The sequence below is a fragment of the Rutidosis leptorrhynchoides genome, unplaced genomic scaffold (assembly GCF_046630445.1).
Source record: "Rutidosis leptorrhynchoides isolate AG116_Rl617_1_P2 unplaced genomic scaffold, CSIRO_AGI_Rlap_v1 contig104, whole genome shotgun sequence".
NCBI classification, from domain to species: Eukaryota; Viridiplantae; Streptophyta; class Magnoliopsida; order Asterales; family Asteraceae; genus Rutidosis; species Rutidosis leptorrhynchoides.
This window is the reverse complement of record NW_027266360.1, coordinates 1,718-72,913: the sequence shown is the minus strand read 5'-3', so window position 1 is coordinate 72,913 and position 71,196 is coordinate 1,718. Positions and strand designations below refer to the sequence as shown.

General features: G+C 36.2%; 8 protein-coding genes across 9 annotated transcripts; 5 read left to right on the top strand and 3 right to left on the bottom strand.

The window, feature by feature from the left end:
* The first annotated feature begins 6,125 nt into the window (after positions 1-6,125).
* LOC139881008 (OVARIAN TUMOR DOMAIN-containing deubiquitinating enzyme 12-like) lies at positions 6,126-8,499 on the top strand. Its single transcript, XM_071865551.1, has 9 exons — positions 6,126-6,290; positions 6,503-6,576; positions 6,733-6,787; positions 6,885-6,959; positions 7,581-7,654; positions 7,785-7,833; positions 8,076-8,160; positions 8,298-8,354; positions 8,453-8,499. Exons 1-9 carry the CDS (start codon positions 6,126-6,128, stop codon positions 8,497-8,499), a joined length of 681 nt encoding a protein of 226 aa, XP_071721652.1.
* LOC139881007 (xyloglucan endotransglucosylase protein 2-like) lies at positions 8,046-11,517 on the top strand. Of its 2 annotated transcripts, XM_071865550.1 has the most exons (4): positions 8,046-8,074; positions 10,319-10,574; positions 10,694-10,887; positions 11,118-11,517. In XM_071865550.1, the coding sequence occupies exons 2-4, from the start codon at positions 10,338-10,340 to the stop codon at positions 11,515-11,517; spliced, it is 831 nt and encodes a 276-aa protein (XP_071721651.1). In that variant the 5' UTR covers positions 8,046-8,074; positions 10,319-10,337. The 2 variants fall into 2 exon arrangements, with proteins under 2 accessions (XP_071721651.1, XP_071721650.1); XM_071865549.1 differs by lacking the exon at positions 8,046-8,074 and having other exon boundaries at positions 10,287-10,574.
* Positions 11,518-45,157: 33,640 nt separating this feature from the next.
* On the top strand, positions 45,158-47,801 carry LOC139881013 (DNA cross-link repair protein SNM1). Its single transcript, XM_071865556.1, is given in 10 exon segments — positions 45,158-45,653; positions 45,750-45,930; positions 46,019-46,258; positions 46,363-46,507; positions 46,856-46,990; positions 47,089-47,155; positions 47,245-47,292; positions 47,295-47,321; positions 47,496-47,548; positions 47,703-47,801. Coding segments are annotated over 10 exon segments (1,491 nt in total).
* Positions 47,802-49,201: 1,400 nt separating this feature from the next.
* On the bottom strand, positions 49,202-50,167 carry LOC139881012 (uncharacterized). Its single transcript, XM_071865555.1, has one exon. It carries the CDS (start codon positions 50,165-50,167, stop codon positions 49,202-49,204), a length of 966 nt encoding a protein of 321 aa, XP_071721656.1.
* A 1,247-nt stretch (positions 50,168-51,414) lies between these two features.
* On the bottom strand, positions 51,415-53,038 carry LOC139881018 (syntaxin-22-like). Its single transcript, XM_071865561.1, has 7 exons — positions 52,854-53,038; positions 52,659-52,752; positions 52,440-52,570; positions 52,286-52,357; positions 52,022-52,179; positions 51,832-51,932; positions 51,415-51,480 (listed from the first exon to the last, which is right to left on the bottom strand). Exons 1-7 carry the CDS (start codon positions 53,036-53,038, stop codon positions 51,415-51,417), a joined length of 807 nt encoding a protein of 268 aa, XP_071721662.1.
* Positions 53,039-53,880: 842 nt separating this feature from the next.
* On the top strand, positions 53,881-58,444 carry LOC139881011 (ATP-dependent DNA helicase At3g02060, chloroplastic). The gene is given in 13 exon segments (XM_071865554.1): positions 53,881-54,512; positions 54,597-54,822; positions 54,918-55,163; positions 55,494-55,628; positions 55,945-56,069; positions 56,436-56,575; positions 56,728-56,798; positions 56,973-57,134; positions 57,213-57,299; positions 57,390-57,563; positions 57,661-57,705; positions 57,889-58,245; positions 58,343-58,444. Coding segments are annotated over 13 exon segments (2,502 nt in total).
* Positions 58,445-59,906: 1,462 nt separating this feature from the next.
* Positions 59,907-61,816, bottom strand: LOC139881010 (uncharacterized). Its single transcript, XM_071865553.1, has 2 exons — positions 61,265-61,816; positions 59,907-60,086 (listed from the first exon to the last, which is right to left on the bottom strand). The coding sequence occupies exons 1-2, from the start codon at positions 61,814-61,816 to the stop codon at positions 59,907-59,909; spliced, it is 732 nt and encodes a 243-aa protein (XP_071721654.1).
* Positions 61,817-63,220: 1,404 nt separating this feature from the next.
* On the top strand, positions 63,221-65,048 carry LOC139881009 (uncharacterized). The gene is made up of 5 exons (XM_071865552.1): positions 63,221-63,382; positions 63,458-63,535; positions 63,886-63,967; positions 64,614-64,744; positions 64,845-65,048. The coding sequence occupies exons 1-5, from the start codon at positions 63,221-63,223 to the stop codon at positions 65,046-65,048; spliced, it is 657 nt and encodes a 218-aa protein (XP_071721653.1).
* Positions 65,049-71,196: the final 6,148 nt, after the last annotated feature.

Here is a 71,196-nt window from a genome sequence, read left to right as displayed (position 1 = left end):
TGCACTTAAGAAAGCAACCTACATTCTTAATAGGGTGCCGACGAAAGCAGCTAACAATAGGACTCCATATGAATTGTGGACGGGTAGGCAACCCAGTTTGAACCACTTTCATGTTTGGGGATGTCCAGGTGAAGCTCGTCCTTACCGGCCAAATGAAAAAATGCTGGACTCTAGGACTATTAGTTGCTATTTCATTGGCTATTCGAAAAGATCAAGGGGTTTTAAGTTTTATGATCCTGCGAATAGGTCTATATTTAAGTCAAGAACTGTAAAGTTCTTTGAAGATGTTGAGGTTATGGGGGGAGATAAGGCTAGAGAAATTACTTTTGAAGAGGAAAATGCATTCAAGATTGATTTGCAACCTCTCCCTAATCAAAAAAATCTACCGGACAAGGAAATCATTCAAGATAATTTACCGTATAAGGATTTACCGATAAATACTCAAAATGATTTACCGGAAGGCAATTTACCGATTGATCAACCTTCAGCATCTCAAGAACTTGTTTCATTAAGAAAATTCACCAGGGAAAGAAAAAATGTGATATCAGATGATTATTATGTATTTCTTCAAGAGCAAGAACATGAAGTTGACGTGGAAATGTTGGAGGATGATCCAATTAATTTCCGTCGAGCTATGAAAAGTTCTAATGCTCAACAGTGGATAGATGCCATAAATGAAGAGATGAAATCCATGAAGGATAATGACGTTTGGGATCTTGTCCCATTGCCTGAAGGTGCGAAACCAATTGGTTGTAAATGGATTTTTAAAACCAAAAGGGATTCGAAGGGTAATGTGGAAGGACATAAGGCACATCTTGTCGCGAAAGAATTTACTCAAAAGAAAGGAATTGACTATAAAGAAACTTTCTCTCCGGTATCCTCGAAAGATTCTTTTAGAGTCATAATGGCATTGGTCGCGCAATTTGATCTTGAATTACACCAGATGGATGTAAAGACCGCTTTTCTTAATGGAGACATTGAGGAAACGATTTATATGGTGCAGCCAGAAAACTTTGTATCAGGTGATCCAAAGAAAATGGTTTGCAAACTCAAGAAATCCATCTATGGACTCAAACAGGCATCAAGACAGTGGTATTTTAAATTTCATCAAATTGTTGTTTCATTAGGCTTTGAATCCAACATAGTTGATGAATGCATACATCACAAGTTCCGTGGAAGCATATTCATTTTCTTAGTTTTATATGTGGATGACATACTGCTAGCCAGCAATGACATGGAATTGTTGCATGAGACTAAGAGATTTTTGACACAAAAGTTTGAAATGAAAGATCTTGGTAATACTTCTTTTGTATTAGGAATTCAAATACATCAGAACCGTGCTTCCGGTATACTTGGATTATCGCAAAAGAGTTATATCGTGAAAGTGTTGAAAAGATATGGCATGCCGAATTGTAAACCAAGAAATACCCCAATATTTAAGGGAGATAAATTTAGTCTCAATCAATACCTTAAAAATGAACTTGAAAGAAAGGAAATGGAAAACATTCCATATTCTTCGGCAGTAGGAAGCATCATGTATGCTCAAGTTTGTACGTGTGCGGATATTGCTTACAATTCAGGTATGCTTGGCAGATAATTAAGTAAACCTGGTTTGGAGCATTGGAAAGCAGTCAAAAGGGTTTTAAGGTACCTAAAGAGAACAAAAGAATACATGCTCACTTATAGAAGATCAGACATCTTAGAGGTCATTGGTTATGCAGATGCAGATCATGTTGGATGTACAGATAGTATGAGAATCTACTTCTGGTTATGTCTATCTTCTAGCAGGTGGCGCTGTTACATGGAGAAGTGTAAAATAGTCTCTTATTGCGACTTCTACCATGGCAGTTGAGTTTATATACTGCTTTGAGACAACAGAACATGGCATAAGGTTACAAAATTTTATCACTGGACTGCGTGTAGTGAATATCATTGGGAGACCAATGAAACTATACTGTGATAATCACTCGGCGGTCATGTTTGCCAACAATAACAAGAGCTCGACGAAGTCGAAACATATTGACATCAAGTTCCTGGCAGTAAAAGAAAGAGTACAGAATGGACAGTTCTTATTGAGCATATTGGTACAAACTCCATGATTGCGGATCCACTCACTAAAGGTTTGACACCTAAGGTATTCTTCGAACACACCATAAGTATGGTTGTTATATCTTCGGAGGATTTTCGGTTGTACTGGGAGTTTGTATAATGTTCAATTGAATAATGTATATGTGAATACTTTAAGTATATAAGTTATATTTTTGTAGAAATAAAGTTCTTTTGGAATTCATTCTGTCTTTCAGTTTTTGACCTCACTTCGGATTAAGGTGAACCAGCTGGAATAAGCACGTTGCATCACATTGCGTGTAATATTCCACACTACAATTTTGCATCTAGATCCATGTCATTTGGTTGTGTTGATAAATGTGATCATTGCGGGTTAAGTTACGACTAAATGTAACGAATACCACTTTGATCCTTTCATTAACATAATTGATGGACGGGATTGTTCGGGGTACAATAAGTTTAACGACAATACAATTTTGGAGCTCCTTTTGGTTTTATAATATATGTTCATAAGATTTTATCATATTGCCCAAGTGGGAGATTGTTGGATTATAATCAAACATTGGGCTTAATATGTAAAACGATCATATATTATAAATTATCGTAAAGTTACGTCTACGAATGTGAAAATGATTAAAATGGATAGTATAAACTTTTATGTACCAATCAAGATGTTAATAGGAAATGTAGGACCTAAAGAGTAATTCTAATTCATTGATGGATTGAATTAGATTTACGGAAACCTGGTGTGGTTCCCGGAACAGATTAAATGTAACAGTAATTTGTTTTTCATTCTATCAAAGAAACAAAATTTCTAAAAATCCGTTTTAATCAAGTTCTAGAAAATTTCATCTGATATTCGAAAATCAATCAAGGAATAATCGACAACGATCATGGCATCATCATCTGGTACGCTTCCGCTACGTATACTGTCGATTCTTGTTATTTTACGCAGAATTAAGATTCCTACAATTTCATCTCAGTTTTTTATTACATGTGATTTAAACTCCTTGTAAGAATAATAATCTTGATTTACATTTCACTTACATTATGTACATAGTACGTTTTCGTGTAGTTTTGATATATACTTTCGCTACTAAAAAATTGCTACAGCGTCTTCTTGCTAATCTATGTTTAATTATCATTGCTAATTATTATTCAATATGATTAATTGTAATTTTAATGAATAATTTTAAGGTTGATAATTGGTTCCCCTTTTTGATGAAAGCTGTAACACCAACAACATTCTAGAGTTTGGTGGTTTAAAGGTCAGACTCTTCCTCCACAAGAATTTCTCTTCGTTGTGTTATGGCTATAATATTTTAAAAAGAAATTTAAATTTGAGAATATATATATTTAACATATTTGATGACGGCCTAGGATAGGAATGCTGGGACAGGTTAAGGGCCGGGTGACGGCCTAGGATAGGAATGCTTTGAGTAGCTTAGGAAGCAAATGTGCCTTTTTTTTATTTTTTTAATATTGTTTTTATTAGTGTGTGTATATATATATCATGCATGTACATTTGTTACAAGTTTTCACTCAATTTCAGTCGAATTAACTGTAAATTAATGTACATATATATATGTGTATATATATATTTTACGGTTCTTTATCGGCAGAGATTGAATTTCAAAATGATTTTCATAATAATATTTTTTTGGTGTTTTTTTTTTCATATTAATTAATTTCAGTCTTCGTCTTAGTAACTGATGTATGATTGTTAATTAAGACGTGATCTGATTAGTTATTTTTTTTATCGAAAAATTTGAATTCTATTTTATGGGAGAACGGATTTTGGGGAGTAGTTTATAATAAGAGGTAATAAAAAAAGGGTGATGTATAATTATGAGTTCCCATTACTTGCAATTATTGTCATCCAAACTCTTTGTTTCTGCCTTTCTGGAATCCTGTGCCATGGAATGAAGCTGACAATATAATGGGCTCTTTACATTGTAAATAGGCCCAATGATAAAACTAGGTAGCTAATGGGCCAATTCATTTTCGTGAAGTTTGACTACTACGTTAAAACGTGCTAACTTTGTTTTCTTGGATAGGTGGACTCTTTCTTGTGGAGGTTTGTTTAATTAGGGATAATTAAGATTTGCTGATGAAAATGACTACTTATTTGTATTCCTAGGTCACGTCATCAACTCCGAAGTCAAAGAGCAGTTTAGCTATAAGTTTCAACTTTCAGGTCGCTATTACTACTAATAATATATAGAGGGATTGTTGGAACAGCAAATCACTTCCTTTTTTGTTGGTTGCATTGTCGATTTACGGAATTATATAAAGTAACGGATTAAAAAGGAAAAGAAAAAAACCTATGAAACTCACTCCTACTATTTCATTTCAAATTTATTTTCGAAAATATTCATTCTATCTCAAATTAAATATTAATATAAACATAATTTTTTGTTTTAAATTAGATATAAATTTTGATAATTTTAAGGAATATTAATCATGTTTACCAGTTATACCCTCACCAATTTCACTCTCACCAATTTCACTATCTTCATCCTCATGTCTTCCATAAACTCTCCTCATACATTTAATTATTAGTTGTAATTTTAAGAGTTTTTTAGTCTTCACGATCATAATTATGTTTGGAAAATAAACTTAAAAACATGTTTTTTTAATTTGTGTAAAATCTCTTAAATTAAAATCTAATTTGAGACGGAAAGAGTGATAAGTTAAGCCAAATTTAAATTCTATTTGATTTCTACGATAAAAACAAAATTAAGGAGGTATATTTTTCAACTTCTATCTACTTGACTACGAAATTCCACTTTATTTTAAAATTCCACTTTATTTTTATCTATTTCTTCCCCTTTTATATATCACGTTAATAACAAAAACAATTCATATATTAATTTTCTGAATTGTGAAATAGTTTTACTATTGTTATTATTTTGAGAATGATGTGAAATAATTTTAATATAAATGATAATTTTGATCTTATAATTTTTTTTTATTAATTTTGTGGATAAAAATATTATTTTTTTAATTAATATTTTATAAAATTTGATATCTATTATTTTGAATTTTTTGAAGCAAAAACTTACATGTGTAAATCTATATCACTAATTTTAAATAATATTTAGATTTTTTAATCAAAATTTAACATAAGTAATTTTGTTAGAAATATCAATTTCATCTTATATTATAAATTTTAGGGGTAAAGATTTATTGAACTAAAATTAAAATTTGAGAGATCATTTGAGATTTGATTTATGTAGACAATTTATGATACGTGAGATGGACACGTGTTAGATTTTAAATGATTTGGTTTGTCACCTAAGCTCTACGTAGGACAAAATTAACGATGTTAATGATAGAAAATCTATTTTATCTCATATAATAAATGTTGATAAATATTGAAATTTTTAAATTTCATTTCAAAATTCAGAGATTTTTGAGACGAGAAAAAGAAACCACAAGAATTTTAGTCTATTATAAATGATGGAAGTGAATAAAATAAAGCGCGTTATAGCATAACGCGGGAGGAAGGGAACAACGGCGGCTGTCTTTTTCCAACGAACCCGCCAACGGACACTCAATCTCACCCTTCCTTCCTTTCTTCCATAGATTTTAATTTCTTTTACTACTAAAGTTTGGACTTTTATTTTTCTTTATTGGTTTCCATTCATTTTCTCAACTCCTACCAACCCAATCACGCGTGCATCTTCGTTTTTCCATCAAATCCTCTTTTCTTTTCCCATTTCAATACAGGTACAAGATTTTCTCCTTAGTTGGACTGATTCTTCGTGTAGCTATCTATCTATGTCAAAAATTAACTACCTAAATTCATTTCTTGCTTTTGTTTGTTTGTTTGGTACTCTTCTTCGTAATCTGGATCATATTATACACAATGGGATGAGTTTTTACTATTCTTGAATCTGTTGTGTTCGAGGATGCACTTGAATCGAATTCCACACACACTTGAATTGAAATTCAATACTTCTTATCTTTGTTTTGTGTTTTGTCGAATGATTGTTTTTTCCCCTTTTAAAAACTTAGCAGCTACCTTTTCCAGTTGACCAGAAGTTGGTTACGTTATGAACAATGGAACTACTTATATGGGTGAAAGTTCAAGCTCAGCTTCCTGGAATAGTCAACAGGATACTGAGGATGACCAAATGATTGCTGCTGTTTTATCAGAAGAATATGCAAAGCTAGATGGATCCTTAGCTAAACATCTCCCCAACCTTGCTCCTGTTCGTGTAAGCCATCCCATTCCATCCAAATTTTTAGTACTAAGTATATCTTAATGTTGAAAGCATTCTGTGCTGATGAATACACTTTACTGTGAGTTGATGACTCTCGTTCTTGCAAGACGGATTCTAGTTTGATACATTTTTTTCCCCTGTAGAATTGCATAGTTGAAGCTGCTTTCGGAATTTTACAATCTAATATATTTTTCTTTGTATTGCAGCATGTTCCAAGGATAAATACCTTCATTCCCAATTTAAGTGATGCTAGTTTGGATCACCAACGGCTTCTAGAAAGGTACATCCGTTATTTTACTCGAAAGCAACTTCAACAGTTAGGAAATGAAGTGCATTATCATTTCTTTACGAAAATGAAGCGTGGACATCCTATCTTTTCTCTCTTAGCTTTCATGTTTAGCACATGTATTAAATTGTGTCGCTTGTTACCTGGCAGGCTTAGAGTTTACGGTTTATGTGAAATGAAGGTTTCTGGAGATGGTAATTGTCAGGTATTTGTAATGGTCAACTGGACGTATTCTATCATTTTTCTCTCTCAGATACCGGCCTATTCATTTTCTGTTGACTCTCCATTACTTTATGTTGCAGTTTCGTGCAATATCAGACCAGATGTACAGGTCACCTGAGTATCACAAACAAATCCGAAAAGATGTTGTAAAACAGGTAGATTATCCTTGCTACTTCCTGCCAGTTTTTATTCATAGGTCCCTTCAAGAAAGCCTTTTTTATTTCACTGCACCAAACTCAGTAGTGTGTTAGATGAAGAATGAGGATTTCCAGCATTAGAAGAAGAGATTTATTCCTTCGCAAATCACAAATGTCGACAAATTTTCAAGATACGGGAAATTTTATGCCAAATCTTGAGTACCTCCCTTTCATTACATTATAGTCATGGCTGCAACTTGTGGATCAGAATTTTGTAAAATTTATCCAATGTGTACAACTGTACCTCCTGTACCTCGAATTGGAATGTTCTTTGTGGTTCTGAGTCATTGAATTCCCTACTAAATTAACTTAATTATAGTTTTATTGTGCAGCTGTCTATTATCTACTGCCGTTGTTATTTGCTAAGCTCGTTTTGTTACCTGACTTTTGTTACTTTATCTAACAATGAAATCATGTTAGAGAATAATTGACTATAAGACGATAGAGATTGGCTAAATCTGGAACTTGTAAAAATTTGATTAAAATGACATCATGAAAAGTATAAAATTTGGACAGCTCAGTAAATAGAGGTTAGTGCCAAGTGACTTCTACTCATTTTCCTTAATCCTTCTATTCCAGCTTAAAGATCACCGTACGTTGTATGAAGGGTATGTTCCAATGAAGTACAAACGCCACTACAAGAAAATGGCAAAGTAGGTATCTATAAAGAATCTCAGATCTTGTGAAATTAGGCTCTTATCTATTGCTGCATTGCACTGCACTGCCCTTTAGCAATTCCTTCCTAAGAAAATGGTGAAAGTAATATCTTCATTGGTGGTGCAGATCTGGGGAATGGGGGGACCATCTTACTTTACAAGCGGCAGCTGATAAGGTAACGTATGTTTAGTTTATGTCTACATATTAGCTGGTAATCATATGTCACTCTTTCTGGAAATTGTTGATAGATGTATATCATAAACCTATTCGATTCTGATCTCATATTATGAAGAATTGTTGTAATAACTTATCATTTGTGTTAAAAGTTATTTTTCTTCCAAGCATGGGAGACCATTGTGTTTCTGGTCTCTCAAATAAAGGCTCTTGTGTATTTTTGGGGTGTTTGTTTATGTACAGTTTGCAGCAAAGATATGCCTATTGACGTCATTCAGAGACACTTGTTTCATTGAAATTATGCCACAAGACCAGGCTCCAAAAAGAGGTAATACTAAGAGAAACAGCACCATTCCTCTTTCAAGTTATCAGTTTGTTCTCAAGTATCAGATATATATATATATATATATATTTAAAGTTATCTAACATTTACAATGACGCACAACCATTTTAATCTAAATACAGAACTATGGTTAAGTTTCTGGTCGGAGGTCCATTACAATTCTCTATACCAAATTCAAGGTTTGACTTCTTCTCATCACTAATATCTTCTACTTGTGAATATCAAACATGTGTGGTGTCGTTGTTGTGGGTTCTAACTGTGTTTGTCCCTCTTGTAGCTGCTCCAGCTTACCAAAAACCGAAGAAGAAGCATTGGCTTTTTTAGAGATAGCAAGGAATTGTGTTCGTGTCAGCATGACGAAGATGCTTTTTTTCACGATTAATGTGCATATTCCTCATAGATGGTATTCTTATAAAATCAAATTTTGATTGTCATAAATATTGATTCATAACAATTCTTTCGTGGTCGTAGCTACAGCCTACAGAGCCGCCAGATAAATATAGATAATCTTTTTGTTGTGCTTTTACTTTTATAGAAGTACAGTACAGTATTACAAAGATGTGTATCAAGCTTACCCCTTATATTCTGTATATTTTTTTTTTTGTGTGATGATTTCAGTGTAACTACTATTTAAGATTGAATAGAACCGATACATAATGTCACTCGGCTCACTTCGCCGGATAATATAGAGAAACTAAAAGTTGATAAAAATGGCGGAGCTCTGTCATTGCCGTTACTAATGTTGTTTAGAAACTTTTACTGAGCAATTACTTAACTGGCTTGACAATTAAGTAATATTGTTAAAATACAAAATTACAGTAGAATCATATACTGGTTAACACAGTGTATTTATTCAACAACTGTACAATGCATGCTTACATGAGATGTAGAGATTGTATTATATATTATTATCTGAATAATTATGAATCTGATTATTGCATAGAATCAGCTGCAATATGCATTTTGTATATCTGTTTAGTCACATGATCCAATTTTATGTTTGCTTACACCTTGATCAAGAAAATAAACGAGGCACGCACAGATGGAAGGATCATATACTAATAATAATATATTATATCCCAGTGATATCTGATTTTTAGTCAGTGATATATCAGCATGGACTCAGTAGGTGAGGAACCTGATGTAAGTAAGTAAAGAACTGCATGGAATTTGTGTTATTTTGTACATCATGGGTGGTTAGTTGCATTGGCTGAGCTTCCTTTGAAACTTCATTGATTGACTGAAGCTACTTTGGCTGTTATTATTGAGTTTTGTTTTCCACTATTAAAAAAAGGAAGGAAATTAAGCAGATAATATGGCATGAAAAGTGGTGTCTACATAAATGCAACATTGGAACTATCTACCATCTGATGCTGCCCATCCCATGTGCTTCTATGCTCATCTCAAACCACCTCACATGCCATCCTATTTCTGTTTCCAATTCTATGTTAAACACTCGATAGATATTTAAGTCAGGGTGAGCTCGTTTTCTGTCCGTCCATACACTCTCAAAAAACGTATTTTTTATATTAAAAATGATAAAAAAACCATACATTTTCATGTTGTCAAGAGTGTCAAAAACAAGACAGAGAATGCTCTAAATGCATCAAGAATTTTGCTGTCTGCGTATTGCCAACTAGTATAACTTTTCGGTGCAACTGAGAAGTGAGATTACCAATCATGTGTGATGTTGAACCAAAAACAAATTAAAACCAGCCAATGAAATTATCTTTCACTTCCAACTGTATCTGTATGAATCAATGATCTCATTCATCCTAGAAATCAGTGAAAATTATATTGACGAATAAAATTAAAAAATAATGGAAAAAACGGTGCTTTTGTTTTTGTCTATTAACATAACCTACAGCTCCTTATGAATTGTGGCCTTATGTCTTTAAGCCAAATATAGTAAATGTTTTTGTAAACTTTATAATCCAATCATTATTAGCTGTTGTTATGATAATTCACAATATTTTAATCATGTTATGCCAACTTTCTCTTCAACATTTTCCTCTATGTGTTCCCTATATATAGAGATGAACATTAGATCAGTATAATATATAATCTCGATCAACAAAGCAAGCAAAATAAAAAATAAAAATAAAATTAAAATGGCTTGTTTGCTTTGGACAGTCAGTGTTAGCTTCCTGGTTCTGGCTTCTATGGTAATGAGCACTGCCCCAAAGCAGGCAGTAGATGTCCCCTTCAGTAGGAACTATCAGCCAACATGGGCTTATGATCATATCAAATACTATAACGATGGCAAAGAGATTCAGCTCCTTCTAGATAAATACACAGGGACTGGATTTCAGTCCAAAGGAAATTACTTGTTTGGTCACTTCAGTATGGACATTAAAATGGTGCCTAACGATTCAGCCGGAACGGTCACTGCTTTCTATGTAAGTCTTTTTTCCCTCCCTTCGTCCCAAAATACAAATTTCATTTTTATATATTAGCATTGTCTATATATTTAGATCATGTATGGATAGTTGTTTAACTACATAATTATCGTTTGCAGTTATCTTCTCAAAACAATGAACACGATGAGATAGACTTCGAGTTCTTGGGAAATAGATCAGGGCAGCCTTACATTTTGCAGACTAATGTGTTCACTGGAGGAAAAGGAGACAGAGAGCAAAGGATCTTCTTGTGGTTTGATCCTACTAAAGCTTATCATAAATACTCTGTCCTTTGGAACATGTATCAGATTGTGTAAGTACCTAACTATCTGTTTCCATGGAGTACTGATTTACATTATAACAAAACAATATTACCCATGTCTTGGAATGTATGTCGTTTTTGCTTTTTAGGTTCATTGAAAAATTGATGTATTTAGACATAATAATGACTTGATACGTCAACTTTATTATGAACCTAAAATGTAAACACGAGATCTATTTGGAGACGGAGTGAGTAATAGTTTGAATGTTTTCATAATGCAGCTTCTTTGTGGACAATGTACCAATAAGGGTATTTAAGAATTGCAAAGACTTGAAGGTGAAGTTTCCATTTGAGCAGCCAATGAAGATATACTCGAGCCTATGGAACGCAGACGACTGGGCAACAAGAGGCGGCCTGGAAAAGACAGACTGGTCGAAAGCACCCTTCGTAGCAGCCTACAAGAGCTTCCATATCAACGGCTGCGAGGCCTCGGTAAACGACAAATATTGCGAAACACAAGGAAAGCGTTGGTGGGATCAGAAAGAGTACCAGGATCTCGACGCCGATCAATATAAGAGACTTAAATGGGTTCGAAAAAAATGGACTATCTACAACTATTGCAATGACCGTTCTCGTTACCCTACCATGCCTGCTGAGTGTAAGCGCGATCGCGACATTTGAAGCTTCTCTTCGATCTAATTCACAATAACGTGTTACACACTACACACATTACATTTTTTTTTTTTTTTTTCACATTCTGTTTCGTTTCGGTTTAAGTTCGTAGTTGAATGATATATTCAACTTGCAATACACCATATACCGTTCATTTTTTTAGTAGATTATTAAAGGATTTTTCGTTTCATACTATGCACATTAACAAATCTGAAGCAGCCTTTCGGGCTAATTTGGAAATTTATTTAACAACATAATTTTGTTTTAAGTGACCAACGTCTTCCTTCAATCATCTTTTAGGGAGATTTCTTCAAGCAGGAGTCTACACACCTGTTCACTTTTTCAGCATCTAACAAAAATCACCAGAAATTAAACCAATTGAAGTTAGAATTCGTAACAGTTGAATTAATTTGACGATTTAGCTGAGATCGATTTACCTGAATATTGACTGACATTGATGTTACAACAATTTTGCTGAGTACAAATTATAGCAGACGTGGTTGGGATTGGATCGTGGCACAAACGATACTGACAATTGAAAAGACATTGAACGTTTGTAAGTTGATCTATAAGACATTGAGTGACACAGTTGGTGTGACAACCAGAAGAAGCAGCTGCTGATTATCGTATCGTTGACCCAATTATCTAAAAACTATGATTAAAACTGATTTTACACTTTCTCCTCTCATTTTTTGTTAACACCAATAAATAATATATTGGCTTTATTTTCTTAGTGAGTTGAAAGGAAAACAGTAGTAGGGAATCATAAGACATGATATGAATGATGATATTAAGATTCTGTTTTTTTGTCAACTATAGTAATCTTTGATTCATTCATCAAAACAATGTAACCTTTGATTTTATTCTTTGATTTTACTTGTCTTGTCGATGACCGTCCGTTGGATTGTGTCATATTTAATTATATTTTATATTTAACTTTTATATGTGTTAAAAGTTTTTAAATAATATCTTTGGTTAATAAAATTAATATAGAAATAATTTAAAAATTAAAAAAGGTGAAATAAAAGTACCTATCTGAGCTCGTCACATTTTTAAATTTTTGAATATTTCGTCGAAAAATACCACGTTAACGGCGTTGTTCGAACAAAAAAACTCATATTAAACAAACGACACATCATATTACCAAAAATTTAAAAGCTTTCAATTACTGAATTTAACTATAAAATACCATGCGATGAACTTATAAATATAATTATTTTAATTATAATTATTTTAATTAGGACGAATGAGAATAAAAAAAATAACATAATGATATTTTGATAGAAAAAAATGATTTAAATAGGAAGTTGAAAAAAAAATATTGTAACATCCGTATTCCGATTTAGACACATATTTTACTTAAATATCACCATTGGCCGTAGTTATTTTTTTTTTCGCATAACGAAACTAATTTAATAACTAATAATTAGATAATAAAATTTAAAAAAATATACAAATAAATCATAAATGATTAAATATTAATTTATACAATTATGAGGTTTAACATTAGTTCTATAATAAGTTAGGACCATTATTAATTGATCAATAAAACCATATAAAATTTTTATTAATTAATCCATCCATCATCAAATAATCATTTATCTATCCATTTATCAACCTAATTAACTAACCTCTGTACACGTATTGAACACACCTTACAAATTCAACTTTAAGATACACTAATACAATAGAAATTCAACTCCAGCTAGTGAAACATGTAAATCAAAGTGTCGGTTTGTTTTTATTTTACCAACCCATTTAATTTCTTTACCCATTCTCTACCTAGCTTGTCACATAACTTCAACGACAAACTCTTCTGTTCAAAACCACACAAATCAACTACTATAGTGAAACATACAATCATCACAATTTGTCAAAAAGGCTACTTAGAGGGGGCGTTGAAACTTCTCATAGACTTGGTAAATGTAACTCAATAATTATCTATATGAAACTCACTATAAATATGTAACTATTATACCCATTTCAAGAACACAAAATCCAGTGTATAATATAATACGTAAACACAAGTAAAGATCTATGGAGAACTAAACTAAGTGAATTAAAGGTATCTGTTAGCCACCGTAAAGCCTCTACATGAACCACCACACCATTAACTCGTCTCTATTCTCGAAGCCACCATAGCCTTCCCGGAGAAACACCACCTTCGACAATATTGTCGGAGACAATCCCAAAACCTCTGCGATCACCACACACCATCAGACAAAAGTCAGTCACCACCAAAGCACATTTAATCCTTAAAGAAAACTCGAGGATGGAGAGAAATGCCAGCTGACCTATTGTATTCTATCTCCACTCCGACGTGCACCAATTGAAAGGGTTCGAAACAGGACTGCAGGCATCGAAATTTTGACAACAAATGAAATAATGACAGGTCATTCTAGGTAAAAAATTAAACCCTATGGAAAAACACGAAAATCGTAGCCCTAACTATTAGGGTTCCAACGCTGCAAGAACCAAGTCAATCGTAGGTCCGGAGCTCAAGATATCACCGCCATATGAAAAATCGTCTAAGATGGTATAAGGACCAAAATGGAAGAAAATATAATATTGAGGACTAAAATGGAAGAGGGCAAAAGATATCCATGCTGACGTGAAAGCTGAAGAAAATAAAATTAAATAAAATATTCATGTTCTAGAAGAATGACTACATAATGTTGTCATGATGTCGTCATAGTATTGGCATAATACGAATAAGGAAGAAAATATTGAGATATAATTACATTATGGAAATAAGTGGGCTGTAATCAAATATACATGGAAACAAACATTAAAACAAAAGTGATACTATCTCCGGAGGTAGGAAAACGAGTTGATACTAGCTCCAGAGCTAGTAAACATGTTGCACATACAAAAACTTGCCAAATCAAAGGAAGATGTCGATATTGTGTGAGCATCAAGTCTAAAGGGAAAAAGGAAAGTATATATTCACTCATTCATGACCCCAACCTCCTCAACACTATAAATAGGGGGTCTCCTCCTCATAATTCAGACACACAGAAAATTAGGAGAAGAAGCTCTGGGCAAGAAGCTAAAGCAAGAAGACATCGTCACGCTGTTGGAGTTCCGTCGTCTCGCATTAAGCACAAAGGCGCAAGCGAAGAAAGTTCCACAACGAAGAAGATGACGGAGAAGACAAAGATTAGCTAGCGAAGATCAAATGATTAAAATAATAGTTTGTATCCCATCCTTTTGTTTAATTAATTATCGAAGTCCAAATAAAATGTGCTTCATTTATCGTGTATTCCGGATATTTCGCTTTGTGTTTTTATTCGTGTCTACAGATTGACGACCACAGTGGGAGAACACTACCTTTCATTCTTTGCCAGCTAACTCGAAACACAATGGCCAAAGGAAAGCCTAGAGTAGTCCGAATGAAGAGAGTCACGCTCAAGGCTGCTCTCAGCTCCAAGGTCGTCCCTAGCTCCAGCAAAATCCCTATCTTCAACGCGTCCCTAACTCTAGCGGAATCTCTAGCTCCAGCCTTGCACCTAGCTCCAGTGCTGTCACTACCTCCAGCCTAAGACTTGGCTCCCATAAGACCTCGGAACTCGGCTCTTCTAGTATTGCTCCTGGCTCCGGTCATGCTCCGACCTCCGGCTTTGCTCCAACTTTCGGCACCATCCCAATCTCTAGCTTTATGTCAAGTCTCGTCCTCACATGGCCATCCGGCAGAGTTCAAGGTGTCGGCCTCTCAAAGGCATCCTGTGGAGCTCAAGGTCCCGGCCTCAGATGGCCATCCGGTGGAGTTCTAGGTCTCGATATCACATGGCCATCCAGCGGAGTTCAAGGTGTCGGCCAGGTCTCGTCCTCACATGACCATCCGACGGAGTGTAAGGTGTCGGTCTCTCAAAGGCATCCGACGGAGTTCAAGGTGTCGACCTCTCAAGCATTCGGTGGAGCTCAAGGTATCGGCCTCACATGGCCCTCCGGCGGAGTTCAAGGTGTCGGCCTCTCAAAGGCATCCGATGGAGTTCAATGTGTCGGCCTCACATGGCCATCTGGACGAGCTCAAGGTCTAGGCCTCAAATGGTCATCCGACAGAGTTCAAGGTGTCGGCCTCTCAAAGGCATCCGGTGGAGCTCAAGATCTCGGCCTCACATGGCCATCCGGCAGAGTTCAAGTTCTTGGCCTCTTAAAGGCATCTGGCGGATTTCAATGTGTCTGCCTCACATGGCCATCCGGCGAAGCTCAAGGTCTCGGCCTTACATGGCCATCCGACAGAGTTCAAAGTGTCGGCCTCTCAAAGGCATCCGGTAGAGCTCAAGGTCTCGGCCTCACATGGACATCCAACGGAATTCAAGGAGTCGGCCTCTCAAAAGCATCCGGTGAAGCTCAAGGTGTCGGTCTCTCAACGGCATTCGGTGGAGCACAAGGTCTCGGCCTCTCAATGGCATCCGATATTGCTCATGGTCTTGGCGTCTCTCCACCATTTGATATTTTTCAAGGTCTCAGCGTCTCTCCGCCATCCGGTAAAGCATAAAGTCTTGGCAAAGCTCAAAGTCTCAGTCTTGCTCCGACCTCCAACATTGTCCATCGGGGACTTGCCGCCAATCCAAGAAGACTTGCGAAAATCGCAAAGATAGTAATAAGATTGAAGACTCAAAAGAATTCAATCAGTCATTCGTACTTTGAAGTAAAGGTGAGCCACTCTCAAAGATGAAGGAATTAGACCTCATGGATCTCACATGCAAGAGATGATAAACTCGAAGATACGTGAAGCCATACACCGCAAGCTCTAAATCATCAATAAGATACATGAAGTCGTACACCGCAAGAATTGATGCTCTCGCATTCCCGGCCAAATACAAGCCTCCAAACTTTTAACAAATTTGATGGTGAAGGAAATCCAAAACAACATGTGGTTCACTTCGTCGAAACTTGCAATAATGCCGGCACATATGGAGACACTTAAGTTAAGCAATTTGCCGGCACATAATGCCAACACATATGCCGGCACATTGGAAGGAAGTGCGTTTGAATAGTACGCCAACCTTCAACTGGGATCAATCAATTCTCCGGAAGAGCTCGAAAAAGAATTCCTCACTTGCTTCTACAATGTTGAAAGAAATTTCACCACACTTGAGTTGTCCGCCATTGAGCAACGACAAGAAGAGCCAGTCATGGACTACAATCTAAGATGGAGGACACTTAGCATCAAATGCAAAGATAGAATTCCCGAAGTTTAAGCGATAAAGATGTGCATCCAAGGAATGGTTAATATTCTCTGACGAAGCCTAATAATTCTCAAGATCAAATCCTTCATAAATTTAGCGACCCTTGCTCATGAAATCGAAAAATCGGAGATAAGTGACAACTCTACACAAATTCATGACGGCTCTCAAGAAGAAAGCGAGTCAGACTCCCTATCAAATGAAGAATGAAACTCCAACCTCCCGAGCAAGAGGCTAAACTGTTCAAAATCTTCCAAGTATGAGATACAACTACTTAATCCCCTTAGCTAAATACTAGGGGCATCAATGAACTACGTCATGACTTGATTCCTCAAAAGGATACATAGGCATCTTGGCGCTAAATGCTTAGTTCAGTTACATCACCGCAAAAAAAAAAAAAAAAAACATCATCATCACCCAACCATCACATGAGTCTATGCATGTGGAGAAAATCGTCAACGACGGTACTTGCATGAGAGCTAACTTGCAATGAAAACCAGCAATGGCGTTGCAAGGAAAATCTGGCACTAAAGAAAAAACGTGAAACAAGAAATTGAAGTGAAACCGGGAAATCACTAGCTCCGAGCTAGAAATGACTCCACTAGGCTAGGAAAGAGCTCCAACCTAGGAAAGACTGGCTCTAGGAAAGGCTGACTCCACAAAGGATTATTAGCTCTAGACTAGGAAGGAGTGGCTTTAGAAAAGATTGGCTCCAGACAGAGGACCAGCGGGCCGTGAGGTTGGTTTCAAGCTAGGAAAAATACTAGTTCTACATCAAGAGTTGTTAATCGATAGCCACAAAGGGCACGCTTGCAAACAGAGGGCACGAAAAAATATATGCGAAAGATAACTAGATATGGAAGCTAACTGGAATGTATACAGAATCAGAAAGGAGAAGAAAGACCTAAATGCTTAAAGCACCACAAGCATAAGTTTCAAACTAAAATAACGCTACTTGCAATTAATTTTACGGTCGAGAAAACTCAAGCATGCTAGGAAAATTATAAACTTATAGATAGGAAACTTAAACTCAAAATGTTGGTAGTATCCGCTTGGAGTAAGGGAAAGAAATAGCTTCAAGTTACGAAATACAAGCCCGCAAGCCAAGAAAAATCTATCAAGCAAGCAGTCATACTTTTCACCTTGGAATTAAAGAAAATGATACAAGCTTCAAGCTACAAAGACTCAAACAAGCTTCGAGTAAAAATTGGAAAGTCAAGTTTTTGTTCAAAAGAATGGAAATCAAGTAAAGAAATCATGAACTTCAAGCTGGAGAAAATACTAGCTCTAAGGAAAGAAAGAAAGCTATTAGCTCTGCAACAAGGAGGGGAAGCCAGATGATCCAAGCTAGAAAACACAAGTTCCAAGAGGAAATAAACTCAAAGAAGTCTCCGAACACATCAAGGCATAACTAAAGAAGAAGATGCGCATGTTGATGAAGACATGGAGTTGATGCTGTTGTTAAAGAGAGGGATGAAACCCTTCCATTTGCTAATGTATCGTAAAGAAAGAATTGAAAGAAGAAATTTCTGGTTTTAGAGAACCTAGCTTGGTGATGGCAACAAAGAAGGAAAGGGAACCTAACTTCACAATAGAGATGAACAACGAAAGTAAAGTCCCATCTTGTCTATAGCTATGTGTTAATCTCCAGACTCCTATATTAATAAAACTACAGGATGGTCCTCCGAATATTTTACATAAAATACCCGAAGTTCGTGACAAAGGCAAAGACCACTAAATTATTCGAATTAAATACTCCGCAATGAGTATAAACTAACATGTCCAAATCAAATTATCCGCAACGAGTATAAACTAAATTCTAAAAACCAACGCTCCGCAATGAGCCTATAAACTAAAATCAAAATCAAATTCAATGCTCCGCAATGAGTCTATAAACTAAAATCAAATTCAATGCTCCGCAATGTCCCAAATAACTCCGCAATTAGTATAAAATAAATTGACCCAAATCAGATTCTCCGAAATGAGGTTAAACTAAATTTGTCCAAAATCAAATTCTTCGAAATGAGATTAAACTAAAATTGTCCCAATCAAATTCTCCAAATGAGATTAAACTAAATTTGTCCCAAATCAAAATCTCCGAAATGAGATTAAACTAAATTTGTCCCAAATCAAAGCCTCTGAAACCAGATTAAACTAAAATTGTCCCAATCAAATTCTCCGAAATGAGATTAAACTAAATTTATCCCAAATAAATTCTCTCCTAAATACGAGAATAAAGTACTCCAAATTCTTCGGCTAAACGCCAAGAGCATCTTTGAACTACGTTATGACTTGTGTCGATACCGGATCTCAGGTGGAAATACATGCAAGACATAAAAATGTATACAAATATACAATAATACAACTTAAATGGGATCATCCAGATATTAGGTCTAGTTTTTCAAATTTTAGCTGTAATTAAACAAATGTTATAGGATCGGTGTCAATCGCCTAGGACCTAAGTAACACAGACGCCACTAGCTCTATGAATCGGAACTAGATGCACCTAAATTTATACATAGTAATAAAATAAAAAGGGTCTCAATAAATAAAAATAAAAGAATTCAAGAGATTATTTATATGTGGGGAAGATGTCAGACTACAGTACTCATTTATCCTAAATGATTACCTAATTCAAATTGCTCTTATAATATTATAAATATTAAATGGGAAAATATGGGAATGTGGAGAAGCATAAAAATATTAAACAAAACAAACCTATGGTATCTAAATGAAATGAGACAATTTGTGGACTAAAACTATGAATAAAAATACTAATATCATTTGGTAACAAATTTAAGTACCATGCATGCTCATTTTTGTATAAAAATAAAGATCAGATTTTCAATATATTTGAAAAAAAAAAATTTCTTTTAATAAAAAAAATACGAAATAATGAATTTATAGATTAAATTTATTGAAAGAAGTTTGATCTAAAAACGAGAAATCAAAATCTTCAAATAAAAGGACATGAATCTTATGATGAAGAAACAAATTTGAGGAAGACCAATAAAAATAAACATGCAAAAAATTTTAACGAAGCTGGCAAACAAATACAAATATATATATAACATAGAAGCATCATGTGAACAATACATCAATAATATAAGAATTTAGTTGAAAGGTTTATTTTGACCCCATAAAAACATTTTTTTATTTCTATTAGGTGGTGTCTAGCTTCAATAATCCATAGATTAGGATTTAAAATTCATTCCAAAATCCAGATGGAGAACACCAACCATAGTTTTTTTTTAAAAAAAAAAAAGGAAAAAAAGGGGGGGAAATATGTCAGGAAACATGTATATATCATTCTAAATTATCTAATCATTTTAATAACTTTTTATGACCATATATTCCATCACATGAATTATAAACTAAATGAAAAGAGTTGAAATTTCATGGATACTAAGGCAAGTAATCAAACATCGATATATACTAATGGTCAAAAAAAATGCAACTAACAACGTGTAACATGATGAATAGTAATTAAAAGCTTTATACTAGTTATAGATATAACCTTTGTATACTATTATATACGTATATGTATGTACATCAATGAGGAATAAAATATTATTACAAAATGGGTATACCTGTAGTTGCAAAAGTCTCCGGCTAAAAATGAAAAAAGAAAAAAAAAAAAATTCTCTTAAACGGGACGTTCAGTAGAGAGAAATTTTCGAAAAGTATTTTTTACTGAAAATGCGTTCGGTAGCCGTTTTCGTTTTCGTTTTTCACAAGATTTTTTGAAAAATAAAATATGAGATGGTCAAATTTATAATTTTCAAAATTCTCAAAAAATTGGAATGAAAGAAATGAAAAACATCAGGATCATAATGTATTTTCACAAAAAAAATCAAGCGGAGCTTTTCTCTCGGATCCGCCGCCGCCGCAGCTCCAGTCACTTCTCCGGCGTCGTCGTGAGGCGAGTGAGGGGCGGCGCTGCAACTGGTAATTTTTTCCCCAAATCAATTCAAATCATAGAAAATCCAAATGTCTAATTTTTTTCCACAAATCAATTCAGACCATACAAAATCCAAATCAAATCCCTAATTTTTCCCAAATCAATTCACGCCCATCGATGATGTCGTACCAGAAAGAGACCAGTTGTGGTCGGAGTTGGGAGGAGACGACTGGCCGAGAGTGTTCACAGCGTTCGAAGCAGAGAGGAAGAATCGTGGACGAACGGAGTGGTGTTGGTGCGGCAGGTGAATCGTGGACGAACGAAGTGGTGGTGGTGCGGCAGTGACCGTGGTGGCTGAGAGGAAGAATGGCGGATTGAAGGAGTAGCGGGTGGTGGCGGGGAAAAGAGTGTTGTTGGTGGTGAAGGAGTAGCGGGTGGTGGCGAGGATGATGAGATCTGCTGAAGAAAACGAAACTCAAATTGTGGTGGTGATGTTGACAACCGAACACATTTTTCTTTTTTTTTGGTGACATGAAAAATGAGTTATGAATAGTAATTTTGTGTAAAGAGGAAAAATTTTCAGTTTTCACATACTAAACACGCCTTTACGTCTCTCTAAACACCTCTTTATATACCCTTTCACGCCCTTACGTCTCTCTAAATACCTCTTTATATACCCTTTCTTTTTTATGGTACTATATTTATGGTGTAGATTATTGCCCCAAAAATAAAATAATCAAGATTCATGGAATAAAATTTTAATAGCAATTTATTGTTATACTCATTCACCCCACCAAATCGAAATAATGCAATCAAGTCCAAAATTATTTCTAAAATAGATGAAGCATGTACTGTTAGTTGTAGGAAAGAGATTGGGCTAGTTAAATGACAAAAGAAACTGGCCCAACTTTTCTGTGAACAAAAGAATCAAAAATTAGACAGTCATAATATAATTTCTATGTAAATGTAAAGAATATTCTAGCACAGATTTTTACATGATAAATATTCAGAGATAGTGTGGACATATATATTGCACAACACCAAATTTAATTATAATGCACGGATGCCAAAACCTTAAATACGTGTGTATATGTATATACATATATCACTTTAAACTCGTGTATGAGTCAAAACATTTATTATTATGAATTTCTAATGTCTAAATCATAAGTTAATGCTAAAAATATTCATTCAACAATTTTTGATAAATAATCTATATGCTTTCTAGTTAAAAGAGTTTGGATAAAAATTGAGTTACAACAATTTGATTTTTTAAAAAAAAGATATGTAGATAATCAAAATATTTTGAATACAGTCACAAGACACAACAAAACAAAAAAAACATAAATTCATCTTGATCATCGAAAAAAAAGAAGCTCAACGTATTTGGAAAATTGAAGGCCGGACACATTAAGAGTTTCAAGATTAAGTTGTTTTAATACTTCACTAAATTTGTATTAGCAATCAAATCTTGAAAGGGAATATCTGTAGGCATTGAAATTTTATCAACCAATGAAATAAGGACACGTCATATTAGGTCAATAATTAGCATTAGGGCAAATACTAAAATTGTAGCCCTAACCCTTAGGGTTCCGAAGCCAGCAGAATCGAGTAAATCGAAAGTCCGGAGCTCAAGATATCACCGTAATACGAAAATGGCCCAATATGCAAGCAAGGACTGAAATTGACGAAATTTATGAAATGGAGGGCTGAAGCAGTCAAGATCCGACCCTTAAGGACCAAATTATACCAAGAGAAAAAAGACATCAGAAGGACGTGATTACTACAAATAAAATCAAAGATTTTATAATTATTACCCAATAAAATCAAAGATGCATATCATCATATATTGTCATAATCAAATTAAAATGGAGGAAATATATTGCAAATTAATTATGCATGGGAATAAATTGTCTGAATATGGGAATTACTTGCTAAAGAAGACATGAATTTGTAGAAGACTTGCACGATTTGGTCGAATGATTTGAGAGTGTTTACATAATATTAAAAGAAATATTTGATTTTATTGAATTATGGAAAGTCTGGCACATGCTTTTGATATACAGAGAAACAAACAATCAAACCGGAAGTTAGTTATGGAGTCCTAGCTCCAATGCTAGTGAAATGGAAAGCGTATTACGTAGAAAAGGCTTGCTTGATGAGAGTTTTGTCCAATTAATGAATAATGTCAACATAATATCACGTTCAAAGAATAAAATAAAATATCCACTCATTAATTATTCCAAACTTCCTTAACATAATAAATATGGGCCTCCTCCTTACAATTCAACGCATAGAAAAAATACATAAAATTAGGAGAAGAAACTCTGCAAACTTTCAAAAATTCTTGACACTCTTATTTATAATATTGAGGAGATTTGATGTAATAAATGGGTGAAATTTTTTTTCCCAACTGAAGGTGGTTCTGCATCAAGTTATGTCGACATATTTCATTAATTTGGCAATTCATACAATAAAAGCTTCTCTTTTTTCTACCTCCAAGCTAGGAGCTTTCATATTTAAGTCATCAATTCCTTCCATGTATGTTCAAATTAATGCATAATAATTCATTGCACAATATTTTCCTTGCATTTCAATCTGATTGTGAAATATTATATGCTCCTTATGTTACGATATAGATATTTTATTTCCTTCTTGCAAAGTCAATCAAATGAGCCCTAATCACGAGAATATTCATCATTTCCTTTTAATTGGATTCCAAAACGTTTAGGTCTTCCCTGCTTCAGCCCTCAATAAATTAATATGTGTCCATTTTAATCTTTTTTTCATCTTTGATTATTTTAGTACAACGTTCTCCGATTGACTTTATGATGTCGCAAATCAAAAAATTCTGGCTACACTTTTCGTTCGTTGCCCTATGACTGATTATAACCCATTTTTATTCGAACTTCAGCTTCTTTGAACTTTAATAATGACATGTCATGATGGTCAAATTTTCGATGTATACGCCTAGCTTTCCTACAATCCCTACGGCTGCCAAATCATTGACTCCAATGCCAAGTTTCCCAACAATCAATATCCCTACTGCCACGCCAACATTGCCACCAATGCCGACAATCCCAAATGCAACACCCAAGATCCCATTCTTTTTCCCACCACTGGCAAAAACGACTAGTCCATGAGCTTCTTGAAAATTAATGAGACTATTTATGTTTTTACTTTTTTAGTATCAAGTTTTGTATTTCTTGTTTTTTATTTTGATGATAAGTTTTGTATTTCTTGTGATACAAGTATCAGCAGAGTTTAGATGCATATAGTATGAAAGTGTCTTGCTAGTAGTTTTGTTTATTATAGTTAGTATCTTTTGGAGGAGAGTTTTTGTAAGAGATTTCATAAGTGGGTTTTTTTATTTTCAAACTTTTGTGTATAATCAAAGCCAAGGAACAATATGCAATATATGAGCTATAGCTACCAATATCATTCGTATATGTTTTCTGCTAATGGACATTGTGTATATACTGTAAATACGGAGTGTTAAGATAAAAAAATTTGTTTACATTTCGCAAGGTAGAGATTTTGCTAATTAATTTCTCATATTTTCTTGATGGTTGTTTTTAAATTTTTAAAAACTTGTGAGGTCATGTGACTACCCTCTTGTTAAGGTGCGTCCGCCACTGTTCAAGAGAACATCACATATGTAAGAAAAGAAATGTCGAAAAAAGATTGAATGAGCTCGGCCCCACGTAATGCTGGGACATTTATCTAGTTCTCTTAAATTATTTCACTATATCAAGCTGGTTGGAGGAAAATGTCGTGGGAATCTAGTAAATAGAGTATGGAAACAGTATTAGGAGATGTGATATCAGTATTAGTGGCAAATCCACATATGTTTCAGGATAATTAAATGAACACCCTAAATTTTAGAAAACTCTCAAATTCTCTCTTATATTATGTATAATTGAACAAAGTTAACATGTAGTATAGTATAAAATGAACCTCTAAATTATATGTTTATATCAATAAACTCCCAAAATCAATCTGTAGCTCCGCCACGGTATGACATTGAAGTAAAATAATATTTTATTGATAATAATAAATAATTAACTTGTTGGAAGCAAAAGATAATTTATCAAGGAAATCAAGAATTTTTTTATAGCCAGCATATTTAGCTGTATGGTACAAAGCTGACTTAGCTTAGTGGTAGAGCGCGTGACTTTTAATCCTGTGGTTGTGGGTTCATCCCCACAGTCGGTGATTTTTAAAAATATTTTTTTTAACCCCATTTGTAGAAAAAACAATGGTTGAAACAATTTTTCCGATTTTAGATATTATGGTTTAATTTCATGGTAAACAAGATGAGTGAATTGTGTTTAGGGTTTTCATGTAATTCTAAATGATTGTGTGCGAGTGATTTTTATGGTTTTTTTTCCCTTTATTTAAAGAGTAATTAATAGAATTATAGTCCAGCCAATCTGATTTAATCACCAAACAGATTAGTCCTGATTATGAAGTAAGTTGCTTGGATAATTACCAGAATGGATACTTGAAATAGACTTTAGCTAACAATTTGGTAATTCGATCTTTTTTTTTAATAATTGGGTACCTATTCTGTTAATTTCTAACAAAATCAACCCATCGCTAATGAGGCACCATTATTCCGTTAAGTCTTGTCCAGTCAGCTCCACATGTGCAACGCGTCACGTTTTGACTCAACCTAAGTGACACGTCATCATCCTCAACCTTCGTCATAAAATTACCAAAATTTGGCGACCACCACAGTCCCCGCCGCCGCCGGCCACCGTAGATGATCGTCGAATTTCGAATTTTTTTTGGAAATGCCGATACCACCATGATGTTCACCTCGTCAAAACGAGTAGGGTAATATACAAATTTCTAGAATCCGGCGACCACCCACCACCGACGATGGTCTAACCTCCACTTACGGCAGGATAGTCACCGGGTTTCGAAAAATTTTATATACCCGAAGTCATTTCGACAAGATAAACATCATGCTGGTGTCGAAATTTCCAAATTTAAAAACGGTTGGTGCAGATCTAACATTAAAGTTTTGGACACCGCACCTTTAAGCTTAGATCTATACCAAACGGTTTTAAATTTGGAAATTCTGAAATGACCATTTAGTTCACCTTGTCGAAATTCAACTATCATTTACGATGGTCGGCGGCGGGACCACCGTGGTGGTTGCCGGATTTTAGAAATTAAGGTTGAGGATGATGACATGTCACTTGGGCTGAGTCAACACGTGATGTGTTGCATATGTGGAGCTGACTGGACAAGACTTAACGGAATAATGGTGCCACGTCAGCGGTTTTTTACGGTAGGTATGATGTTGTTAGAAATTTAACGGAATAGATACATGCTTGTTAAAGAAAAATTTTAAGGTACCAAATTGTTAGCATATACTATCATTCTAAAGAATAGTGATCCATCTATACATTAGTACTATACACTTTCGAAATTTTCTGACATGGCCATTTCCAAGGGTTTGATCTTCATCAAGTCGACAATCTTCAGCGTCATGGCATTTTCAAGCATCAATTTCGGTTTATCTGCTCGTCGTTTATTGCAATTCCCACCATTACCTATAATTCCAATTTCGAATTTGTCAAATCCTACAATATTGCCTCCAATGCCTTCTATTCCGACAACATTGCCACAACCCACGATGTCGATTTTGCCTAAGCCGACACTTTCTCCAATGCCTAGCTTTCCCGCAATGCCTAATACTACCACGTCATTGCCTCCATTGCTAAGTTTTCCAACAATCAACATCCTTACTGCCACGTTGACATTGCCACCAATGCCCACAGCCTCAAATGCAATCCCTACTACTGCCACGTCATTGCCTCTAATGCCAAGTTTCCCTACTACCACGTCGACATTGCCACCAATTCCAACAATCCCTAATACAATTCCTCCCTCCATAGCAAAAACAACTAGTCCATAAGCTTCTTAAAATTAAAAGACAATTTGGAAAAAAAAAAATACCACTATCTTTATTTTTTCGCGTGATTCAAGTAAGTGTTCTCAATTTTATTTTTAAGGTTCTATTGTAGTTGGTATAATTTAGGATAATCTGCATTTGTGTTTCTTTAGTTAAATTAATGTTAGGAAAAGTTGTGTATGGTTGTTTGAAACTAAATGTAAGCACACACCAAGTATGACTTATCGACATGTGGTACAGCTCACTTGGTTTTCATGTAAATGGGTTTTCATGGCACTCGAAGTACTGAGAAAGCTCATCTTAGATCATCTAGACTATGAGAATATACAGAAAACACTCAAAACATGCCGACAAGCTTTATAGAAATAAATGGAAAGGAAACAATAGTTAGAAAGTCACTGTCTTAAATTACTTGGAGCACAAGTATTAACTGTAGAAAGCATATCAAGGTGTTCGATCTTTTGAGATTCAGTTATGTGTGAAGTTCTTCAAGATACAGCTAAGTACAATAAGTGAAGATTCACCACAGAAGAAAATTATCAAGGAAGCAAGAGAAAAAAAGAAGTGTTTACTGTTTTACCATATTACTGAAAGAAGACAAGCAACAAAGCTGGATTAATCTGTTAGCAACTTTTTGCCATTTCAGGAAAAATCAGGAAGTCAACAAGTAGTACCTTACTTTATTTGAAATATATCCGTTAGAGTAAGAGTCTTTGGCAGCTCGTTTATTTTATAACCAATGAATAAAAGGCATTTGTAATGGCCTGATTAGTAGTTATTCCGAAGGTTTTGAATCAGTAGTAGTATTTAAGAACTTTTATAAGAATTATTTTACTTTTAATGAGAAATTCGACTGTTCTGAGTTTAAGTTTTCGTTTCTCATAAAGATTGCTTATTTTTCCATTTTCATAATTACACTATTTTGAAGATTTAATATCAATACTATTACTTGACTGTAGAGGAACGTTGAGATTCTGATCTGCAACTGGTTTAAAGGCTTGTTTTTACTTCTATTCAATATAACAATATTGCTAAGCTAGAAGATACAATATTTTAGCTCTCTATTTCTAGTCTCAGTCTTCAAAACTTGATTTTGTTCTTGTCTTGAAAACTCAGACAACTGAAATTGTATTTCCATTTTTTTTAGTAGTATCAGAGCACCAGGTTCATATAGAATTGGGAGATTGCGTTCCATGCTCAAAATACTCATGTTGCTATTCCAATACTGAAAAATGATAACTATAATAGTTGGTCCTTGCGTGCAAAGGATCATTTGAAGGTGTGTGGTTTGTGGGAATCTATTGAACATGGAGTTGAACAGCCTGCAGAAGAAAAGGCTTTTAAAATATTTATCTTTCTCAGAGCTTCAGTCAGTGAAAAAATTCTATTTAAAATAGAGCATCTGGAAACTGGGAAGGAGATATGGGATCATCTGCAGAAAGAGTTTGTTGGAACTGTACTGTCACAGAGGATTCAAAGCCAAGTTGCAAAGAGGAATTTTGACAACTTTCAAATGAAAGAAGATGAGAGTGTATCTATTGCTAGAGAAAGGTATGTGGATCTAGTTCTAAAACTTAGAAAAAAAAAAAGGAACTGATAGATGATGAGAGGGTTAGAGAAAAATTGTTGAGTAGTATTCCTAGTAAGTTTAAGGAATGTGTTAGAGCATATAGCTTTGCCTTTTAATAATGATCCTGAATCAGTAACTCTAAAATAATTGTTTGGAGTTCTAGAGATAGAAGAGGGTCAGTTGAATCAGAAAAAAGAAAATGATTAGTATGTCTTAGAGGTTTAGAGTTGCACAAAATCCTCCAACCTATACTCAGTCTGATAATGCAAACCAAGGTACTGCCATCCAGACAGGTTGAAATATGCATCAAGCTTCTCAGAGACAATCAACTCAGCAAAACTTCATATCATACAAATAGACTCAATAGAGTTCTCAGATGATGTATCCATCCTATCCAAACTACCATATGCAAAGTAATCTAAGTTGGAGACCAAATGTGGGCATGATGCAAGGAGGAGGTGGAAGCATACTAAGATCTACAAAATGAGGAATATTCTCAGAATGCAAATTCTATAAAAACCTAATCATGCAGAAGAAGGTTATTTTTGGAATGAGAATGTAGAATGTCAATACTGCAGAAAGAAAGGCCATGTCAGACGAGTTTGCTATGACAAGTGTTATAATGAGCAAACAAATCCTCAGAGTCTAAGTTTTGGTAGACCACCACCAGTACATCCAGCAATAAAGCAACAATATGGACAAAAAGCTAGAGACTTTGGAGGACAGAGTCAATAACTTGTACCAGCACCATAAACTTATCAAGCTCACTATACAAATGCACCAGCCATTTTTCCAAATCAGTACTAGAGACCTCAAGTGTATCAACAATCACCACCAATACAATATCAAGGTGGATATGGGCTTATGAGTCTAATGCCTCAGATTACTTATAATCCTCAATATTCTATAGGACCAGGAATTCCTACGAGTGGGCAGGGAACCACTAATGGTTAACCTAACCAGATAACACAGAATCTTGTTGTAAGTTTCTCTAGAAGTACATCAAAGGATCCTGGTACACCAGTTGAAGAAAATGCCTTTATTGTGGCAATTTGTGCAGTGGCAGACAAGAATGACAAAAGTGGTGAATGGTTGATTGATAGTGGATGTTCCAACCATATGACCAAGAGGGAAGAAGTGTTTGTCAATAAAGATCCTGAAGCAAAGAATGTGGTGATAAAAGTTGGAAATAGTGAGGTTATACCAGTAAAATGGAGTGGAGATGTGCAATTAACAACACAAACAGGTAATTCTCTTCTAGAACATGTTTATTATATCCCACAACTTGATCAAAATTTGATCAGTATGGGCTAATTACTTAAAATGCATTACTCTATTTGGTTGGAGGATGGTGAATGCAAGATATTCAATGCTGAGAAGGAGCTAGTTCATAAGGTTCCACAAGTCAACAAAATGTTCAGATTGAAGATGATGGATATACAGGTAGCTTTTGCAGCATCTACAAGCAAAAAAGTTACTGATTTTTGGCATAGGAGATTTAGACATGCCAGCTTGGACATAATAGCCTCGATGCAAAGAAAGGAGACAGTTGTTGGGATTCTGAAGCTCTGCAACAGATTCAAAACCATCTGTAAAGACTGTAAACTGGGCAAAAGTCATACTCGGCCATTTCACTTAAGTACATAGAGATCAAGCAAAAAGCTGCAGCTGGTGCACACTGACTTGTGTGGACCAATGGGAAACATTTCAGAAGGAGGGAATAGGTACATTCTGACCTTTATAGATGACTACACCAGATATACATGGTCTTACTATTTGCAAACCAAAGATCAAGTTCTTGTGAAGTTCAAGGAATGGAGAGGACAAGCACAAGCTGAGTGTGGAGAGCCATTAAGGGGAATCAAAAGTGACAGAGGGGGAGAATATATCTCAAATGAGATGAGAAGCTATCTGATGAAAGAAGGGATTCTACATTAGAAGACTGTTGGTTACTCACCATAACAAAATGGAGTTGTTGAGAGAAAAAATAGGACAATCATTGAAATGGCCAAATGCATGATGTTTGGAATGAAGGTACCTGTTAGATTCTGGGCAGATGCTTCACACAGTGCTATTTTTGTTCAAAACAAGCTTTATATAAGAGCCTTGAAGGATAAAACACCATTTGAGATGTGGTTTGATCATAAGTCATCTGCTGATAGACTGAAAGTCTTTGGATGCTTAGCTTATGTGCATATTCCTGATGCAAAAAGGAAGAAATTTTCAGAAAAAGCCTTTGTTGGTGTAATGATGGGTTACAGTAGTGACTCAAAGGGATGGAGAGTTTTTAATCCAACAAAGAATCAAATGCATGTAGCCTGGCATGTCATATTTGATGAAAATGAAGGGTGGAAGTGGAATGAACCAACTATCAAGGAACTTCATTGTATTTGGGTAGAGGTACCATCTATAATGGTTGAAGAAGTCACCAGTGAAGGTCCAAGCTCACCAAGGGATGATATGAGTAAACTCAAGGCAGATGAACAAAGAGAAGAACTCACAGAAGATGAAACAATAAGTGTAGAACGGAATCAGAACCAAGAAGAAAGAGTTGATGATGCAGAAGTCAATAATTACCCTATACACAGTCAACAAGAAGTAGATGAGTTAGAAGAAGAGGAAGTAGAACAAGCAGTACAGCCTGTGAGACAGTCAAGTAGACAAAGGAGAGTTCCAATCAGATTTGAAGACTATGTTCCGATTGATTCAGTGATCAATGAAGAAGAAATGGGGACACATGTAGCAGATTGGGCATTAACCATCAACATTGAACCAAAGAACTTCAAAATGGCTGCAGTTGAAGCTTGCTGGCAAAAAGCTATGGAGGAGGAAATCAAAGCTATTGAGGAAAATGGGACATGGAGCTTAGTACAGAAGCCACATGCAAATACTAAGGTGATTAGAGTCAAATGGGTGTATAAGACAAAGCTGAATCCTGATGGGTCAGTCAACAAATACAAGGCTAGATTGGTGGTTTAAGGGTTTAAACAGGTCTATGATGTAGACTATGAAGAGATCTATACACCAGTTGCTAAGTTAGACACAATAAGACTGCTAATAGCTCTGGTTGCAAGTAAAGGATAGAAGATACATCTAATGGATGTAAAAAGTACCTTTCTCAATGGCATTTTGGAAGAAGATGTATATGTTGCACAGTCTGAAGGTTTTGTTAAAGCTGGATGTGAGCATATGGTGTACAAGTTATCCAAGGCACTGTATGGCTTGAAATAGGCTCCTAGAGCTGGGTATAGAGCTGGGAATTAGGGCTTAAAGCCCGGGATCGGCTCGGATCGGCCCGAAAAATAAGCGGGCTCGGGCTTAAAAAAAAGATCGTTTTGAAAGCCGGCTTTTTTGGGATCGGGATCGTCGGACCCGGGCTTTTTGCGGGCTCGGACCGAGCCGATCCCGGACAGCCCGCGGGCTTTTCAAAAAAAAAAAAAAAAATTAATAGGCTTGAGCCCATTTGGCATTTACACAATTCAGCCTGGTCCAATATACTATATACCATTACCACTTACACAGAGACATACACAATCGTCAATCACACAAAGTCACAAACCCTAGTCACTACTCAGTACTCACTCTCAATCACCCTCCGGCCGCTCTCGTCTCTCCCTCCTTCTCCGGTCGTCTCTCCCTCCCTCGTCAGCTCTCGTCTCTCCCTCCCTCTCCTCTAAGATCTAATCATCAGTCTCTCATCCCTCCCTCCCTCCCTCCCAGACTCCCAGTCGTCTCTCAACCACCGAAGAGTTCCACTCATACTGTCGTACACGATATTGTCATCAGATTGACCTTTCTAAGAAGCACAGTGTATACTTTGTGTGCGGTGACCGGTGAGCGTGATGAATGGTCTTTCAGTGAGCGTGATTAATTAACCATCGTCTATCTTTGTTAAGGTCAATCCTACCTTGGATCTCTCCTTTTAATATAATTAAACTGATTTGACGATGTTGTTATTTGTGTGTTAATTTGAATCTGCATGCTTTAATTAATTTGTCCAAGTACTGAATTTGTAGAATTTGTTATTTGAATCAGCTAGCTCTTGTACTGCAAGTGCTTTAATTAATTTATACCTTAATTAGTATACATGTTGAGGAAATTAATGATCATATTGCTAGCCACTATAGAAGTATAGATTATATACTAACTAAAAATGTGTTACATAATTTTCTAAACTCCATCCCTTATTATCTCTAGCTAGCTCTTTTCTAAATTTAATTTGGATCATCTGCTTGCTTAGATAGAACTCAGATTTGTATATAAAATTAAGTTTCCTTGTATAGTTATGAATTTGGTTATGTATATGATCTTACCGGCCGAAACACAGATCATGATGAAAACTGTATGGTGGGATCTAAATTCTTTAAACATTGTTGTCACATCTCTGATATCCCAGTTTCTGGATGTCTTGTTGGTCCTGTTTTGTGGCCAATTGCCCAGTTTCTGTGCTTGTTGAATTCTGGATGATGCTGGTTTGATTGCTTGTTTCTGTTATGTGTTTGTTGTTGCTGCCGAATTGTTGTTTTTAACTTGTTAGAGAGGTTATGACTGATTATTTCTTTATTAAATTTTTATTTAACATTTTGATACGATGTATTCTGTAGAATAGATTCTGAAACCAATACAGTAAGTGGTGAGCAGAGCAGGATGTTCAGTGCAGGCTCTGAATCTGATGATGATGTTGTCCACTTACCGAATGGACCTTCTACTGGTGGAACATCAAAACGCTTGAGGTCAGAGGTATGGGATTGTTTTATTAGAATTGGGGAAGAACCTGATGAAAATGACAATAATAAGCTCAAGTTTAAGTCACAATGTAGGGGTTGTTTAGCTAAATTAATTGGTGGAGGATCTAACTATGGAACATCAACCCTTAAACATCATATGAAAACTTGCAAATTATATCACTCCAAGTTTGGTAGGCTGCCTGACATGTTTGTGGATCAAGAGGGTAGAGTTAGGAGCAGAAAGATTTCTCAATCTGTTTTTCGTGAAAAATTGGCCATGTCAATCATCCGGCATGATCTGCCTTTCTCATTTGTTGAGTATAGTGCTGTAATAGAACTCTTTAAGTATTTGAATCCAGATGTACAACCTATATCTAGGAAAACAATATCCTCTGATATTTGGAAAATATATCTTGCAGAAAAAGCTAAACTAAAACAAACTATGCTGAATATTAAAGGTAGAATATGTTTGACATCTGATGTTTGGACTGCTTGTACTGTTGAAGGTTATATTGCTATCACTGTGCATTTTGTTGACAATAACTTCAAGTTACATAGTCATATATTGGCATTTGCTAGTTTTCCTCCTCCACATTCTGGTCAAATGTTGTCTCAAAAAGTGTTTGATGTTTTAACTGATTGGGGAATTGAGCGAAAGATATTTTCGATAACATTAGACAATGCTTCATCGAATGATAACATGTAAGATAAGCTTAAAGATTCACTTGTATTGCTTGATGGTTTGTCGTGTAAGGGAAAATTTTTTCATATACGATGTTGTGCCCATATTCTGAATTTGATCGTACAAGATGGTTTAAATTTGAGTGCTGCCAAAGAGGCTATTATGAAAATCAGGGAGAGTGTCAAGTATGTTAAGGCATCTGAAGGTAGGAAATGGGTATTTGTTGAGCAAGTAAAGAATGCTGGTCTTGAGGGTGGTGTATACTTGTCTCTTGATGTTGTGACTCGCTGGAATTCAACTTTCTTAATGCTAGAAAGTGCCTTGAAGTATAAGAGAGCTTTCAATTTCCTGAAAGCTCATGATCCTAACTACAAGTGGTGTCCTAGTGAGGCTGAGTGGACTAGAGGGGAAAACTTTTGTGAATTGTTGCGTCCATTTTATGACATGACAGTTTTGATTCTGGTTCTGCCTACCCGACATGTAACATGTATTTCAGTCAAGTTTGGAAGATAGAGTCTCTTCTAGTAAAATATAAGAGCAATGAAGATCCTACAATAAAGGTCATGATTCAGATAATGCAAGAGAAGTTTGATAAGTATTGGGAAGAATATAGCGAGATTCTTTCCCTTGGATCTATTCTTGATCCTCGCATGAAGCTTGAATTGGTACAGATATGTTTTCTTTTTGTTAAAATGTCTTTTCTATTACTGATTCAATGATTATGTGATTCAGTAATTCTATTACAATGTCTTTTCTTTTTGTTCTTTTTTTTTTTGCAAGGTATGCTTTGAAGAGATTGATCAAATAAACGCTAATGTGAAAGTGGAAAGAGTGATGGAGAATTTGAAGATGCTATTTGCAGAATACATGAAGGATGCGGCTGATATTCTGCCACAATCACAGGATCATCATCGCACAGTATTCAGGAGTGCAAGTTATGGAAGTGGAGATAATTCTAATACTAGCAGCGTGTCTAATGTAAGCTTCGTAACTGTTGTTCTATTTAAATTATTAATAAGTCGATTATTTTAGCTAATTATTAATAAACTTATAACTTAATAGGATATGAAGCGACTTAGCAGTCGTATTGATTCTCAATCTGAAAAATCTCAACTGGATAAGTATTTAGAGGAGCCACGATTGAATTATCAAGATTATGAAAATCTAGACGTTTTAACTTATTGGAAAGATCGTGCAACTAGGTTTCCTGAATTGACCAGAATGGCTTGTGATGTATTGAGCATTCTGATTACCACTGTGGCATCGGAATCGGCATTCAGTATAGGTGGTAGGGTACTGAATAAGTATCGAAATTCTCTTCTTCCAACAAATGTGCACGCTTTGATTTGCACACGTAATTGGCTTCATGGTTATGAGCCTACTGCTGGTAAGTATGTTTAAATACTGGCTTGTTGTTATACTGCTATCAGCATATCTCTGAGTGGAATTGACCAATTGTATTGTTTTGTTTTGTAGAAGAAATTGATGTCATGAAAGTTTTTGAGCAGGCTGCCTCTTCTGCTGAGGGTTCAAATAATTTAGAGTTGCATGAAGATGATGAAAGTACCTGGATTTTAAGTCACTGAAAATTGCTTAATGGTTATGTTAATTATGTAACATTGTATTGTAAACTATAAAGTTAACTGTGATTTGTGAAACATCAAACATTGTATTGCAATTTGCAAACTATATCGTTTGCAGTGAGGCTGAGTGTCTGAGGTGCTTGTTTAGTTGTTTTCTGTATTTGACTATTTATAAGATTCTGTGAAGTTTTTTTTTTTTTTTAATTTTAAACGGGCTGTCCGGGATCGGCCCGGGATCGGAAGCGGGCCGGGCCCGGGCCTCAACTTTGAGGATCGGAAATTTTCGAGGCCCGGCTCGGCTCGGCTCGTTTTTGGTCAAAGTCCGTCCGGACTCCGACCGGGCCGAGCCGGACAGCCCGTTTGCCCAGGCCTAACTGGGTATGAGAGGATAAATAAATAGTTGACATATCATGGCTTTGAGTACAGCAAAAGTGAAGCAACTCTCTATGTGAAGCACTATGACAGTGAAAAGATATTTTATTCCATTTATGTTGATGACATTCTCATAATAGGAACCACAATCACACTGGTTGAGGATTTCAAAGAGATGATGAAAGTCGAATTCCAAATGACAGATCTGGGATTGATGAACTACTTTCTTGGTCTAAAAGTGGTCCAAAAGGAAGATGGCATATTTATTCATCAAAATAAGTATGCAAGTGAAATGATTTAGAAATTTAACGTGAGTAACTACAATGGTTTCTCAACTCTTATAGAGTTCCAACTGCAATTGGAAGCAACAAAGCCTGGAGAAGAATTTGACAAGATAATTTACAGAAAAATGATAGGGTCATTGATGTACTTGTGTGCATCTAGGCTTGATATTGCCTATTACGTGAATTTGTTAGCATGTTTTAATGCTAAACCTTCAAGAAATCATGTTGTATATGTAAGAAGAGTCATGAGATATGTGAAACAAACTCAGGATTATGGGATCTACTACAACAGAAACAACAATGCTAAATTATTTATTTTCAGTGATGCAAGCTATGCTAGAGGTACAGATTGCAAAAGCGGAACAGGTTATTGCTGCAGTTTTGGGAGTAGAGTGTTTGTCTGGTCCTCTAAGAGACAAAGGTTAATCAGTCAATCATCAGCTGAAGCGGAATATGTGACAATCAATCATGCTGCAAGACAATCAGAATGGTTAAAGAAGGTGTTGAGTGATCTGGGAGAGCTTAGAAGCAGATGTGTAATAATCTACTATGATTCTAGTGGTGCAATAGCTATGGCAGAAAATCCCTCAAACCATAAAAGATCCAAGCACATCGTGGTTAAATATCTCTACATCAGAGACTTGATTGCAGCAAAGGAGGTCAAGATGGCCTATTGAAAGTTAGCATATCAACTGGCTGATACCTTTACCAAGCCTCTACAAAGATGGAGATTTGAAGCTTTGAGGTCAATGATAGCGATGCAGAGTTTGAAAAACAAAGGAGGAGTTGTTCAATATAGTTGTTTCACAAACTCTGCAACCACTCAAGTTGTTGAAAGTCTAATGATGTCAGTGGTTAAAAGGAAGAAACATATAAGGAAGAAATGCACTTTGAAGAAAGAGTTGGTGGATTTTGTTACCAGAAAAATGCTTGTGGAGCTTGAAAACTGCTTAGAAGTCTTGAAAGTTAAACCTGATATTGCTGCAGTAGTTGAGGAGGAGTTAGCAACAGGAAAAGAGTTTGAGGACCTTGACAAAAGTGCAGAATTGGAGACAAAGGTGTTTCGAAATAAATCCGACGATAAAAATGAGCATTGGGAAGAACATGAGGATGCAAAAGGAAAGCGGGAAAAACTTGTGGACTAAAACCATGTAATTAACGGTTTAAATCAAGGAAACTTGGTTTGTACTGATGCAGTTGACGGAGAAAATCGAACAATAAACGAAAACGTGATTGGTTCGATTCTTGAAGCTGATTCTCTCAGAATTAAGCAAGAAAAAGACAATTCGGTTTAGCGAAATATGAACCAAATTGATGCAATTGACGGAAACGATATAGAAGTTTATTTTTTAATCAAAACACATCTTTGTTATGATTGTGGCTCAGCCGAAGGGAAAGAGCTCGACGGCAACGTCGACGCTCATCTCAATAGTGACTTAAGTATTGACGGAATTGAGATAGAAGTTGGTAGTACGACCAAAACTCATCTCACTAATATCTCTGGCTTTGCCGGAGAAGAGAAAGAAGTTGACCTTAGGGTCAAAACTCATCTCAGAGGTAAACGGAGCATTGACGGAATCGAGAAAGAAGTTAACGGGAACGTTAAAACTCATCTCAGTGGGGATACTAATGGAATTGATGAAAATGTCCCTAGCACTAAACTTTGAATTCGAAAATTAGGGTTCTGTATAATGATGGGAAATCTCTATCTTTTCAGGTTCAACATCGAATCGGCGACGAAATTAAACAGAGGGGTTTCACTCACAAGCTCAAGGCGAGGCGATTGATATCTTCAATTTAGTAAGTGTTCTTAATTTTATTTTTAGGGTTCTATTGTAGTTGGTATAATTTAGGATAATCTGCATTTGTGTTTCTTTAGTTAAATTAATGTTAGGAAAAGTTGTGTATGGTTATTTGAAACTAAATGTAAGCACACACCAAGTATGACTTATCGACATGTGGTACAGCTCACTTGGTTTTCATGTAAATGGGTTTTCATAGCACTCGAAGTGGTGAGAAAGCTCATCTTAGATCATCTAGACTGTGAGAATATACAGAAGACACTCAAAACATGCCGACAAGCTTTGTAGAAGTAAATGGAAAGGAAACAATAGTTAGAAAGTCACTGTCTTAAATTACTTGGAGCGCAAGTATTAACTGTAGAAAGCATATCAAGGTGTTCGATCTTTTGAGATTCAATTATGTGTGAGGTTCTTCAAGATACAGCTAAGCACAATAAGTGAAGATTCACCACAAAAGAAAATTACCAAGAAAGCAAGAGAAACAAAGAAGTGTTTATTGTTTTACCATGTTACCGAAAGAAGACAAGCAACAAAGCTGGATTAGTCTGTTAGCAGCTTTTTGCCATTTCAGGAAAAATCAGGAAGACAACAAGTAGTGCCTTACTTTATCTGAAAATGTCCGTTAGAGTAAGAGTCTTTGGCAGCTCATTTATTTTGTAACCAATGAATAAAAGGCATTTGTAATGGCCTGATTAGTAGTTATTCATAGGGTTTTGAATCAGTAGTAGTATTTTGTAAGAACTATTTTACTTCTAATGAGAAATTCGGCTGTTCTGAGTTGAAGTTTTCGTTTTTCATAAAGATTGATTCTTTTTCCAGTTTCATATTTATACTTTTTGAAGATTAAAGATCAATACTAAAGGAGCGTTGAGATTCTGATCTACAGCTGGTTTAAAGGCTTGTTTTTATTTCTTTTCAGTTTACTTTCTTCTTTCCGTTCAATACAACAATATTGCTAAGCTAGAAGATCAATAATTTAACTCTCTATTTTTAGTCTCAGTCTTCAAAATTCGATTTTATTCTTGTCTTGAAGACTTAGTCAATTAGAATTACATTTCCATTTTGCTTCACTTTCACGAACTTGGGTTTGTTTGTATTTCAAGCTAGCATTATTATTTAGTTATTTACCATCTATTTTTCCTTTTAATGAACATTATATATAGATTGTGTTTGGAATAAAACATCTTATATATCATTATCAATAAGATAGATATTTTCTGAATAATTTCTCATATTTGATTGATGATATTGATTGTTAGACTATAAATACTCTTTCGTATATTTTTATCCCAAAATTGGAGATTATCGGATATCAAAACGAGATGAATTGGTACCAATATCTAGCTAGATGTTGTCAATTAGAGCGCAAACACGAGTGTTAATTAGAGATTGACACATATCAAAACAACACTCCAGTAATTAACACAAATGATAGAATATTATATAGCTAGCTAGCTTTCAAATATAATATAGTCACGTTGATAATAGGAGAAGGCAATTTGGGCCGAAATCACTGTTCATAAACCATAGCTAAAACACACTCAGTTTTCTATTCCTTCACTGTTCAATTATGTCAGTCGTCCGATCCTAAAAAATCCACTGTTTATAAACCATGGTCAAAACACACTCAGTTTTTTATTCCTCTCATTATTCAATGATGTCAGCCGTCCAATCCTAAAAAAATTCAGATCCAACAGTCTATTTTTGGCCGAAAATAGAAAAAAAAAATTATCTTTCTATCCTCGCCCTTACACGTTGTACAATAATGACGTTGGGGTAAAAAAGTCAGTTTGCACCCAATTGGGGCCTGACGTGCGAGACAGTGGCTGGCACTCACACCGAATGGCACATTGACACGTGGCGCGCTGACATCCTCTTCCCTAAAAATAATTCGAAACTTCAAACTCCCGTAACTATAAATAAAAGCCGACTTCTGATATTGATATTAGACCTAAAAATGTAGGTCTGAATTTTTAAAATCAAATAAAAGTCGTTTCATATTTTTCTAATTTCGGATGAATATTTTATGATTTTTCTAAAAAAAACTGACCGACTTTTTGAATTGAAAACACCTTTTTCCCACAACTTTCTCCTAAAATTTCAAACGGTCCTCAAAATTTATTTTCGAATTTGGCCACATCTTTAAGCTTAGATCTATGCCAAACGGTTAGAAATTTGAAATATCCGATAATGACACGACATTCATCTCGTCGAAACAATTCCGTCCATATAAAAATCCCGGAATCAAGCGACGACCGAACACGGCACTACCATTCCCCCAACTTTAACCTAAAGTACCGAACAGTCTTCAAAGTTTATTTTCTAATGGGTCATACCTTTAAACTTAGATCTACGCCAAACGGTTCGAAATTTGAAAAATCTGGTGACAATATGGCGTCCATCTAATCGAAACGAGAACGGCCATGTAAAAAAATCCCAAAATTCGGCTGCGCCGCCATTTGTCATGAATATCATGTGTATATATAGTTAAATTTGTAGGAAAATAAAAGTCGTTTTAGAATTTTTCAAGCCCATGCAAATATTATATTATTTTTTATAAATTTGTGTACATTTATATTTCTTATTTAGAATTGCTCGAGCACTTATCATTTGTTTTTCGTCAACCTGTAATAATAATCAACAATTCAAATCACAACATATTACACATGAATTGGAGCCGATTTATGATATTAATATTTGATACAAAACGTAGATGTGCATTTTTACAATCAAATGAGAATCGTTTCATACTTTCTTGATTTCGTATGAATATTTTACGAATTTAAAAAAAAAACTGAGAGAATTTTTAATTAAAATAAGATTTTCTCACAACTTTCTCTTAAAGTGTCGAACGGTCCTTAAAGTTTATTTTCTAATTAGGCCTCACCTTTAAGCTTAGATCTACTACAAACGGTTCGAAATTTGAAAAATCCGATGACGACAAGACGTTCATCTCGTCCACATGACTTTGACCACATAAAAAAACCCGGAATTCGGCGACCACCAATGGCTGCATTGCCATTCCCACAACTTTCTCCTAAAGTGTCAAACAGTCCTCAAAGTTTATTTTTTAATGGGCCACACCTTTACGCTTAGGTCTCCGCCAAACGGTTAGAAATTTGAAAAATCAGACAACAACACGACTTTCATCTCGTCGAAACGAGTACGACCATATAAAAAAATCTCGATTTAATATCATGTGTATAGAGCTAAATTTATAGGAAAATGAAAGTCGTTTTAGAATTTTTCAATCTTTTTAAATAAAATTGTGTACACTTACCTATCATTTTTTTTTATTCAAAAATCCGTAATAATAATTGAGAATTCTAATCGCAACATATTTGCAAGCCTTTGTCTAGTAAAGTATATAGGAGAAGAAACAATTTGGCCGAAATAATTGGCCAAGATACATTTAGATCACTATTCCTCCCACTGTTCATTGATTTAGTCTGTTGAATTCGGCCGAATTTGACCTAAAAACGAATCGAACCGTCCATTTTCGGCCGAAACAACCAAAAATATGCCAAATTACCTTTTTACGCTCGCCCTTACATGTCTTAGAGAATGGCTTTGGGAAAAAAACGTAAAATAAGTACGAAATTACATTTTTACCCTCTCTAATCCGTACCATTACATCTCTACCCAAACGAATCAGAGACTGCCATGTGGCAATCACGCCCTCCCCCTCCGAAATAAATTCGAAACTTTGAAGCCTCGTAACCCTCCTCTGAAATAAATTCGAAACTTTGAAGTCCCGTAACTACAAATTGGAGCCGGTTTACGCTATCGATATCTAATTCAAAAATTTAGATACGCATTTTTACAATCAAATGAGAGTCGTTTCATATTTTCTGACTTCCTATGAATCTTTTATGAATTTTTGAAAAAACTGAGTTAATTTTGAATAAAAATCAGATTTTCCCACTACTTTCTTCTAAAGTTCCGAACGGCCCTCAAAGTTTGTCTTCTAATTAGCCGACAACTTTAACCTTAAATCTACGTCAAACGGTTTGAAATTTGAAAAGTCCGACAACAATACGACGCTCATCTCATCGAGACGATACCGGCCATATAATAAAACCCGAAATCCTGGGACCACCGACAACGACACTACCATTTCCAAAACTTTCTCCTCAAGTTTCGAACAGTCCTCAAAGTTTGTCTTCTAATTAGGCCACACCTTTAAGCTTAGACTTACGCCAAACGGTTTCAAATTTGAAAAAATCCGACAACAACATGACGTTCCTCTCGTCGAAACAAGTCCAGCCATATAAAAAAAAATGGAATACGGAGACCACCGACGGCGGCAATACCATTCCCGCAACTTTCTCCTTTAAGTGTCGAACAATCCTCAAAGTTTATTTTATGCTTAGATCTACAGCAAACGGTTCGAAATTTAAAAAATCCGAGGACACACGACGTTCGGGACATTTGTCACGAATAAGGATTACATTTGTAGGAAAATTTTTCGATCCCACGCAAATATTATATTATCTTCCAATAAAATTGTGTGCATTTATATTTCTTATTCAAAATTGTTAGAACACGTATCATTCTTTTCGTAATCCGTAATAATATTCGACAAATCGAATCGCAACACATTACACACGCTCGCGACGTCTTCGTCTAGTATATATATGTGTGTGTATATATATATGCTCCCATAATTTCAGGAGTTTGTAACTTCTTTTTTGTGATCATTCCAAATGTTGAAACCTAATAAACAATAGTAGCAATCATGACCTTAAACTTTCGAATTAGCTTTTGCATTAACGGCAAATTAAAACAGAATCGTTAGGAAGCAGTCCACGTCCAAGTTTAACATTACGCATAGTAAACTTTTGTCGAGCTCAGCACCACAACAAATTAACAGCAAAACGTTGTTATAGTATAAACTAAAAAAAGTTGACTTTCTAGTTTCCTTTTTCCTTGCAATAATAATATAATTCAACATGTTCAGCCCACTATATATCTATATCACAAAAACACTTCTTGCAACAACCAAAATGGCGAATCATCACAACATTTTTACATTGTCTCTCTTTATCCTTGTTTCTTTCTTAAGCATTGGTCAAAGTGCTCGTCATCTGCTCGATGATGATCAACTCGAGACTTCAGACACGGTAGTTCCATCGTATCCACCTAGAAAAGGATTATTTCCTAGGCCGATATGGCCACCATATTGGCGCCGACCAAGATTTCCTATCCCGATACATCCTAAGCCGTGTTTTCCGCCTAAGAAGGAAAAAATCCATGTAAGCCGAAACCACCTCCTAAGAAGAAAGATGATCCTAAGCCAAAACCGAAGCCGCCACCTAAGAAGAAGGATGATCCTAAGCCGAAACCAAAACCTAAGCCGAAACCTCCACCAAAGAAGAAGACGATCCTAAGCCGAAACCAAAACCTAAGCCGAAGCCGCCCCCAAAGAAGAAAGACGATCCTAAGCCAAAACCACATCCTAAGCCGAAGCCACCACCAAAGAAGGATGATCCTAAGCCGATAAGGACACGACCAGTGCTGCCAATTACTCCAAACAACAATAATGTCAAATTAAATCCCTAATTAAACCGATATGGATGTTAATAATATTCTCATCGTAATTTCAGAATCGTCAGATTTTGGAGCTATGATAATGAGACCGCATTGGCTAGTTTGGTGTGATCTATAGAATTAATAGTAACATTTACGAATAATGTTTGCATTCAATATGTATTGAGAATGCTTTACTTTGTATTTGATTTGAGCTATATCTAGGCTCGCTCAAAATTTCTATTTGACTTTATGAATTGTGATGTAACATCAAAATAATTAATAAAATAAAACCTGAACTTTAAGGGTTTTTCTAAACATCCTTTTGTCAATTTCTTAAGATTATTCTCCTTTTAATTATATGATCCGTTGGTTCTTAAGGATCGGACTAAATTAGTTTCTTTGGATTTTTGATTGGGCAGAGAATGTGAAAAACGTAATACGTAAGCATAGTATTAGTCAATTGTCTTTGAAAGCATAAATTAAGTACCATAACTCTATTATCAAAAAAAAAAAAAAAGGTACCATAACTCAATTTTAATGACCACACACACATATATATATATATATATATAGTACAATAGTATTAGAATTATCATGAGTAGCCCGATGATTTCATACGCTGTGTGTAATTGTGTTTGATCACCAAACAGACCTGCCATGTAAAATAAGTAGTTTGACTTATACAAACAACCACAATATATACAAAAGTAAGATCGATCTGTCGGATAAAGGTAGATAGAAAAGTTAAACTAACTATAACATTTGAGATTTGGGATTAGATATAGCATATTACAGTGCAAATCTTTTATCTATATAATGGCAATACAAACATTTGGTTTCACCACACAACCAAAACTAATTACAATCAATATTCTAGCTAGCTAGATCCAAAATTCATCAAATATATATGGCCTCTACTCGTAACAGCTCGATCATATCGGCTCTCTTTATTGTTATGATGACATTCTCAAGCATCGATATCGCTTCAAGCGCTCGTAATCTGCTGCAAATGCAATTCCCACCATTACCAACAATTCCGAATTTGTCGAATCCGACAATATTGCCTCCGATGCCTTCTAATATTCCGACATTGCCACAGCCCACTATGCCATCTCTTCCTAAGCCGAGTACACTTTCTCCAATGCCTAGCTTTCCCACCATTCCTACTACTGCCACGTCATTGCCTCCTATGCCGAGCTTGCCTACCAATATCCCTATCCCTAATGCCATGTCATTGCCACCAATGCCAAGTTTGCCAACAATGCCAACTACAATTCCTTCTACAATATTGCAATTCTTTTCTCCACCACCTTCAAAAACTACTAGCCCATAATATATAAGCAATTCTCAAAGCATTATACTTTTTGCTTTTGGTGTAATTGTAATATCGGAGTGCTTGTCTGTTATTTGCTAATAGCATAGAATTTATTGTGTCTTTGAGGAGTGTTTTGCAAATTTCATGAATTAGCTAGAGTTTCGTTTGTATTTCAAACTTTATGCCCTTTCAGGCTTCAGCTATATATAGCAATATTAATTTACCATGTATCTTTTCTGTTAAAATTAATCCACAGAACTTCAAAAAAAAAAAATAATAATAATAATCCACCAAGTGGTTAAAAAAATACTATTTCATTTATATCAAAACACATGATATTTTGAGAATCAAAACATCATGTATTTTGAGATGGAAGCTCATTTTTCTTATCGAGCTAGCACTGATAGTTGGTTACGAATAACACACAATACCAAAAGTATATAATGTATTTTTGAGAGTGACTGCCGAGTGCCAACTGCTTATGAAGAACTTCCATAAAAAAAAAAAAAAAACTGCTTATGAAGAACTATAGTGATAATTATCAAATTTTAACCTAGTGATTGTGAGAGGGATTTCGTGATTTTAAGAAATATAAGGGCAGCATATTTAACATAAACAAACTTTAGGGGTCTTCTACCATTTTACTCAAAATAAAAAAATCGAATTGGGATATTTGGCCTGACGGACCTCTAAAATTTGATTTTGGCGGCAGATGAGATAATAATAAAAGAGAGGCTGCATTTTCAAAATCAAAGATCCCAAAATGTTGGACGCAACAAAACCAAATCAAAATCCCAATAATGATGATGGTGTTCATCAATTGGTTCACTCAGACTACAATATTTATAGCGACGACGACGACGACGACGACGATATCGTTTATCACTCCGAAAAAGAAGAAGAAGAAGAAGAAGACGACGACGATGGATTCGAAAGTAAAACTGAAGTAGAAGAAGAGAGCACTATTAGTAGTTTCGCGACCGAGTTCTATCGCTGTGGAAGTGACTGTTCATCTTTGTTGTTCAAAAATGAAGAAAAGAAGAAGCTCAAACAAGCCAATCTCTTCCAGATTTGGGGATTCAACAAAACCAATTCTAATCTTTCATCGTCGCCGTCGTCATCTTCACATTCAAACTCTATGCCTCCTCCTGACAAGAAACAGAAGCTGAATAACAACAAATCCCGCCATTTCTTTGGTGATTCAGTTTCGAATTCAAACCCCATCACCAAAGCTGCCCCCTTTTATAAGAAAATCCCTGGTAATTGTATTATCTTCTAATTACCATTAAGCTCCTTTTTGTATTAAGTTTTGAAAACAAATTAATTTGTTAGTTTCCAATTGGTGGTATACATAGGAACGCCATTTACTGTTGATGCATTCCGCTATGGTCGCATTCAAGGCTACTCTGTGTATTTCCTTACACACTTTCATGCTGATCATTATGTTGGCCTCAACAGTCGATGGTCTCATGGTCCTATCTATTGCACGCCTCTCACTGCTTCCCTCCTCAAACTGCGACTTTCAGTCAGTTCTTCGTGAGTAGCTAAACAGCTGTTTCACTCTTTAAGTTTACATGATACTATCGACCGAATTTACGATTATTGAGTTTGTGAATGTCTGTAGGTTTATCCATACTATTGAATTCAATGCACAACATGTCATTAAAGGAGTAAGAGTGACTTTCCTTGAAGCTTATCATTGCCCTGGTGCTGCTTTGATTCACTTTATTCTTCCTGATGGACAATGCTTTCTCCATACGGGAGATTTTAGGGCTTCCAAGAAGATGCAGAGTTATCCACTTCTGCTGAATCACCGTGTCAATGTGCTTTACTTGGATACCACATATTGCAATCCCAAGTACAGGTAACTAGAGCATTTCACTTTTTTTTTTATACTAGAAAACAAATATGGGGCAGGCTCTGTTATGTTGTTACTTGAATAGGCTTTTGGCGTGTTTCATTTTTCAGGTTCCCTTCAAAGGAAGATGTACTCAGTTTTGTTGTAAGAGTTACTAAAAATCATCTCAGAAATCAACCCAAAACCCTCATTGTGGTTGGGTCATACAGCATCGGAAAAGAGTGTGTTTATGTTGCTATCTCGAAGGCATTAGGGGTATGTCTGGCTCACATTTTCATTTGTTCTTTTCCTTTGTTGTATGTTCTTTCTTGGCCTGGTTCTTGTAACTTACTTTATTCAAAGTTTCACTGTACATTAACTGAGGGGGTGGAAAAAAGAATGGCATAATAAGGAAAGCAAACACGATATGTGAAAATTGATCGTAATTAATGGATGGTTAGGATGCCATTTCAAAGTACACTTGGAAAGAGGGCTATATATCTGCTATGGTTGGCTTTGGTTTCTGACACTGTCCGCACCAAGGAAAATTGAATGCACTCTTCATTTTTTTCTCTACAACTTGAAGGGTGATCCTTACTTTATTGTATTATATTTCTGGTTTAGGTTAAGATATATGCAAATGCTTCAAGGAGAAGGACTCTGCAGTCATTTGATTGGCCCGATCTTTCAGGGAATCTTTGTCTGAATGGAAATGACTCAATTCTTCACGTCTTGCCTATGTCATCCTTGCGTTTTGAGGTCTGTTTCTGAACCTTCCTTGTTTCATGTTGAATATGTGCATCAGTGCATGTGTTTGTTTTGTTTGCCACAAAATCTCAACTTTACATTTTCACAAGACCCTCAAGGATTACTTGAAGACCTACTCAAATCAGTTTAAAGCAGTTTTGGCATTCCGGCCAACAGGTAACATTTGTTAATTTTGAGCTTACGCTGCTTCAATACAGTTGTAAAACTTTAGACTAGTACTCATTTGTTGCTTTTGACTTCTGAAGGCTGGACTTTCTCAGAGGCTGTAGGTGACGACCTCGGTCTAATCAAACCAATTCAAGAGGCAATATTACAGTTTATGGTAAGCTCTATGAAATATGGCAAGTTTATTATCTATGCCAATTGCCAAGAGTCAATGGATTTTAGTTAGATGGTTGTCACTTCTAACTCGTCTCACATGATGGATTTTCAGCCACGTTTCTGTTTCTCGTCCTTAGTCAATATGTGTACCTGAGCCTTGAATAATATTTTGCAGGAGTCCCATACAGCGAGCACTCCAGCTTCACAGAACTGAGAGAGTTTGTTCAGGTCAGTTACTAATCAATTTTAGATCATAACATGATATTTCCATGTTTAGGGTTAATCATACATACTTTGTTTGTTATAGTTGATGTATATCTAGATCTATCATAGTTTGTTTGTAGTTGATGCTTTCTTGGGACTAATTCCAACTCATTATCAGTTTGTAAGGCCGGAGAAGATTATTCCAACAGTCAATATTGGGAATGCTGCCACCCGTGACAAGATGCAGTCATATTTCAGGGATTGGCTCAGAAGATGACAGTTTCTAATGCCGGAGAAGATAATTCCTACAAACTAGCCTTAAAGCATATTTGTCAAAAGGAGTCTGCATAACACCACTCTTTGAACAGTTAGTTCTGATGGTGCAGTTTGGTTCTTGTATTGAATTAGTTCACAACTTGAGTTCGTTTAACATTTTCATGGGTCTAGAGCATTTCATATCTATTGTTGACAGGAATCTGATGCTAAATTGAGACAAATTCTTCATCGAAAAGTACTGTCCGTTGATGGCATTGTTGTACAATTATTTATTTCATCTCATTAATGAAAAGGTTTTGTTCCATAGTCCTTGTTTCTATTACTATTTATCAAAAAAAAAAAAAAAAAGGAAACGCAAAGGGTCCAAACTATTCACCTATTGTAACTGGCTAATTGGTTTAATTACTTCTTTCACGAAGAGGGAGCCGCGTCCGCATCCGTCTAAGTTCCATATCCATCATTATCAAGGCAAATACGGCATTCACAGAGTCTAGTCATTCTATAAAAAAAAAAGCGTGACTCAATGCTTCATATCCTGCTGTTTTTATCACCCGGTCAACAATTCCATGATCACAAAATTATTCTAGGCACTTGTACAGCATTAAGATTCAAAAACCAATAAGAGACGGATCATTTGTATTCAGTCTTTTTTCTAGACAAAATGAATACAATGCACATGGTAGGAAATTGTCTCAATCCATGCACTTCAGGACTTTACTTAAATGATAAGAGAGACATAAAGACAAAACTTACAGTAAGACATGAGGAAAAGGGAGAAGAAATAGCCACCATTTCAGATCATGGGGATTCCTAAGCAGAAGCTTCTAAAGTCACATGGACTTTTTGACAAACACGCTTACACTAGTAACGAATCATTAGATATGCTGATGATTAATGATTCTACTGACCATTAGCTTTTACCAAAACGTTGCTACAATTTTTAAGCGAAATGCACTTTCTAGATATAGAAAGAAGCTACTGAGAAGTTAAACCTGCTGGTAGCTAGTATGCAAAGCATTATATAGATGGCAGTAAACAAACAATTGCCTATTCTTTAAGACTAACTTGGGAATGGCAGCAATTCTAAAAGAGAGATCGATACAGAACACAAATCATGAATGCAATGCAACTCTTGCAAAGAATCAAAATCCTGTCCGTTATAAGCCTTACTTCCTCAAAGTGGTCAAAGCAGCAGCAGAGTACAACTTAAGTAAACATGACACCATAAATATGTTGCAAAATCTAAAAGTAATGGAAAAGGGCAAAAAGTAGCGGAAACAAGTTTGAAGTAGAAACAACTCGTATACACAAAAATCCCTCAGTTGTCAAGGTCATGAACTACAAATTAATGGTACATGGGATTAAAGTATGTCACTAAAGAGTAAACAGAAAGAGAATATATCAAGCCTGAGTGCCGGTCAACGCCTTCATCTGAATATGAGTCGAATCGGCAGCATTAATGGTTGTTGACAATGCTTCATAAGAGCCCAATCTCCTAATCCCAATACACTTTGCCACGACAACATAACTGATCATGACAAGAAGCAGGACAACCATGACGTGGAATAAGAACATGAGATCCAAAATAGCCACAGCTCTCAATTTGGACTCCTCCAGATCACATTTGGTTGACCCTTCGACGCCACTCGTCACGTCCAACAATTTGTGACAACCTTCCGGGATAAATGCATCGACATACAAAGACAAACCAGTCTGCAACTCCCAAAGCCCTAGCAAACATATACTCCCGCCAAATCCAACATCGAATATGAACAAATTTGGTTTCAATGACAAAATCAGACACAGCCCAGAAGCTAAAAGTGATATACGAGCGAAGACAGAGTCACATTTCGCCTGTAGATCGGAGATTTGGACATTGGCGTCGGAGGAAGAGACGGAGTACTGAAGAAAGAAAGCAGCTGCGGCCAACGCAAAGAAGAGATCGGAAGGGAGTGGGAGGACGTAGGCGTCGGAGAGGAGGAGGGCGGCGGCGAGGATGAGGAAGAGGAGGATGACGGCGAAGGATTGGAGCGAAATGAGGCGGTGCACGGGGGTTCGGCCTTTGAGTAGCGGGTCGGAGTCTGTAGAGAGTAAGATTTGGTGGGTCAATGCTATTAATAGGCAGAGGATTGTGAGATACAGTTGGGTATGCTTTAAGAATCGATTTTGATGATGATGGGTTGATGACGATGAAGATGGAGAAGACGACGACGGAGAAGATGAAGAAGCGGGGAATGGGTGGTAGGGTTTTGCAGAGAAAGATTGAGGTGATCTGAGAAAGTTTCGAGTAGTGGAGATGATGTGGTAGAGACCAACTGAGAATAGTGAAGTTGATGTGAATATTTGGTAGATGAAAGCTCCAGCCATGTCTATTCTTCTTCTTCCTTCCTCCTTTCAGTTTCAAATCAGTGTCTTTTTTCAATCAGTGTCAGCCAAATGAAATGCATATCGGCGAAGGTTTTGAATATTGGTGGGCCTTGTCTTTTGGGCCTGGCCCATACTTATAAACGCCGGTTTCAGTAGGTCCCGTCTATTGGATTATTTATGGGTAAACAGATTGTTACACAATCAAATAATTTATAAAAAATCGATAATTTTGTACTTAAACATGCATTTTATGTAGTGCAAATTTTATAATATTTTTTTAAGAATTCATCGATCTATCTTAAGATATATAATGATATAAAAAAATATATTATATATTTTTATTATCTTATTATTATAAAAATATTCAATGTCAAACACGTCACTAAAAATAAAAAAATTAGAAATAATTATATGTTATCTTTCTAGTGGTTGTTGGTTGTGTGACAACCGTTAACGCACGAAAGGAAGTTTTCCCTTATTTATGTGAATCAATTACCATGTCTGTGAATTTCTGGTCGACTCCAAGGAACAATTGTTTCTTTTGAAAGACCGGCTATCTTCCTCTTTAGAATGCTCATCGGAGTAGAACTTCCATAAAAGCTTGATTTCCTCGAAAACATCATGGACTTGCTCACCGGAATCGATGTAGACTGTGACTGTGAGATTACCATTTTCTCCCTGGATCTTGCCGGTGTAGATCTGAGCTGCCTTGAAGACTTCATTTGTTGAATAACCACATTTCTCATCTATGACCATGGTGATTGTGTTACATGGAGGGACCTTAAAGTACTTTTCGAAGGATTAGTAGATATATGATCGAAGGTCGCTAGGAATAAGCTCATTCATTAGCGTTCTGATTAGCATCAAGAAAGCTGAAACTGACTCATAGGCAGAGAACAGCCCTGAGGCTATTTGTGGGAAATCGGAAAGGGCGAAAACATGTTTGATTATTCTGGGAACTTGTATGACAAGTAAAGAAAGTCTTTAAAAGGATTTTTTTTACTTGTCATACAAGCAATAAGTATGGAAAGTGGAAACACAAGAAAAGAAGAAGAAGATGAAAGTACACATAAGAAGCAGTGGTCTGTAATAAAATACAAATGTCAAGAATGAAAACAAAATAAAAAATAAAAAATGGAAGTTATCTTTGTTGTCAAAGATCACAAAATTTGCTTCTCGCATGCAAAGGCACTGGCATAAATTAATCCTCACTCACTCACACTTGCATATTTACTGGAAAATTCAAACTATAAGACAACCGCAAGGACAATGATGATCACCACTATAACAACAGCTGCCAGCCCCCACCAGCACTGCCAAACACAAAAAGAAATATTTTAATGTCTGAAAGAATGCAGAAACCATCAAATTTCAATTGAATACAAAGACGTCAAAGTTAAAAAAGATTACATCCTAGTTTTCATGACTATGATCTATCTGACAAACCTTTTAAAGAAATCTGATCACAACATCTATACTTGCGAAACCTTTGGCCTGGAGTATGTATGGTAATCCTAAATATGATATTGGGATTCTCTTTTTCTGTTTTGTAATGAATTTTGTTTGCCTATCAACAACCCTAAGTGCAATTTATATATGCAACCTATGTTCTTATTTGGAGCTCGGATTATATACTATGAGAGAAGAAATGCATATATACTGACCCATGAGCTTTTGATTTTTGTGCTTTTGTTAGCCTTGGCCAACATAACTTTTGCCTGGCTTGTTGCAGCAGCAGAGTTATCAATGTTTGAGTGTATGTCATCTATATATATATCAACATGGAAAAAACATCATTGAAGAAAACATTAATCATTGAAGCGTTATTTTCATCAAAACACTGTAATTTCTTACCAATGGTAACTCCCTGCTCATGAACAAGAACTGCAAGATCCTTAAAGATTTCATTTGCTTCTCCAATTTGCTGTTCTATCTCTCTTATACCATGTTCCCTTTCCTCAATCATTGCCTCGTTGAATGATATTTCATTATCAAGCAGAAGTATCTCTAACCTAATTCAATCATAAGACCCAATGGAATGGATGTCACAATGCAAGCTAGGAAAGCTTCACTTGAAAATTAAATCTATATATAGCAACAGAAGGAAAAAAACGCGACCTTTGTTCCATCACTAAAGGTTTCTTCTCCTCTTCCATGGTCGGTTCTGATTGCTCACCACCAGATTCAGGGCTGACATAGAAAATTCAGATAGCACTCAGCACAAGTAAATAATTACAGTAAGTTGATTAATAAAGTCATAATAATTACTTACATTGTTTGAGGAGGAAGAACGGGGGAGTAAGTGGATTCCCGCTGAGATGAAAGCTGCTGAGCATTTTGGAACTCCTGCAATGTCGCTTGGAAATCCCTTGCAAGCTTTGCATCCTCTACTTTCTTATTTGGCTAAATCCACAAACAAAAAGAAAAAGTCAGAAATTAAGAGGGAAAGAATTGAAAATTGGGGGAGGAGATAAATATCTTGCCATAGTACATTGACATTAGATTGATGGTCTGATTCGCTCAAGGCCTTGAGCTTAGCAGAAGTTTCCTTCACTAACTGCAAAATCCTCTGCCTAGTATTATGCCTGCCAATTCCCAAAATTTCCTTAAATTAGGTTTAGCAACAAAAACTAAAATTGATATGCACAAGCACAAGTAAATTAAGTACACATGAAGATGAACATACAGCTTTTGGCGATGGTCGGGAGTGTCCTTGGCAGTTCCGACGGCGTCAACAAGGCGGCGAAAGGCTGAAACCGCCGTGTTGATCTTGAAGATGCCGGCGGCAACCTCCTGTGAAGGGCTGCTCTTTGTCTTTAGCACTGAAGCTGAAGAAGATGACCCAAAACCCTGCACATCTTGAAAGCTCATTTTTCCTTTTTGGCCACTGTACAAAAAAGTTCAACTTTACTACTTTTCTCTGGAAAACCCTTTTTCTTAAATGATCAGATTCAGCAGCTAGCTCTAAAGTTGTAATCAATAATCAAAATTGAAAAAAAAAAGAAAAAAGTAAAGAAGAGTTGGTGATAAAGCTGGCGTTTTGATGTTCATAGTTTAGTGGAGGACCACTAACAGTTTATTAAGCATTACTGATCCTTTTTAACGAACACTTAGAAACTAAATTAGAAATATTTCTAACTGATCAGCTGGCTAATAAATACTGCTCCTTAACTTACTTGTTGTAGGCCCCACAAAACTACCCACCGGTCAACGACTTCTCATACCACGTGTGATGTGACAAAAAAGTTGTTCAATCAGGTAAAAACAAAGTATAAGGCCCTAGATGTAAGATTTTAAATTCTATGAGGATGGATTTAAAATTTTTCTCAAAAACAAAATATAAAATATTATACTACTTTGAATAGATAATATTTTTAGAATTTTTACACATATCAATATCATTAATTTAAATATTTTTTAAAAAAAATTACTGACTTCAACACATAAGTTATATTTATTTTATAATTTTATTTCTTAAATTTTAATCATTAATTATTTATAAAAAAATAATGAATGGAGGAAAAAAAGTTAAAAAATAAATTGATATTATAAAAATGTTATTAAAAAAATTTTTAAAAACCGTCATCGTATAAAAAATAAACACTATTATAAAGAAAAAATAGAAAACCCCCTAAACCCAAAACCCCCCAAGCACTGCTAATTATCCAAAAGCTATCTTCTTCTTCTTCGTCATTCATTCATTCATTCAGACAATGTCTTGTCTGTTACATAAACCCAACATTTCATCTCCTTCCTTCTTCTTCAAGCTCACCTCATCTCCAAAGCTATGCACAATCTTCACTTTCAAGTTCAAACACAAACCCAAAGCTTCATTTCCTCGTATCTATGCCGTCTACACTCAATCGCCGACCCGGAACAAGGAAAGAGCTGAAGGCGACAAAGACCCAATTTCCGCTCTCAACGAAAGGATTCGTCGTCAATACGGCGGAAAACGAGACAAACCTCTTAAAATGGATTCTAAAGAGGCAGACAAGTATATCCAAATGGTCAAAGAACAGCAACAGAGAGGTTTGCAGAAGCTCAAAGGAGAGAGACTCAAACAACAACAACAATAACAACAACAACAACAGAGTAGTACTAGTAGTAGTGATGGTTTTGTTAAAGGAGACGCTGGTGTTTTTAGTTATAAGGTTGATCCTTACAGTCTCCGTTCTGGGGATTATGTTGTGCACAAGAAAGTTGGCATTGGGAGATTTTTTGGGATTAAATTTGATGTCCCCAAAGGTTCTTCTAATCCGATTGAATATGTTTTCATTGAATATGCTGATGGTATGGCTAAGCTTCCCGTTCGACAGGCCTCTAAAATGCTATACAGATTCAGCCTGTATGTTTCCTTCCTTGAAACATTCTTTTCACACAAAGAATAGATAGTCTGTGTATTCCTAACTTGAATATTTGTTTCTGTCAGCCCAAACGAAAACAAAAAGCCTCGAACATTGAGCAAATTGAGCGACACTGCTGCGTGGGAGAGGAGAAAGACAAAAGGGAAAGTAGCAATTCAGAAAATGGTCGTCGATTTAATGGAGCTTTATCTACATAGGCTGAAACAGAGAAGACCTCCTTACCCAAAAAGTCCTGCTATTTCTGAATTCTCTGCTCAATTTCCTTATCAGCCAACACCAGACCAAGCACAGGTGGTTAATACTTTGCTTCATATAAGAATGTAGTAAGTATTACTTTGTTTGTACAAGCATGGTTTTTCATCTTACAAAGTGGGACTGCAATCCAGGCTTTTATTGATGTTGAGAGGGATTTGACAGAGAGAGAAACTCCTATGGATCGGTTAATTTGTGGGGATGTTGGCTTTGGGAAAACAGAAGTTGCACTGCGTGCCATCTTTTGTGTAGTCTCAGCAGGAAAGCAAGCAATGGTTTTAGCACCGACCATTGTTTTAGCCAAGCAACATTTTGATGTCATATCCGAGCGCTTTTCCAAGTATTCAAATATCAGCGTTGGCCTTATGAGTAGGTTTCAGGTACAAGCCCTTTGCTGAGTTCATCTTTCTTATGTCTTAAACCAAATTACAATTTACCTTTGTTTTGTTTTGGATGAGATACATACATCTGCTGAATTACTCACAGTGAAATTTATTACTTTATCTATTTAGTTGTTGTCGTTTTGACAATGATGTATATCGGGGGCTTGCTTCTCATGAACCAAACATTTAGTATAGGGAAACAACATAGGAGTCTGCAAACTGTATCTGACTTCTTGGTTTAATCAACGCACTTGCATCAAGGTATATTGCTAATCCACTGTCCTGTTTTATGTATAAAAGATTTTAAAAACCTCTTATAACATGCAGACAAAATCAGAGAAAGAGGGGCACTTGGAAATGATAAAACATGGAAATTTGGACATCATTGTTGGGACTCACTCTCTTCTTGGAAGTCGTGTTGTCTATAATAACCTAGGCCTACTTGTGGTCGATGAGGAACAGGTTAGCCTCGGAATCTATTCTTCTGTTAATTGCAAAGAGATAACCTCTGTTCCTTTGCTTTATTCCTTTCTTGGGATTCCTTTAAATCGCAAAGGTGGACGTGTTTGTCAGCACATTCATTATACATAATTTTCAATATAAAGTGATTATTTGCTGGCTCAGATACAAGTACAGCAGAGCATTAAAAAAGGGTGACACAAACTGGGTTTTCCAAAGCTTTGTTTCTCTCATTTCTTTCTTACCAGTATTCTTGGTCCCATAAAGATAACTATTGGTCATCATATCTATCGGTTGAGTGATGATCTTTTCTTTACAGCGGTTTGGCGTCAAACAGAAGGAAAAGATTGCTTCATTCAAAACTTCAGTTGATGTTCTTACCCTTTCAGCAACGCCAATTCCTCGAACACTCTATTTAGCATTGACTGGTTTTCGTGATGCTAGGTAATTTACTTTTGACTTCTATAACCCATTAACTGAAGTCTGAAGCTTCATTATCTTCAAACACCTGGATTTAGGTGCTGTTATTCTATTTTGGGTTGCTTTGTACACAATAGAGAAGGCGCAAGGTGGCAATGAAACAAAAAAAGTGGTTAAGACTGGAGGTCCCTAGTTTAATCTGTCACGATATGTTTTAGTGAAGTTCTATTTTGCATATATCCTTGATTTCGAGTTCTCATTGTAAATTCGTGGTGGCTACTTAAAAAATACATATGAATGAGTTGCCTTAGCACTTTTTGCAGATTCATTCAAGCAACTGATCCTTCAGCTCAATAATCTGATATTTTTTCTTTTTCTTCACTCTTCAAGCTTAATTACAACTCCACCTCCTGAAAGAGTTCCTATAAAAACTCATCTTTCGGCATACAGTAAAGAAAAGGTGGTGGAAGCAATCAAATATGAGCTGGACAGAGCAGGGCAAGTTTTCTATGTCTTGCCTCGTATTAAAGGTATGCTGATAACTGCTTCCCTTTTCCTCTATTTATCAACTTCAACATTACAATAGAGAGTTGTTTCTTGTAGGTTTGCTTCAAGCATACTTCTAAAGCTATTCCCATTTTTTACTTTTCTGATAAACTTTCATTCTGCCATTATGTATTAGGGCTCGAAGAAGTGATGAGTTTCCTCGAGGAGATATTTCCGGACATTGAAATAGCTATTGCACATGGGCAGGTAGTTTCCTGTCGGTTTTATGTTGGGTCATTTTTAAAGGTTTTTAAAAATTTACATATTTAGACTCATTGCTTGTTACACTGATAATTTCTTTTTAATTGAATTGTATATAGATGGAATATGTTTATTTCTGTTTTTTGAGCCATTATGAATTATGATGTACTCTTTCTACAGCAATATTCAAAGCAGCTTGAAGAAACAATGGAGAAATTTGCACTGGGGGACATTAAAATTCTTATATGTACAAATATAGTAGAAAGCGGGCTTGATATTCAAAACGCAAACACCATTATTGTACAAGATGTTCAACAATTTGGCCTAGCGCAATTGTATCAGGTTTTTTTTATCTTTGAATATTTTAAAGTAAACAGATATTCTGATTCTCATCATATAATGATTGTCCAATTTGAACAGTTACGTGGAAGAGTGGGTCGGGCAGATAAGGAAGCTCATGCATATTTATTATACCCTGACAAGTCGTTACTAACTGATCAAGCACTGGTGAGTAAGGTTTTCTAACCCTTTGATTTTCATCATTAATGTGGATTATCATTTAACAAACTTCAATTTTTAATTGTGGTTGCACTATAGGAGAGGCTTGCTGCTCTTGAGGAATGCTGTGAACTTGGCCAAGGTTTCCAACTAGCAGAAAGAGACATGGGTATAAGAGGCTTTGGAACTATCTTCGGTGAGCAACAAACTGGAGATGTTGGGAATGTTGGCATTGATCTCTTCTTTGAAATGCTTTTTGAAAGCTTATCCAAGGTGTGATTATTGTTTTAGTGTGATACTTTATGGAATTATTACTAAAGTTGTCAATTTCACTCTTAATTGATACATTCACTCTCATTTTTTTCACCAGGTTGATGAACATAGAGTGGTTCCCGTTCCTTATGAGTCTGTACAGGTAAATTTACTCGGTGATTATGCCAAATGCTTCTATTATTGTTCAAATTCTTGGTGTGAATGATTTGTTTCTTATGAAAATGTTCCTGAGCACAAAAACATAGAATGTTAAATTTTGATGGCAGTCAAGTGAAAATTATTAGATTTTTTGATTTCCTGATATCCACCTTGTTTATGATGTCAGATTGATTTAAATATAGACACTCGCCTCCCTTCTGAGTACATAAACCATTTAGAGAACCCAATGGAAATCATTAATCAAGCTGAGAAAGCTGCCAAGAAAGATATATGGAGTTTGATGCAATTTGCGGAGAATCTGCGCCGGCAATATGGGAAAGAACCATATTCTATGGAAATTCTTTTGAAAAAGCTTTATGTACAGAGGATGGCTGCTGATCTTGGAATCAACAGAATCTATGCTTCTGGAAAGATGGTTTGCATGATGACTAATATGACTAAAAGGGTCTTCAATTTGATGACAGATTTAATTACATCTGAGCCTCACCGGAATTCGTTGGCTTTTGAGGAAGGTCAAATAAAGGTAAATCTATAGCAGTTCTTCAACAGAATAACTTCTTTAATTATACTCTTAATTGATTTGGCATCTTTTATTTATTACCATTATTTTTATTTTCCAGGCTGAACTTCTTCTCCAACTGCCCCGAGAACAGCTACTGAATTGGATTTTCGAGTGCTTGGCTCAACTTCATACTTCACTTCCTGGTCTTATAAAATACTAACTGTGTCTACAAATACCAACTCATGATTTCTAACCATGGCTGTTCTCACATTCTTCATGTCCACGTCGAAATTGCATCGATGAATGTGATTTGAGTTCCTGCTACTCAATCATGAAGGTATAAAAGGATCAATCCCAGTATTCTTTTCAGTTACAAATATGGGAAATGGGAAGTCGGGATTCCGCACCATCGGAAGTATGATTTGAATTGTGAAGAAAGAGCAGTGTGCTTTTTAAAAGGGATGGCTTCCTTCATGAACAAGCAATGCCTTTAGAGGCTTATACTAATTGATTTCTGGTTCCGGAAGGGAAATTGATGTATATAAGGAAATTTATACTTGAAAATATAATATTGTTGCATGTTACATGCATACTTTTGTGAGATGGCAATTATATAATCATTCCGTATTCATCCATATACACATGTATACTTGGATGTACCTATAACGGTAAAATATCACCTATTGTGATAAGGATGTAGTATAATTTATTTCAAGATTTTTCATTTAGTATGTTTCCCTTTTTTGGCGTATATATATCTGTTATGATCCAGATTCATCATGCAAAAACATCTATAGGAAAGCCATTTGGTGATAAATCTCTAGCCACGATCAAATCAGAGAGGTCTAATAAGCAGAAGTGGAGCTTCAATGTATCACAACACAATAATACAAACAAGTAGCACAAATCAAGTGTCTTAAGCTAATTTAGATACATAGTATAAAGCAAAAGCATGCCTAGATTAGCCTAGCCTAGCATTTTGATCTATCCACAACTTCCAATCTTCATCTTCATCTCAAAGATTTCTGACATGTGGTAACTTGTAGAGTGAATTCATTAGAGCGAACCAGTTCAAACACACAAGTCTCGCCAACTTTCAAGTCATAAGCTCTCACAAATGCAATCCAACAATCACACGAGTCGGTAACTTCCCTTTGTCTAGAGCCATTGCTTCTGCAATTCACTTTCCATTCTCCTCCATCTGGTCCCACAAGAATTATTCCTTCACGCCCCACAAACTTGTGCTCTCGAGCAAATTTGCATGGAGTCGTCTGCACAAAAGCAACACATTAGATACATCCATTTGAACATTTTTTTCAAAAATACTAAAACTCATGATTAAGGAACGGCTTACAATGTGATCTGAGTTTTGATGACGAGGACACAGATAGATCTCGTAAGAAGGGCCAGATGGTAAACTTCCAAGACTTTGCTTTCCTCTAGAGGCCTGGATGTGTTCTCCTGTTAGGAAATTGTAAATCATTTCAGGAATGTCTTATTGTATGTGGTTATAAATTAACAGAGCATATGCACTTATTAAAACCTGCTCCTTTTATGGCATCCACGTCCATAATATCATCATCAGCAGCTTTATTATCAGCATTCTCAAATTCAATCGATTCAAAACTAGAAGAACACATCCTCACAAGAAGCGGACAACCCGATTTACGCTCAAAGACTATTCACTGTCCCTGCTTAATGGAGTAGAATTCCAAAAACTTTGCGAATCCATGATGAAGCCAAACTTTACTACTTTCATTCAATAACTTGATAGACCATTCATCGCCATTCTCCATCACCAAAGACACGTCTTTCAAGGACAAGTGTTCTCCTCGTGTTGTCAAGAACCTAATCGGAATCTCCTATAAATGAGTTTGGTGCATTAATGGTTGATTTAGACATAATAATTAAAATAAAACAATAATAATTCAATCAACTTACAAGTTTTCCATCATCAATAGCTTCTTGTGAAATGAGCCATCATAAACTGATCGGTGTTCTTCAAGTCCCATTTTCTGGAAATCGGTGCTCCTTGACTTGTAGGTATAACCATTGCGAGCTTTTTCTCTGTGTAAATTTTTTGTTTTAGAATACGGGAAATGAGCATAACACAAAACAATCAAAGGGTTTTACTTTTTGCAGAGCTCACTCACCAAAAATGAAGACGACAATCCAATGTCTGCAGCACCCTCCAACACCTGAAACCAGCTGAAGAAATGACCAGCGTACCCTTGCTAGACGGTAATCGGAAAATGATGACGTCACGCCACGGCTGCTAAAAGTAACTGCTACTGAAAGGAAGTCTGTTCCGGCGAGATAAAAGATTAGAAATCAATGAATGGCCATGGGTAAAAGTAAAATAGGGCTTCCCTTATTACTTTGGGAATCGAGACAGTAACTTTACGTCTGGTCCCTTTTCAGACAATTATGTTAGTTCAGGCTCTAAAACTTTTTCGCTTCATGCGATTAGGTCCCTCGTATATTTTAGTAAGAAAATTTAATTGATGCATTCACTTTTGCTAGAAGCTGCATCTTATATTAATTGTTCTCTAAGTATGTAATATATTTTTATTATTATAAATAGCTTTATATTTATGATCAATTATTTGTATAAAAATAATAATATAGTATAATTTGTATTGATGTAACTTTTTTCCATCTAAATAATGTAGTATATGATGATTTCCAAGTATTAAAAAATGTAATAATTCATGAGGAATCATTTTATTTGTGTAGTCTTAGTTTTTAAAGGTTGATTCGATACTAGATAGACCTCTCCGATGACTATGTAATGTATATAGTTTAATTTTGAGCTTAAAATTAAGCCTTGATAACAGTCGAGCCATTAATTAAGTTGGTTCCTGGTTAAGGAAAAAAAAGGGCAATAATTGTGCATAGGATACATTAAAGAAAATCCTAAAAACGTTTAATTTATTTGACTAGTATATGATCCTTAACCTAAACTGGAAGGAAAGTACAGAAAAATGAATTATTTGACTCTAGAAGTGCACTTGGAAGGTATGTAAGTATGATTTAATACATTAAAATTCAGTACACAATTTAAATTTAAATCAAATTTAAAAGAACCAAGCGGTCCGACTTTCCAACGAGCTCCGACGCTCCCTTCTAACTCGAAACTCACTCGATCATCCCTCAAGGAAGTATCCACTAGCTCCATTTGTTCCGCGTTTAACGGAATTACACTAGAAGTGACCGGATAATCAAAATCGACGGAAAAGTTCTTCTGCACGTCAAACGCTCTATTTTCGAGATACGCAATCTTCCTCTCGTCGAATTTGAGCGTAAATCGTGAACTAGAAAAACTCGCGTGAGCCTTTTGATTGTCATTTTGAGCTTTAATTCTGATAATCATATGTACTTGAAGATGGCCAACTCCGTCATAGAGGAAGTCGTTTAAATATGCTCCAACAACGCTTATAATCGGAACTCTAGGATGAATGACAATGTAGCCGACTACGACGGTGACCCCCAAGATGATCACGGCAATGGAGATGATCGTGCAGATTGTAGCTACACACCAAACAAATGCGTTAGTCCGACGTGGATTGGTTGTGAGCCTGTTTGGTGGCATAATTTTGGGGCTAATGACAACATTCGGGGGGTGGGAAGAAGGGTTTTGATTTCTTTTGTTTGTTGGCAATCTTTAAAGTTTGGGTTTTTGAGGGAAGAAAGAATTTTAATGTGCAGAGAGGTTCTTAGCTCTGATTTGTGGACAAGGTTTTGGTATCTTCTACCTTTCCTAGCTTTAAAGCATCTGGCTGGCTACACTACATATATTTAATGGAGATTTGAGAATCATGTCGTCTCTATTAAGGAATCTATGTTTGGGTAACTTTATCTTAAAAGAAAAAATGGAGGGGGAAAAGAAAATACCTAACTTGTCTTGCTAAATACATACTATTTTCGTATCCCCTTTACTTTACCAATTAATTCAATTATTGATTTAGATTAAGACTATACTGTATCTCAATTATCACCCTCACTTCAACTTTTTTAAATTCTTAAAACAAAAATACTATAGAGTCAATGATACAATTTTTTAACTTGACTACTGTAAAAAGTAATACTGTTTCATATTTTAAATTGTATATCATTCATGTTATCATGTTCTATAATATTTTTTAAAGATTATATAAAATAACTATATTAAAATTTGTTTAATTGTTTCGTCCAGCTATTTTATACCCAATAAATCGTGACATACAAAATTGCAAAACTCCAAAACATTGCTTAGAAGTTGGTGCTATATCTCTTTATATTTTTAAAAAATATCGTTTTTATTTTTTAAATTTATTTAAATAAATTTAAAAAGTCAAAAATCAAATGTATGTATTCGAAGACGGAAGCAACAGTGTATATGCGACATAGCTTGCAGGTTGTTTTGACATCCCAAATCGTTGAGTGAAGGCTATCACTGCCATTAAAATGCTTTTGAACATCCAACAATTGATTGAATGAAGAATGCCACTACCATAAAAGACAAACAAAAGTTATTTGGGCCACGTCACCAACAATATTTTCTCTTTTTTTTTTTTTTTATGTTGAAATGAAGATATTTATTTTTGCACATTCAATATTCAAGAACGAAATAATTAAGGGTTATTTTAAAATTGTATTCATCAAAAAAGGGTTATTTTAAAAAATCGAAATATTTAATGTAGTCCAGATGTCAAGGAGTTAATTGCTAAATGAATCAAACTTTTAGAGTCCAATTTGACTTATCAACCCTCTTAAGATTTTATTTTATTTATTTCCCAACGACCGACGTGCTTCAATTAACGGCCTTTCGTTTTCGCATACTCACTCTCTGTAAAAGCTGAAGCTGAATGTGGCGGTCCTTCCACCGGGAACCACCATGAAACCATTCCAAACGGTCATCTCGCCACCGCAAACTTCATTCCTCTGTAGAATTACCCCAAACCTGAAAAGGGTTTCTGACGTTAGCCAAAATAGACATACACTCCTACATACGCGTATGCACAGACATGTAGATTCTGTCAAATTTCCGATCAACACCATAGCCAGAGCTTCTTCCTCCGACACGTGTCCTCCTAAAGCCAAACCTTCCTCTTCTTCTTCCTCTTTTCTTTCATCCTTTAAGTGGGACTCTCAATTCGTAGAGCAGGGCATAGAGAGGGTAATAAATAGTTTGATTATGTTAAATTTTCCATCTTGTTTTAAAGATAAAGTACTAAAATTCATGATTTTGTAGGTTATCTATGCAAGTCGGTTCTTGACGCTCATGGCAGTTGTGGGATCTTTGCTTGGATCTCTCCTCTGCTTTGTCAAGGTAATTTGTTCTTTAGAATCTATTCAACACTATTTTTCTCAATATTACTTTTGCTTTTGTTAGTTTGAGTGGGGTTGATAAAGTTCAGCTTAATTTATGTAGTCTTAGTTTGTAATGGTTGATTCATACTTGATAGATCTCTCCGATGACTATGTAATGAGTATAGTTTAATTTTGAGCTTATCTTTTATTTTATTTTTTTGTGGATTGCATGCTGGGTTTACTAAGTTTTGTTGCTGGAACACGATTGAGGGGTCAATGGCGGATCTAACTGTCGATATCCACATTTGAGATGGTTTCAGTTTGTATACTTAGATTGCAATAACCTTATTATTTAATTTTCATTTGCAGGGATGCACTTACATTGTGGCATCTTTCACGCAATATTTTGCGGATCGTGCCAAAGTGATCATCCTGCTTGTGGAGGCCATAGGTTAGTGAAGAATTGTACCTAACATGCTGGTTTTTGGTTGATTGCTATTCACTCATTTCTTTATCATTTCAAAATATGAAATCCAAATTTATTCAAAGTCTGTGTCTGTATGCATTCATCTTCTGCTCTCCTACTCAGTGTGTCTGTGCATTCTTATTTTTCGAAACGCATTAATAAGATAAGAAACTAGTCTTCAATCATGCATTGTTGTGGCAGCTTGATAATAGGATTGGAATTATCTTATATTTGTGTGTTCCTGATAGATCAACCCCTACTTGTTCCTGTATTTTACTTCACATTTGCTGAACGTCTGTATGTTTTGGGAAGTTAAAAGAAAACCTGCATGGTGTACTTTAGCATGTTATATTTATAGGAAGAAATATATGCACATGGATGCAAATTTATACAGGATAACAGGAAGATTTACTTGGTCATTCCAAAAAAGAATAAAGAACTAAGAAGACTATCAAGTAGTAGGCGCCTTTAATTTTTGCTTTATTAAGATTGATGATCCATGCGCTCATATTCTCTGCCTTTGATAATATTTTTGTATTTTTCTGAAGAGATGAAATGTAACCATGTCTGTATATGTTAATCGCGAAGTGCAAATGCCTTTCTTACACTCATTATTGACTTCAATTTCTAGATACTTATCTTTTGGGAACTGTTATGCTGGTTTTTGGAATGGGACTCTATGAGCTCTTTGTCAGCAATCTTGACATTGCAAAGGAAGGTGTTCAATACAGATCAAACCTCTTTGGCTTATTTACTCTAAAAGTAAGTTTGAGTGTTCCTCAGATGCAATGTTTCGTTGACGATTTCACCTTACTTAGACTTTGCTGCATTTTTTTTCCTTATTCGAATATTACATTGACAGGAAAGGCCAAGATGGTTAGATGTAAAAACTGTGAGTGAGCTCAAAACCAAGGTTGGACACGTCATCGTGATGCTTCTTCTTATTGGGTTGTTCGATAAGAGTAAGAGAGCTAGTATTCAGTCTGCTCCAGATTTGCTTTGCTTCTCAGCTTCTGTACTCCTTTCATCTGGTAGTCTCTTCTTGCTTTCAAAGTTGACCGAGTGAAAGTGAAACTTGTTTAATGCTCTCACACTTTGAGCAGTAGAATGAATTAGTAATAGTAAATGTAGATACGCAAAAAAGCTATGCTACTATCACTATAATCTAATATCTTACGATATTGTTGAATTATCTGTACTAAGTTGTACTTTACTGTACATTTTGATTTTACTTGAATATGTTTCCCAGAAAGAGGCTGGCCCAGCTCTATAAATTGTACTCCTAGTAATTATAATTTCTCAGGATCACTGAGCTGAACCTGAAGCTTTTAGACATGGAAAATAAACGGATAAGGGAAGAGATTATTTTGAAGTCAAGAATGTGTATTTTTAGATTTTCATTTTTGTAGATACTCTATTACATTATAGTCATGAGCAATATACTATTTCCGTCTCAAAATAGATGTAAATATTTTAATATAAATTACGTGTAAAAATTTGCATTTATTTTGGTGCGAAGGTAGTATATAATAGGCGTCTATAGCTACATGCATGTAAGTTCACATTGAAAAATGTTGAAGCATTAATTATAAAATGTGGTTGGATGATTTTTAGAATAAATTTATCCCGTCAAATGCGGTGTTTAATGTTGTATTGCATTTCTAAATACTCGTGTGATTAGGTCCTATGGAAATTATATACAGGAAATTTAATATTGAACTTTAAATAAGCTTAAAGTAAAGAGATATATAACACCGATGACGTCACATCATAAATATTTTGTAGAATTGTTTGGAACTTGCTTTTATGTATATATATATGTTTCTCTTAGCATTTTCTAAGAGCTCTTTGGTTGGTTTTAAATATCACAAAAGAAGCTCAACAGCATCGAGATTCAACATATATTTGTTCTTGTTGTAGTACTTATTCCTAGCAACGCTGTGTTTGTTCTTGTGTTTGGAGTTCTATTAATATAAATTACTACTATTGTCTTTACAACATATATTTGGGAGGAATTGATTTATAATTACAAGAAAGTATGTACGTGTTGTTCTGGTCATAACCTTAAAAACTTGTCTTTTACGTGGGAAGATGAGATTAGAGCAGAGATACATATTTGTGTGCTTGAATTCGGGTCAATACAATACAATACAACTAAGTGCGTGCTCCTTAAGCACCGAAAAATTATAATTGTATAACTTTTTTTAAAAAGGTGAACGGAATAATGAGAAAAGTGGGGGAAGTAGACAAATCTACTATTTTCGAGTTTACGAAACCCGGATAATTAACGCTAATTATCGGATTAGCATTCTCGGGTTTGTCATTATCGGGAGTCAACTCCCGGGTTTCCCATTCACGGGATCAGCAGTCAATCCCGGGTTTCTCATTCACGGGACAAGGGGAGCGTGACACGTGGCAGACATGCGTGCCTCCCTTGTCCCGGGTTTTCAATTCCCGGGAATAACCCAATACATCCAGATCTGGTTTTCTTCTTCTTCTTCTCCGACGCGATTCTTCTTCTTTTTTCATCAAAAATCCGACGACGAGATCACATAATCAGCGACGCGAGTGCCCGTTAAATCGATTTTTTCATCTCTTGAATCATATACGGAGTAATACATATATCGAGGTAATTTTTTTACTATTCATCCGAATTTAGCTTATATTGTTAGTTTAGTTATTTTTTTCCTCGAAATTATTTAATGTAGAAGAAATTGTCGGATTAATTTCGTGTGTTGTTGAGTGGATTATGGTTTTCCCGTTTTAATTTTTTCTATTACAATTGCGTGACCGAATTTTTGGGATTTTTGGTATTATATATCTGTTATAATTGTAATGGTAGGACCGGACCGAAATTAGGACCGGTTTTTTCGGTCTGGTTTATAGGTGAGTTCGGTTCGGTTTTTTCGGTTCGATTTTTTTGGTTTGATTTTTTGGTTCGATTTTATTGGGTTCGGTTTATCGGTTTGTTTTTTCGGTTCGATTTAAACATGTGCATTTTTTCCTACTTAAATAATTTGAAAAGTTTATGGTTTACATTAAAAAATATACTTAATTAACAATTTGATTGGTTGAAACATAGATGTAATTAATAATCTATTTTAAACAAATAAATATTAAAAATTAATTAAAAATTATGTTGAAATTTTTTGTTTCGTATTTGTTCATTAATCGTAATTATTTGTTAATTTTGTTTTTCGCAGATTATGGCTGAGAGATCTTCATGGATGCCTCAGGAACCTAGGAACGATGATTTATTATGGTTCCAGCTGCAGCATAGATCGCTGCATATCTATTCATCCGACGACCAATGCGAGAGGGCGCTATTTGTACAGCGTTCAGACGCATTTTTTTGGGAGTGCAGGCGGGAACGTATCTACCGCATACCTCGGGTGGACGAACTTATAGAGATGATGGGTTTTGGTTTAGTTTCGACCATCGGTTATATGGAGTATGACCATCATCTCCTGACAGCACTTGCGGAGCGTTGGAGGCCGGAAACTCACAGTTTCCACCTATGCGTCGGCGAGGCCACCATCACACTCGAGGATGTTGAGGTGTTACTCGGTCTACGTACGGATGGTTTGCCCGTTACCGGCAGAGAGTCGTATCCCAGCGACAGCGACATGCCCGACTACCTTCATAAGCTTTTAGGGTTTGTTCCGGAGAGGGATGGGAGGACCGGGATTCGACTGTCGAGCATTAAGGAGCAGCTGCAGCGCCACAAGAGACACGTGCATATTTCAGACGAGGAGGCCCTACAGAGGGCGCGATGTCACGTCGCCATCTTGTTGGCTGGCTGCTTTTTCCCGAATAAGAGCCAGAACAAGATTGATCTTTTCCTGCTGCAGCTGCTGGAGGATCCAAAGCATTGCGCTCAGTTGAGTTGGGGCAGCGCCGTTCTCGTGTATACATACCGCGCATTGTGCCACTCAGCCCGCTCAGGAGAGACTTCCGCGAACATGTGCGGCTTGCTTGTGCACTCTTAGGCATGGTCGAGGATACTGAAGGTTAGACCGAGATTTGGTCCAGGTTATTTGGAGCCATAGGGCGCCCCCTTCGCCGCACGGTAAGTTCGCATCTGTACCGAAATTGTAAACTTACTTAATAGATTATTTTGGGACGATTTTGAATTTAAATATGTTCTTACGCAGGTGGACTAGACCGTTGTCCAGGACCACTGTTACCAGTCATGTCCTCCTCGCATATAGGGACCAGCTGTCTTTGATGACTCCGTCCCAGGTATGTAGTCTTACAATTCACGTGTACCTTCAAATAATGGACTTCTGAAATTGTTTAATATATTTCTAACAACTAATTTGGTCATTTCCATACAGTTCGAATGGATCCCATACGCTGCCCACATGGAGTCTCTACCTGATGGATGTCGTCAGGGTGTGAACATTTGGAGGTCCAGGACATCCCTTCACTTCTACTACGTCGTCGAGGGTCACTACCCCGATAGGGTGATGCGACAGTTTGGTTGCACCCAATTTATTCCTCCCGCGCCCCTTCATGCGACTGAGATAGGAAGATTGCACAGACTGAAGAGGTCAGGACACCTCAGGAATTGGGCACGAGACCATACAGATTACGTTGAACAGTGGGAAGCTCGAGCTGCTAGTGTAGTTGGGGGTATCCCTACAGATGAGCCCACGGCGGATGTCGACTATATGCCATGGTATTGGCGTAAGACAGTAAAGTTCGTTCAGGATCCTAGTCATCAGCCTCCACCTGCAGGTTACCACGGTCGGACCGACGCGTTGCACGCCCTGGTACGTACTGATTATTTTATATGACTAATACGTCCATCATCCTCTCCTGCATGCTGTTGAATCGTATTGTAATTTTCTTGGTTTTGAATTGCAGAGCGTAGAGTTGAGCCAGATCATGCGGTATACGTCCCACCTACAGGATCGGTATCGACATATCGACACAGATGTCGAGCATGTCGATAATTACGGGCGGATATCGACCAGGATTAGTTCCGCGATGGAGGCCGCTGGATTGCCATATCGGGTAGATGAGCCAGATCCAGTCGATGAAGCAGTCGTGCACACGAACCCGAGTCAGAATTATAATCCCCCACATTGGACATCATTTCTGGGCCGGCTTGGGAGACGGGTGTTGGGGGGCGGTAGACGGCCAAGGATCATGACTCGCGAGGTACATTCTCCTGCGGACGAAGTCGGACCCTCTCGTCCGGCTTCGTCTGGACCGTCTCGTCACTCTGTCTCCGGACCCTCTCGTCCTAACGAAGCCGGACCCTCCCGTCTTGCTGTATCTGGGCCCTCCCGTCCCACTCCTCCTGCATTCGATCAGTCGACGGATGTCAACTATCCACAGATGGATACTGCACCGGAGGTCGATCCGATAGGGAGCGTTGCCTTGTTTTCAGATGAGATTAATTCGAGGTTCCTTGACTAGACGTTCACTTCTGAGCACATGGCTGATGCGACTTCGTCATATAATCAGTTCACACCTCATGCCGCATCCGGTCATCGGCAGCCCATCGAGTATAATATGGAGGATCTTTGGGGAGGTGATGTGCAGCAGTCTTCACACCACACCATGCATGACACGCCTCGTCACTCGTTTTCCTCGGATGTTCAGATGGGATTAGGTATCGGGTCCAGTTCCCACGGCGTTCGGTCACAGTCTGCAGCCGATCCCACGCCAGCGACGGAGGAGACAGAGTTGCAACGAAAGGATCGCCAAGGTCGGGGTCAGATGACTAGGAGGGACAGTTGGTTATACCCGCGGCCGTGAGTGGTTATTTTATATTCCTTCGTAGTTGTAATATAACGATACTTTTTTATTTATGTGTGGAGTAAGACTTTATTTACATTAAAATCGTTTAACATTTTATTTCATATTAGTATTGAATAACATTAAGTTTCATATTAGTATTAAATAACATTTTATTTATATAAGTACCAGATAATACATTAAAAACGTTAATAAATTTGAAGTAATATTTCATTCATCTACGTCGTCATCATCATCGTCGTCATCATCCTCGTCGTCACCATCATCCTCATCTGTATATCCATCATCTTCGTCTTCATCGGAATCATTCGGTTCTTCCTCTTCGTAGTCATCATCGTAGTCGGAATCCTCGTAATCGAGAGGGGCATTTCCTTGGAGTCCGTATGGCTCGTGCAACATGTTTAACGGCAATCTATCCGCAACGGAATGACTGTAAGGGTATTTCCATCTATTGTGGTCATGTCCATTGCAGTTGCTGCATGAGCGTGGTCTTGTACCTCCACTGATCGCATAGTCTCTCGTGCCCCTTATTCGTCTGTTATTTCTTCTACGACCACGACCTATATGATGAATCATCCGCGTGCCGTCCGGTAGTAAGCAAAACTCTGATACGGGCCAATCATTCGGTACAGGATGAAATACACCACTGAATTGATACCTCCAACCGTCCCATGTGTGACAACTGTGAACTAGATCTATACGACGAACGTCAAGTGCCTTCCCAACGGCCATTGCATGAGAGCAAGGAATCCTGTAAGTGTCCTATTGTAAACATGTGCAAGAACCCGTGTCAAATTGTACAGTGTGTTCTTTACCCGGAACTCCCATGCGCAACGACGTAGATATGACACGGAACGTACGGTCGGGACAGTTTGAATATAAGGATACATCGTACCGCCTGGCCCTTATTTTGTTATCTTAGAATATCCGATACGGGATCTCTGCAAGAGGATATCTAAGCCTATTTATTTTTGCAATCTCGTCCGTAAAAATCGCCATCGCTTTTGCGTGAGTGGCCTGGACTAACGCCCTTATTGGAAAGAATCGATCTCCTCTAAGAACCACCCCGTCTTCTTTCTTGAACTTCCACTATACTTTCGTCCCGTCGTTGCACTGTTCTAGAGCACGCATGTAACTGGGCAGTTGGCGAAAATTTGTCTCCCAATCTCCATATACCTGGTTCAGTGCAACCCGCTTGCCGTCCCAAGCTTTTTTCCGGCCTATTCTACAGCCGAATACTGCTTCGCAGTCATCAATGATGGATTTGATTGGGTAATTTGGACGTTGGCGAATCTTAGAAGTTATGACGTAGGCAACATGATTTTGCGAAATATTTCGGTCATCCCGTTCGTTGTTTGCACCGTTGCAATTATGCCCCTAGCACCATACTGTAATTTGCCACGTACGATATTCGATCTTATACGAAGCACGGATCCTCCAGTTAC

What these genes read in the sequence shown, in the direction of transcription:
- LOC139881018 (XM_071865561.1), bottom strand. Translation starts at nt 53,038, where the DNA reads ATGAGCTTTCAAGATGTGCAGGGTTTTGGGTCATCTTCTTCAGCTTCA. An exon ending in ACCATCAATCTAATGTCAAT is followed by an intron (nt 52,571 to 52,658) that starts GTACTATGGCAA and finishes TTGTGGATTTAG; the next exon opens with CCAAATAAGAAAGTAGAGGA. An exon ending in TGAGCAGGGAGTTACCATTG is followed by an intron (nt 51,933 to 52,021) that starts GTAAGAAATTAC and finishes ATATATATATAG; the next exon opens with ATGACATACACTCAAACATT.
- LOC139881012 (XM_071865555.1), bottom strand. Translation starts at nt 50,167, where the DNA reads ATGGCTGGAGCTTTCATCTACCAAATATTCACATCAACTTCACTATTC.
- LOC139881010 (XM_071865553.1), bottom strand. Translation starts at nt 61,816, where the DNA reads ATGCCACCAAACAGGCTCACAACCAATCCACGTCGGACTAACGCATTT. An exon ending in ATTGTGTACTGAATTTTAAT is followed by an intron (nt 60,087 to 61,264) that starts GTATTAAATCAT and finishes ACTCATTTATAG; the next exon opens with GAGATTCCGATTAGGTTCTT.
- LOC139881007 (XM_071865549.1), top strand. Translation starts at nt 10,287, where the DNA reads ATGGCTTGTTTGCTTTGGACAGTCAGTGTTAGCTTCCTGGTTCTGGCT. An exon ending in GAACGGTCACTGCTTTCTAT is followed by an intron (nt 10,575 to 10,693) that starts GTAAGTCTTTTT and finishes TATCGTTTGCAG; the next exon opens with TTATCTTCTCAAAACAATGA. An exon ending in TGGAACATGTATCAGATTGT is followed by an intron (nt 10,888 to 11,117) that starts GTAAGTACCTAA and finishes TTCATAATGCAG; the next exon opens with CTTCTTTGTGGACAATGTAC.
- LOC139881009 (XM_071865552.1), top strand. Translation starts at nt 63,221, where the DNA reads ATGCACAGACATGTAGATTCTGTCAAATTTCCGATCAACACCATAGCC. An exon ending in TAGAGCAGGGCATAGAGAGG is followed by an intron (nt 63,383 to 63,457) that starts GTAATAAATAGT and finishes ATGATTTTGTAG; the next exon opens with GTTATCTATGCAAGTCGGTT. An exon ending in CCTGCTTGTGGAGGCCATAG is followed by an intron (nt 63,968 to 64,613) that starts GTTAGTGAAGAA and finishes TTCAATTTCTAG; the next exon opens with ATACTTATCTTTTGGGAACT.
- LOC139881008 (XM_071865551.1), top strand. Translation starts at nt 6,126, where the DNA reads ATGAACAATGGAACTACTTATATGGGTGAAAGTTCAAGCTCAGCTTCC. An exon ending in GAAAAGATGTTGTAAAACAG is followed by an intron (nt 6,960 to 7,580) that starts GTAGATTATCCT and finishes CTTCTATTCCAG; the next exon opens with CTTAAAGATCACCGTACGTT. An exon ending in TTCTCTATACCAAATTCAAG is followed by an intron (nt 8,355 to 8,452) that starts GTTTGACTTCTT and finishes TCCCTCTTGTAG; the next exon opens with CTGCTCCAGCTTACCAAAAA.